Below are 68,652 nucleotides of genomic sequence, written 5' to 3'. Positions count from 1 at the left end.
GGGAGCAGGTGCTGGAAAGTGTCCGTGCCAGATGCTTCTGTTTGGGGAGATCCTGGGAAGTGGCCTACAGAGTCTCAGGGGCTGAGGGTTCAGCAATTCTGGAGGGTCACAGATTCTAGTGCCTTTTCTACCATGCCAAGAGCTCAACCCCTGATCCTGCCTGTCTGCATCTTCCCAGCCCTGTGCTTCTTAGGGCAGCATCCTTCCTGGGAAGGCCTTAAGTTTCCAGACAGAGGACTGCCCCTTGGGGACTGTTCCCCTTGCCCGAACCAGCCCCAACCAGAAAGCTCATTGCCTCCCAGCTTGTAGATGCAAACCCCCTGTGAGCTGCCAGGTCATGGGCAAGTCTGCTATAGGGCTACCTGGGGAGCCAGGAGTGGGAGGGACACTCTCCTCCTTGTCTGACACAGGCCTGCCTTGCCTGAGGCTTGTGTTGCCAAGCTGGTCCTCTGAGCCCTGGAGAGGACGAGCATCCCAGGCTGGCGCCACCGCAGACGGAGCCCCACAGAAGCATCTTAGACACTCTCGTAGACGAGAATGTGAGAATCTCTTACAGTGTCCAGGGAGCTCCTGCCCTCTGTGAAAAGATGATGTTGATGACATTTTCCTGCTGACATGCTTCTGTCCACCAGCCATCCCTCCTGGCATGTCCTCATTTGTCACTTCCTAATTTGAGTTCTTGGGCAAATCTGGAAACTTATTTGGGATTGGCCGCCAGCTCCTTGAATATCTATCTGAGCAGCCTTCCCTTCCTCTCCAAACCAGCCCTGAGGTTAGTCCCCAAGGCAGGATGGCACCTGTCATAAAAGCAGAAATCCAGCGCCCTTCAACTTCTTCTCTGCTTCCTTGCAGCTCACCTTGCAGAGCGCCAAGTCCCGAGTGGCCTTCTTTGAAGAGCTCTAGCAGGTGCCCAGCCAGCCCAGGATCTGTCACACCTGCTGCTCCCGGCACCAGAGGGATGGGTCAGACACCGTGGGAGTCATCATAGGTGGGCTGGCTGGGGGCTTCCATGGGAGCTCTGGAACTTTTCCCAGCTGAGTGGAGAGCCCAGCCCCCTTCATGTGCAATTGCCTTGAACTGTGACCTGCAGAGAGCTCTCTCGTGGGGTTCTAGTTCATTTTAAACATTTTAAAGAAGTATTTGTCTTTCCTCATCTAATGTGGGGTTCCAAACTTCCTTTGTCAAAGGCACCCTGGGGTCTATGTCTCACTGTCCAGTGCTGACCTCCCGAGCCCCGGGGAGTGAAGTGTGCAGGAGCCCTGGAGACAGGGAGCCTGGTGCCACCGCCCCCACCCCACCCTGGCTCCAGAACGTTCATCTCCTCCACTGGTGAGGAACTGGCATGCGAAGAAGTGTGGCCCACCCGAGCGCAGGCCCAGAGCGGCCTGCCTGCCAGCCTGCCTGCTACATATCGTCGGTGAGCTGGCCTGTGGCTCCTGACAAGCCACGCGATGTGTCCTCAGCCCGCCACCCCCCTGCCCCCCCGCCGGAGGCTGCGCTCTGGCTGCCAGCTGGTGGAGAATGGGAAAGGCAGCTGTGACTAGGGGAAGACTTTAGGCAGGAGCTGTGATGAGGGGTCGGCTGCCAGAAGAGGGGCCGGGGGCCCAGCAGAACAGAGTAGGAATCTCCTCCATACAGAACGCTCGCTGCCTTCCTCTTGCCACCGCAGACCAGGGTTCGAGAGGCAGGCGGGAGCTGCGTGTCTTTCTCACCGCCCTTCAGCCTTAGTCTCTCCTGCCTGTGGCGGGCCACCGGGGGACTCCCCGGTCACGCTGTAGTCAGCACCTGGTAGCCTGGCTGGGACTCTGTGGCCCCACAGGTACTTCTCACTCAGTCTGTGGCCTCAGTCTGTGTTGCTGCCTGAATCACCTTTCCTCCTGGGCCATATGCCAGCAAGCCCTTCCTAAGCCTTGATTGTACCGGGCCTCCTTTGGGTGTTGCCCTTTAGGGGCAGACAGCCCTTTATTTTTTTTTTCCCCCTTGGGCCATGTGGGGTCCCGTGTGCTCCTCCCAGCACAAGCCAGATGCACAAGCCAGGTGTCCACTCGCCATCGGTGCTCTGCACCTGCTGATGCACAGCCCCCTTCCACTCGGGCGGCAGCGGGTCACGGAGCCACTCCCATAGCACCACGCTCCTTTGTTTGGGGCCACTTTCTTGCCCTTCCTTTTCTCCATGGTTTGGTGGTGCTGCTGTGACCTGCCAGCCATTCGGATCCTTCCAGTGGGGCTGTTATGCAGAGCAGGAGATAAAGTCAGAACCAGTGAAAAGAGGCTTATTAAGTGAGGACACGTGAGGGCCTGGAGATGTCCTGAGAGCAGAGGTGTCTCTGGCAATCCTATGTGGTTTTGAGAAACTTAGAAGCTCACGGAGATCCTGCCTTTTTTCCACGGTCAGGCTGACCTAACGGTGTCCCAGGCTGGCCAGCCCCCTTTTGGGCCCCCTTGCCCTGAGGAAGCCAGCCCTGTGTGTCACTCAAACCCCTTAGGTTATACAGGGTGGGACTCCACATCTGGATGCTCAGTGTAGATGGCTGTGGCTGAGAGAGTTTCCTTATGTCTCCCTGTCCCTCAAAAGCCTCTTCCCCTGAGATGCGGTCACAGTGAGGGGAGTCCTAAGGCATCTGTAATGTAGGGCCTGGCTCTTGTGTTGAGGCTTTGTCTCTCCAGGCACACCACCCATCCCTGAATTTCCATGACGAGTTACTTTCCTCCTGACCTGTAAATTTAATCTGTAACAGTGGCTGTGGGCACAGGAGCATGGTGGTGGTTTATATAAATGTTGTCGGGCTTTGTTTTTTTTTTATTATTTAACTGCTGTGTGTGTGTTCCAAGTCCGGGAAATGCCGAGCCATGTGGCCACGAGGGAGCCAGCTGGCATCTGAGCTGTGGCAGGAGCACCGTCGGGCCCGAGAGCCGACTCAGGAGGGCCAGCAGAGCCTCGCTCCTCCAGGAACACTTCAGCTCTCCTTGGAGGCGGGAGCTGGCGCGTACCTCCCAAAGACGGGTAGGCGGAGAGGATGGTGGCCTTTAGAAAAGTCCTGCGCCACAGTGGAAGGAAACAGAATAAAAGAGGAGCTTGGTTTTCAGGGACTTGTGCCGAGGCTCAGGTGACTGTGTTCTTTTCAAGTGAACATTTTTAGGGCATGGGAGCTTATCAAGTCAGGAAGCCTCCACTGAGGGCATGGCCTGGCCACAATTATTTCATTACAAGCGCTTCTGATGGTTCTTGGGCTGCCCAGCTAGTGACACTCCGTAAGGCTAGGGTGTTGGCCCTTAGCGGTTCTGTCTACACAGACAGACCTGACCGTTCGCCCTGACCGAGGCCCCACCTCAGTCCCAGCAGTGCTCTGACCTGTGACATCAGCTCAGTTATTCATGTACCCACCAGGCCCCACTAGACAATACCCCATGGCATTACATAACACTTCTTAAGTGACTGTGTTTTGTAAGCCTGGGGACAAGCTTCTCTCTCCCTCTTTTCTCTTTCAAATCAAAACAGCAAATCCAGAGTCTGACAACCAGGACGGTGACTAAGTGTTGCTCGCTGACAGGGCTAGGGCCTTGCAGCCCCCAGAGGGTCCACCTCAGTGGGGAGACAGCCTCTTCCAGCTGCCCTGGGGCCAGGCGAGCCCCTCGTGGGCTTCCAGAGAAGCTCCATCCGTTTTCAAAGATGTCAAACCTCACTCGTTCCAGTGGGGCCTGGGTCTTACCTCCTGTCAGGGCCAGACCATGGAAGGCTATTTTCTATTCCGGGGATTGTTGTAATTTAAATGATTGTTTTAATAAAAATTCTAAGCTGTCAAAAGTGTCTTGGGCTTCCTTGGTTTGCTAGATGCCCTAGTCACTGAGGCGGCAAGCTGGGCTGGGTGGTAGGGCCGACTCTTGGGGGCTCTGAGGAGACGGGACCTCTGCCCTCCCTGACTGCCCAGCACCCCAACTCCGGCCCCGTGTCACTGGTGATAGAAGGATCACCTTTTCCAGGCCGATGACAGCACCCCTTACTCTACCTTCACCTGGGAACACTCTTCCTTTGTCCTGTGGGCACTCAGGGTCATGGAGCAGTCCCTGGACAGGGTCCCAGTGCCAGTTTACTCTCCACACCCCCTGCCTGTCCTCAATTCCAGACCTGAAAACTAGGGTGCTGGACCAGGCAACCCTTCAGGGTGCCTCTGCTTGCTTCCAGGTGTCCCCGTTCTGGGCTCTGGAAGGTGGGGGGGGGGGGGGCTTGCAGAGCCCACAGGGCGCTGGGCACTGGCTGTGGAACAGATGAGGCCAGCTGTTGCCACAGGGCCACACGACTCACACTTGGGGTTGGGAAGCATTGCTGTGGAGCTTACGTTTTTTTGTTCTGTTTCTATTTTTTCAATCAATAAAATCCTTTAAGACCACAACTACTATAGGATAATTCTATCTCAAATCATGCAGCCTAAAATGAAAGATTCCAGTGGCACAATGTGTTATCAGGACTTCTCAGGGACCACAGTGCTGCCTGCCACGAGTCAGAATACATTTCAGGTCTCCATTGTACAGGCCAATCACGAAAATAACCTAACAGAATATGCAAAAATTTCCAGGAGTCAGAGGTAAATACAGTTTTTTTTATATATTTTGGAAAGATATGTTTGAAATTGTAAAGTTAGAAAATTGCAAAATTTGAGGCACCTGGCTGGCTCAGTTAAGCATCTGACTTCAGCTCAGGTCATAATCTCACAGTTTATGGGTTTGAGTCCCGCATCAGGCTGTGTGCTGACAGCTCAGAGCCTGGATGGAGCCTACTCTGAATTCTGGGTTTCCCTCTCTCTCTCCCCCTACCCTGCTTGCGAAGCTCACTCTCAAAATATAACCATTAGCAAAAAATTTTTTTTTAAATTGCAACATTTTATAGGCAATATTTTGTTAGTTTTCAATTTATAGAATTGGTAACTAATTAGACTATTAGATAAATAATATGAAGCTGCTTCATTTCTTAAAAATGTAGATTATGAGGGTGCCTGGGTGGCTCAGTTGGTTAAGCATCCTGACTCCTGGTTTTGGCTCAGGTCATGATCTCACGGTCTGTGAGTGTGAGCTCCATCGGGCTCTGCGCTGTCAGTGCGGATCCTGCTTGGGATTCTCTCTCTCCTCCCTCCTGCCCCTCCCCTGCTCGTGCTTGTGCTCTCTCTCAAGATAAATAAGCTTTTTTAAAAAATGTAGATTATGTTATCTTCAGTGATTGGAAATTCCTATGTAGTGTGAGCCAGAGAAAGTAATTCATAAATACTGATCACTTGAAGATGCCCAGACAATATTTTTACTTGACTTTTTTTTTTTTTTTAATTTTTTTTTTTTTTCAACGTTTATTTATTTTTTTTGGGACAGAGAGAGACAGAGCATGAACGGGGGAGGGGCAGAGAGAGAGGGAGACACAGAATCGGAAACAGGCTCCAGGCTCTGAGCCATCAGCCCAGAGCCCGACGCGGGGCTCGAACTCACGGACCGCGAGATCGTGACCTGGCTGAAGTCGGACGCTTAACCGACTGCGCCACCCAGGCGCCCCTTTACTTGACTTTTTAAAACCAACCACTGACTGCCAAAAGATAGGAATACGTTCATACAGATCCCAAGGTCTCCATCAAGTGGGGTTAGAACCAATAATGTTGCCTGGTATTTTGGTACTGAGGAGACCAGTTGAGTTCTCTGCTTTTTTAAAATTTGTTTTGATGGTGCTGTAAACCCAAAGCTGCTGGCCAGACCTGCATGCTTAATGTTAGCGTTTGCAGCCTGGTCCCATGGGGTCCCTGAGCAGCTCCTTCTGACCTCCCTGCCAGCACTTGGTCCTTTGCGTTTGGTCGTCGCCTGAGAGCTGAGTGCCTGGCAGCTGTTCCCAGGGCTGCCCACCTCAGAAGCCTTTGCTTTGGAGGAATGGATAGGGAGCCACCCACGGAGAAGGATGAATCCTAGCAGTAGGACTCTGGGTGGAAAGGTATTGGTGTAACCGTGTCGAATCCAATTTCTTGCACGTCTGAGGAAGAGAAAGTTGAGCCATCTGCATATCCGGTGTCTTCCCCTCAGACAGCCCAGGCCAGAGATACCAAGGGCTCCTCTCCCCTCTTGGCCGCGACGGGGCTCCCTGGCAGCCTGTCATTACTGCATTATGGCAGGTTGCTGCGGCCACAGTCCCGGCTCTGGTGGGGAGTCCGGAGCTCGCTTACGGGGAGCCGGCTCAGGGCCCTTCATCAGCACTGCGAGCACCTGAATTGACTCACTCAGAGAGGAACCCTCGCCGTGTTCTCTCCCGGTTCCCACTTGATGCCCGTCTCACTGGGGCCATAGCCCCAGAATAGCACCTGGCATGTTGCCTGTGAGCCGAAGAAATCAAGACATCTCTTGAAGAGTGCCGCAGTCAGAGCAGCAAGAGCCTGCCTCGCCCTCCGCTAAGCCGCACGCTCGCTCCTGGCTCCCCCTTTCCTGCAGGGCCAGACGCTTTGCTCCCCTCTCTGAAAAGAGGGTGGACAAGAATGTCTCTGGGTACCTCTGGGGTGTTGTCAGAATAACGTGAGGAACAGATGCAAAAAGTACTCTGATTTCTAAGAAAAAAGGGGTGAGGAGACGTGGCAGTATCGCCATTATTCACAAGCAATAGGAACGGCGCGCGTGAAGAAGCCAATTTTTTTCCTTCCACCCAGCCGTGGAGAAGGCTAAGGAGACCACACAGCTGAAGGCTTCAGTCCTTTCTGACTTGGAACTCAGACCTGGGTTCAAATCCCTCCTCAGCGGCTTGCCAGCCCTGTGACCCGAGGCAAGGGTTTTGTGGGGATCGATAAGAGAGCTCTAAGCACAGTGCCACTTGGTGACGATGGCTCTTTATCTGGCTGCTTCTTTGTGGGGGTAGGGGTGGGCGGTGCGGGAGGAGGCAGAGAAAAGAGCAGTGGTGACCCAGAGGAAGCCCCGGCTCAGAAGGGTCAAGCCCACTGGCGGCCCCCACGTGGGCCCCATCCCTCCACCTGCACCGGGAGCTTAATGAACCTGCATGTGGCCTGTTTGTCCTCGCTGTGTTTGCCCAGTGCCAGCTGCAAAGCCCCAGAGATGATAGATAACCCAGGCTTGGGCTGCATGGAAAGGATGTTCTGGATTTGTCACATTAATACCTGCTGCTCCCGTCAATAATTTACTGGAGGCTCAGGGTGGGAAAGGGGCTGGGTGGGCAGTGCTAGCTCTGCACCTGGAGCTCTTCCCGAGCCTGTGGGTGCCTGGGCTGTAAAAACCCAACCTCAGACACCAGGGAGGCATGACAGTGACCTAATTTTCTCTTATCAGGCATAAGGAAGAAGTCCCCATGGAGTCTTGCCCATTTCCAATATAAATAATGTAATTCCCCCGCCTGCCTGCTAGGGGAGGAAGGGGCAGTCTTTGATCTGAAGGAATTAAGTCAGTAAACAAAAGGGAAGAAGGCTGCGGAGGTGTCTCCTTACGAGCACCTGCTGTGCCATTTGCCCTGAGAGACTGGAGTGAAATTCAGACAAGTAGAAGTGGATCCGTGGGGGTAGCCTCGCTCCCACCCACTGTCCCGGATCTCCCTGAAGACTCCCTTTGTCCCCAGCTGAGCCCAGAGACACCTTCCCAGGGCCCCTGCTGCAGCCAGCCCCGTGCAGTGCGTGATGTCCCCCACCCCACCCTCCCTGGACTGGCCCAGCTGCGACCCTGGGCAGTTTTCAAAGGAGGATAATTCTGGGGGAAATAGGTGAGCCAATTGGGCTCAATCTGGGTTAGGCAGCTTAACCCAGGGACCCCGGGCTGGAGAAGGGCACTACCTCTCCTCCCATGGGATGAAGGGGCCTGTGGCTGGCAGAGCCACCTGGACTGTGTCCCACAGAGGACCACTCAGGCTCCCAGCCTGCATTTCAGGAGAGCAGGCCTTGGAGTCTGGTCCCTCAGAGGTTGTCTGCTTGCAGCTGGGCAGCCTTGAGTAAGTCTCTCCACTTTCTGGGCTTCCAAATTCTTGGCTATAAAAGGTCAGGTTTGGACAAGAGGAACTCTGGGGCCCTTTCTTGTTCCAATCGTCTCCGAATATCATGTTTCTATTTTTTTTAAGATTATTTATTTATTTAGAGACAGAGAGGGAGGGAGAACGAGTTGGGGAGAGGCAGAGAGAAAGGGAGAGAAAGAATCTCTAGCAGGCTCCACAGTGTCAGCGTGGAGCCCAATGCAGGGCTTGAACTCATGAACCCTGAGATCATGACCTGATCAGAGATTAAGAGTCAGATGCTTTGCTGACTGAGCCACCCACGCGCCCCTTGAATATCATGTTTCTAAAGGAATTCCTCAGGCTGGTCTCCCCAAGGCCCTGTCAAACCAGTTTCACCCCGCAGGGAGCCCGGCAGCCATGGGCCACTGGCCAAGACCTGGGTGAACCAGGTGCCCTGCACAGACAGCCAGGTCCGCCCTGTCCCTTCTCTTAGCCCCCACGCTCCTCTGGCACAAATGATGGAGCGGCCAGTGGTGGTGCCAGCACCTGAATTAACGTGAAGGGCAGGCCGTGGGCACCAGGACGGGGCTGGCATCGCCACCCTGGGCTTTCCCGCTGCATCCTCTCGAGCAGTGCCCCGGGGAGAGGATGAGGTGGCAGGAGCCTCACCATTGCACCGTGGCGGCTGCTCTGCCCCGAAGCCCCGTGGGGACCTCCCTTCTTTGCCCACGCCTACATCCCTCCCCCAGCCTCCTGCTCCCAGCCTGAAGTTCCTGAAGCTGAATCTATTAAGTCCTTCATATTAGCCAGCAACGGGGGAAACAACCCTCTTTCATCTTAACTGGAGTGAATTTGCATTAACACCTGGGGAGTTCTGTTTGCCTTGAGAAAGCACATTGCTATTCTGAGCTGCACACGCTGCGGAGTTAGTCGCAGTATCCTATTCTTTTATTAATACGGCTTTTCTCTCCTCCCTCCTCTTTCCCGTGGAAGGGGGAGAGCGGCTGGGGATGCCAGGGCTCCCCGCCCCACGTAGGAACATCCCGGCAAACGCGAGAAGGGGGAGCATCTTTTCCCAACAAGGCAGGCCTGTGAGCTGCCCGCTGTTCCTAGAGGCCATCCGGCTCCAGAGACAGCACCCTCCCCAGCCCAAACCCAGGACCCCCATTTGCCAGTCTCTGCTGTGGCCTGTCCCAGCTGTGGAGAGGCCTGGTAAGGCAGTGGTTGCATAGATGCGGCCCGCCTCAGGGAGCTCCTTGGGCAGCCGTGGGGGCCAGGAGATGCAGAGAACTCGGGGATGGCTCCCACAGGGCTGAGGGGCCCCAGCAGTCACTCTGTGAGAGTCACAGCATTATAGGCAGGCCTGGCTCAGGGGCTGCTGTGTGTCTGCCCCAGGGGCACTGCTCCAGACCCTCCGGCAGCAGGACTGGCATCAGCCACCGCACGTCCTGTCAGCCAGTAGCTCATCCATGCCACTTAGGGTGGTTACACCTAGGAGATGTTGAGTCTAGGTTGGGTGTGGGTTGGGCAGATCTTGGTCTTCAGAAGGAGGTTGCAGGAGAGAAAGAGGGCACAGGGGAGGGAACAGCCCTCGCCCCTCGGCCCTTCTTGCTTCCTAGTCTTTCAGGAGGCCCAGCGCCTACCCAAGTCCAGACCTAGAATGGACATGCGCCCCCTGTCTCCCTCCCCACAGTACTCATGGGCCCAGATTCGAAGGCTGAGGGCTGCTGAGAGTCCAAGATGAGCAGAGGAATGGCCACACCCCCAGACTACCCCCCACCCCACCTCCTGCTTCCTGGCAATCCCAGGAGTTGGGGAAGGGGAGGCAGATGCAGGGAAGACAGGTGGGCCAGGCCCCATCTCCTCTGGGGTGGGGAGCTGAACAGAGACAGGGTCCCTTGAGGACTGTAGGTGGCACAGCAGAGCTGGAGTAGGGGTGGGGGTGTCCAGTTTCCAGTACTGCCTGGAGGAGAGGGCTTGGTCTCTCTACCCTCATGCTCCTCCCCTGCATGATGGAATCAGCTCCCACTGACCACAGGGTGATCATGGGGGAATGAATGGGGTCACAAGATACCAGGTTCTGAGCGAGTGCCTGCCGCAGTGAGAGTTTATTAAACAAGGCCGGCCGCTGTGCCGTTATAGCTATTAGCTTGTTCCTGACTCAGTTATCAAAGGAGACAGCTCAGGGCAGCAGGGGCTGTCCTGGGCCAGGAGGGGATCTCCCAGAGCTCAGCCTCCCACTTGTGTGCCCTGGGAAGCTGTGCCTCCCTCCAGACCATCCTGAACTTACCCCAATGAAAAGAGGGGTGGGATGTGGCCCATGGTGTGCAGAGACCTCCCAGCACTGGGGCTCAAGCCTTTGTGGATTGACAGCCGGAGAGGGGCTGGTGGTTGCAAATGTCCCTGAGTGGGTGACAGCTGCAGCTGGCTGGTACAACCCCTTGGGACTTGGGGGTGGGGAGTGTCTGGAGGGTCTGGGAACCCTGAGCCAGCGTCAGCATTCCATGGGCATCCCCAGCCCCTCTGGCAGCCTGCACGCCCCTACCCTCGACTGGGCCCATGCCAGGTGCCACGGCTACTCTCTCCAGTGACATTTACCAGCTGGGAAGTGGCCACTGAAACATGAAATCAGTACCAGCCTGGGGCTAACCCACTTCATTACAGCCGGCTCTGCTCCACTGGGTAGGTCAGCATAGGCCAAGCACTGCCCCTCCCTGAGCCCCCCAGCTTGCTGTGGCCAGTCCAGCACCAGGCCTGGCTCAGGAGAGCAGGCTCTAGCACCCCACCCCAGCACCAACCCTGTCTGCCTGGGGTCAGGGCCACAAAGTCCCCTGAACACCTGCTCTGACCAGGCACTAAGGAGTGTGAAAATAATAGCAGTGATGTTTGCCTTGGGATACTTGGTCTCTCTCTTTGATCCTCAGCGGCCCCAGGAGGGCTGCATTCACCACAATACACACCAGGGCCCCATTTGTGGCGGTAGCTCCCAGGTAGATCCTTTATCTGGTGGCATCTCGAGGCCCCACGAGAGCCCCGTGCTGTCCCACTGCCCTCATGTGAGCTGGTGGGAGACTGAGGCTCAGGAGTGCCCATCCGACCTCTCTGCCTGGGATCGTTCTGCTTCTCAGCTTCAGAGGAGAGTCTCTCCCTCTGGCCCAGCTCAGAGTAGATGAAACAGACCCCCCCCCCCCCCACCCCTTACATTACCTGCGGGTGGCCACAGACCTTCTGAGGGGCTCCGCAGTGGGACCAAGCCCAGGGCAGGACAGGTGTGGGAGGGGCTGTCTGAGGAAGGGATCAGATTCTGGGAGGAGAGGCTATAGCCCTGGCCCTCGCCCCTGCAGCACAGGAGGAACTGGGGATTCTGGGTTGGGCTTAGCTCCGCTGGGGTACATGTGCCCACTCATTCCTGAGCCCCCAACTTGGCAGCTCCTCATTGAACCATACCCAGCCAGGATATGTGGCCCTGTGAAAGCGGAAAGAGCGCAAGTCCTGGACGTACATGTGGGCTCGGCCTGTTCCCAGCTGGGGGTCTCCAAGCCAGTCACCTTAGCGCTTAGCGTTTCTTGAAGCTAGAAAATGGAGTCACTGATGTCCGCCTTGGATGAGTAAATGAGACAGTGCACCTTCAGTGCCCAGCACTGGGCCTGGCACCGAGTGTGCCCCGTGACTGCCAGGGAGCATTCACTCCCTGAAGGGATGCTATGGTGACATATCCTTGTTTATGCAGCACGTTGGGTGCAAAACTCAGTCCTGATCCACCTGCGACTTCCAGAGTATCTGGGGAAAGCAGGCGGCCCAAACCTTCTTGTCTGATTTCCCCGGCACAGAGTCTGGCACTGAGTAGGTAGGTGCTCAGTACATATTTGCTGAATGCAGGAAAGGGTCTCTGTTTCCCCCTCCGTGGAGTGAGGATCTTAATGCCCCCAGGATCTTACTCCACTCCCTAGGCTATTGTGCTAGCATTTGGGTGAAATGCTAGCTCAGAAAGTGTTTGCTTTTATAATTAAAATGCTGAGGGGGGACGCCTTGACTTCCTGCTGGGAGAAAGTCTGGGGCGTGATGGCCCCCCCCCCCCAACCCCTGCCAGCTGGTTGGGTCAGCTGAGCTGTAATCACCAGGGGCCTGGTCATCACTCAGCCACACCCTCCCCCAGCCCCTCTGGCCCAGAGGAGCATCCATCAACGTCTCCTTCCCCCTAATGCCCAGACAATGAGCCAGTACCCCCTGAATCCGCTGGCCCTACCACTGGGAGCCCCTGCTGCCTCCTCCTCCCCTGCCAGCTGGAGGAGCAGAGGCCAGGGAAGGGGCGCATGGAGCCTCGTCTCCATGAATCCTCTTCTGGGCGAGAGGGCACGGCTGTGTCCCCGTTTTATGGATGAAGACACTGGCTCCCAGAAGCCAGAGACTTACCCAGGGTCACAGAAGTGAGTCCCAGAGCTGTCACTCAAACACTGGTTGGTCTGGCCCCAGAGTCCCCACTTTTAATTCCTGCCACCCTCCTCCAGACTTCAATTCCTCCCCCACCTCCCCTACCGAGCATGAGAGAACTGCAGACTTCCTGAAGTTTCGGGCCCCACAGGGGCTGCCAGAGGGGTTGCCGCCTGCTCTTCCCATCCCAGCATCCCAGGGACAGCATGATGAATGAGGATCTCATTGGGGGCAGGTGCGACACACCCACACACCCGCAGACCAACCGGTTGGGTGATGGATCTTTCCTTCCTCTCCCTTCCCCAGGGGCTCAGCTCCATCTGGTCAGGCGCAGCGCCAGGCTGATGGATAGGCCACCCACTGGGCCACCCTAACTGCAGCCGCCACCCACATCCCCGCTGCTGCACGCCAGGGTCAGGAGGGCAGCTCTGCAGCCCCTCGTTCGGTCATTCAACAATCACACACTTACTGAGGGCCTACTATGTGCTGGGACACAGAGCAAGCGAGACAAACCGGGAAACCAGCTGTCACCCTCCAATGTAACCAAATGTGGTCGGGGGGCAAATAAAGGGTGGCTATGAGGGCCAGAGGAGGCCTCTGGCCAGACCTGAGGGACCAGGGTGATGGCAGAGGCAGCAGCTTCTACAAAGTCCTGGAAGCGAGGAAGGGCAAGACATGCTCAAGCAGCTGGGACAAGTTCAGGACACTTACGGCCTGGAGCTGGGATAGGGGCAGGGGTCCAGGGGAGGCGGAGTGATAAGGAGCCAGAGTCAGGTCGGCACTTCCAAAAGACCCTGTTGCCTGGAAGGAGGGGGCCTGCTGAGGGTCTGCAGAAATTCAGGAGCAGAAGAGAGGGTCCCGGTGGTGGGACTGGAAGAGACAGAAAAGGGGAGGATGTGAAAGATGCCAGAGCCAACAGCCAGGGTGACGGTATTAGCCCCACTTCACAGATGGTACTGAGCCTCAGTTTGGGGAAGGACTCGTCCAAGGTCACACAAGGAGGGAGAGGCAGAGCTGGACTAGAGATGCAGTTGCATGATGGCCAGTGGTCCCCAAAACCCCGGCCTCCAAGCCTTGTCCCCAGACTCAGCTTGGCCGGGTGCTGTAGCCCGAGGACACCCTCCACCAGCACAGGCACCACCTCATTCAGGGAGGCAGCTGTCCCCTTCGTGCTGCCACAGACCGGAGCCAGGCAAGAAATATCACATCATTAAAATGACAAATCCCTTCACTAACTGAACTGGAAGGCCCGTCTCCCTGCCTCAGATCCCTTCAGCCTCCCTCTCCCCACAACCCCCGGCTCATCTCCCCTCCCAGACTGGCAGGAGAGCACGCTGGGACCACCGCCTCGTCCCTGAGCTGACCTTGGGTCTCAGCCCTCCAGCAGCCCTTCCTCCTCCCCTTACCTGTCCCCTGGCCCCAGAGGAGCTGGGGAGGCTGCTCTATTCTATAGGTGAGGAAGCAGGCCCCAAGGAGGGGACAGTGAGGCCCTCCAGCTGGGGCTCCCTCCTTCACAAGGGTACTGGCCATCAGTCCCCCAGTTAGCAGCAGGGGGCTGCCCCAAGTGACCCCAAAGGCCCATCCAACCCTGGGATTCCATGATCCCACCCTGTCACTATGCAGAAGAACAAGTCCAGAGCAAGCCCAACATTCCAGAATAGGGCCTGTGATCTGGGCAGAGCCTTTCTTCAGGGCCAAACTCGTGTCCCACCTTGTGAGGTGGACAGGGCAAGGGGTGTTCTCTTGGATTTACAGGCAGGAATCCCGGTAGCCTTAGGCAGGCAGCCGCCCTCAGTTTCCCCACTGACAATGGGGGGCCAACACTGTCCCTTTTTTATATATATAATTTTTTTGTTTATTTATTTATTGAGAGAGAGACATAGAGAGGAAGCACAAGCACAAGCTGGGGAAGGACAAAGAGAGGGAGACACAGAATCAGAAGCAGGCTCTAGTCTCCGAGTTGTCAGCACAGAGCCCAACGGAGCTCGAACTCACCAACCGTGAGATCATGACCTGAGCTGAAGTCAGACTGTTAACTGACTGAGCCACCCAGGCGCCCCGACACGATTCCTTTTGATTAAAGCTGAGACCGAGCTTGTATAGGACCTGGTGGGTGTTGACTGAGCACATGTCTTTCCTCATACCCACTGACATATGTCAACATCTCATCTATGCCCGAGTGTACAGAGAGGCCCACATGTGCAAAGTGCACTGCCCACATAGATGCGTGCAGTGCCCACACTGCTCTGCCCTGGCCCTGGGTTCTTGGGGCCCAGGCGTTAAGACCTCTACATGTGCATATCAGCCTCCACACATGTGCACACACCAGGTCTGACATGACCACATGCACCCGTGCATGCCCACACCCCCTCACACATCCACCAGACCTGTCCGTGTACATCTGCGTCACATGCCAATAGCCGTTGGGAGACCCACGTGAAGTCCGTGCTCCTCTGGGGAGCAGGGCAGGTGAACAGATGCCAGGAGACGCCGCCTGGCCCTGCAGGCAGCCCCGGTTCCCAGAATGACCCTCCCCCCTACTCCCCATCCCTCCTCCAGGACCAGCCAGCAAGGACATGCCGTCCACCCGCGTCCTGGTCTCCTTGGACGCAGACAGAGCCCATGGCGGTGTCTGGCGCATCCTGACTTGGCCGAAGCAACCGCATTGCACCCCTGTCCCCCAGTCCCCTTCCCCGTGCTCAGCACTGTCCACCTGCTAGGCAGCTGCATGGGCCCCCCACTCCCCACCCTCCCGGGTCCACAGTGGGGAAGGCACTTCTTTCAGCAATCACCACGAGGGGTCTTACAAGTCCTCCTAACTAACCTTGAGCAGGTTCTTCTCTCAAGACCTCAGTTTTCCCCTCTGGAAAATGGGAGTGAGGTCGAACAGAACTTTGCCGGTCCATCTCTGGATGTGCGATTCTCCCAAAGGCCAGGAGAGGGAAGATGGGGGAGGGGGTCAGGTGGGGAGATACAGGAAGAAGGAAGCAGAATTTTAGGGACCACCCCTCCCTGGCCAGCACCAAGCCTAACAAGGCTGAAGGTTGGTGATTAGAGCACCCCTGAGTCTGGGGACTCTGCTTGCTGTGCATTCTCTCAGTTGACCCTTCCTGCCACCTCCCAGTGGGTGCATCATTGCCATTTTACAGATGAGGAAGTTGAGGCCTGGAGAGATGCCCTGAGGAGCCAAAGCCCCCCAGCTCCCTCCACTTCCTCACACTCAGGGCCATTGTGTGGGAGCCATGTCTGAGACTACTCTGGTACTCCCCGTCCTGCCCTCGGTCAGGGAGGGTGGCATTCCGGGAATGGCTTTCTCTGGAGCCAGGCACCTCCCCCCTCTCTGCTCTCTGCTCCTGGCTCTGAGCCCACCCTTCGGCACTGCCCATCCATCTGCTGTCATTTCCTGGCAGGCCCAGTGGGCCATACATCACCTGACGAAGCTTAAGGCAGTGGGGCCAGGCGGGTGGGCAGGGCATTATCGAGAACTCTGGACCCCAGTGCTGGGCCCAGGTGCAAGCCACCTCAGTGCTGGTAGTGGCATTTCAGGCACTGTCTCCTGCTTGGGAACAGGGAGATAGGGCCAGCAGAGGAGGGGTCTCCTTAGAGTCCCTGAGAGTAGCCCAGAGGTAGCCAGCCACTTCTTGTGGGGGGACCAGGAAGGAGGCAGTCAGAGGCCACGGGATGACCTGGCAGAAGGGGAGAGGAGGTTGAGTTGATGGCCATCAGGTGGAGGGCACTGAGGTGGACATTTGGCAGGAAGACACTTCCATTTCCCCCCGGCCCCCGTCTGTCTAATTTGCTGATATAGGTCGCCAGGCACTGTCTCCTAACTGAGCTGCTGCAGGAGGTGGGAGCCAGGTCAGCCAGAAGGAAGGGCTCACAGGTAGGGGTGCCTCAGCCACAGTCCCTGCCCAACATCTGCCTCCTGCCCCGTCAACCTGCACACTTCCCACAACCCGCCCTCACCTCCCAGGGCTGCCTCTGTAGGGACACTCCCATTCATTCATTCATTCAACAGCTATATATGAGCACCTACTAAATGTCACAACACTAGGGATGCAGCAGTGAACAAAACCCAGTACCGGCAAGAAAGGAGAATCCAGGGACGCCTGGATAGCTTAGTCAGTTGAGCATCTGACTCTTGATTTCAGCTCAGTTCACGATCTCATAGTCTGAGTTCAAGCCCCGCATCAGGCTCTGCACTGACAATGTGGAGCCGGCTTAGGATTCTCTCGCTCTTTTTTCCTCTCTCTCTCTGCCCCTCCCCCACTTGCATGTTCTCTCTCTCTCTCTCTCTCTCAAAATAAATAAACTTGAAAGAAAGAAAGAAAGAGAGAGAGGAAGAAGGAAGAATCCATGTGTGTTACATTGTGGTATGTTCAAGCCAGGACAAGCAGGGCAGTGGGAGAACAGGCACGATTTGTCTTTTGATGTGTGTTTTTAAACATAATTTTTAAAGCTAGGGTGGTCAGGGAAGACCCACTGGGAGGGTGATTTTTGAGTAAAGAGCTTAAGGAGTGAGCGATGAAGATGTCTAGCGGGAACGCGTGACAAACACAGCCAGCGCCAAGAGGTCTGAGGTAGGAGTGTGCCCGACACTCCGCCAGGAACCACCAGGTGAGCAGGGGGCAGGTGGGGGCGGAGAGGTGAGGAGGGAAGTATTGGGGCCCCTCGTGACTTTGGCCCTCCCTTGGAATAAGGTGGATGCCATTGCAGGGCTGTGAGGGGACCGTGGCCTGTGTTTAGGAGAACAACCAGTGGTAGGCTAGGGGACCAATGAGAGGGGCATGTGACAGAAGCCCTTGGCCCATGATCTCTCTGTCCTCCCTCCAGACCTCCGTCTTTTTTCTTTTTCTTTTTTTGCTTTATTAATTAATACAGCAAAGATTTGTTGAGTGCCAGGCATAGTGAATCCAATCCAAAGGACGCTCCGCCCTGCCTCCCCTCCACGCTTGACAACACATGCCCCATGTGCCAGGGGTGGGGGCTGGGCCCGCGTTCCGGCCCACGTGCCTCCCTCACACAGGTGCAGAGTGGCAGTCTCACGCGTGACGAAAACCCACCAAATATCGGTGTTCAGGGATGTAAGCCTCACATAAACATATGAGACTAGCACGGAACACACACAGGATGTCCGCTCCCCTCTCTGGGCCTCAGTTTCCCCATATGAGAAGTGAGCAGGGTGGGAGAACCTAAGACCCTTTCTTATTCTAAAATGGGGACACTTTGTGGTCACCCAGAGTCCTGGGGGCCATACTGCAAGGCCACGGCGTTGTGGCTCCACACAGTAAGCCCATGGGCAAGGCTGCACAGAACGGTGTGAGCCCACATGAACACAGGGGGCATGCGTATATGAGGGTTCAGGGAAAGGCTGGGCTTGTGGGAACCCCTGTGCCCTGTTCTGTAGGGAGCTGGGCTATGAGATTTGGGGTCTTTTTGTGTAATGGACCCCAAGGCCTGCTCCTCCCAACATGATAGTTCTGGGAGGGGCACGAACAGACCCCTAACTGTGACCTCCCTCACTCCACTGCCCCGGGGGCCCTGCTTGGAAGGAGCAGTAGATGAGCAGGAGGTCCCGGTGGTGACCCAGCCCCAGCCTGGGAAGGGGCCCTGCCTGCTGCTCCCTGCCCCTGGCCCCTCATGGCCCCCCAGTTCACCCCGGCCCCCCACAGCTCCTCTAATTACACAGCCATAAAGCACAAATCTCTAACGATCCAATTAGTAACGCCATTACTGCTCTGTCCAGGATTAAAATTACCAATTAAACTGCTGTCGATTTTATCATCACTTAGGCTCGACACGACCAGGGCACTGTGGGCCTCAGAGGCCCATTAGTGGGCCTTAGGGTGGGGGACCAGCTGGGGGCGGGGCTGCAGACTTAGTTCAGCCTTGGAGGACAGAGACTCAGCAGGGATTCTTTCGTCCACCGCCCCCGGGGCATCCTGGTACCCTGCCCCAGCCCTGTCTCTCAACATCAGGGACTCCAAAGGATAATAGCCTGGCTCCCTGATTGGTGGTGGCCAGGGCAGGAGGGGCCACTCCCTGGGCAGCGCCTCCAGTCTGGGCCTCTCCCAAAGTCCCCTTGTCAAAACTCACCCATTTCATGTCCTGGACTCTCAGTGACGGGCTAATCTGTGCAGCTCTGGGACACGGAGCCAGAGGTGTTCATCTGAGAACCTGGCTCCCACTTCACTTGCCCCCTCTCTGCCACCACAGAGCCTGCTCCTCTGCCCACAGGCTTGCAGTGCCATTCTTACCCATGTCCCTACTCTAGGGGCAGGGGTGCCACTCTGATGAGCTGCTCACAGGTCAGTATATCTCCCAAGTGACATGCAGGGGCCCCTTTGGGGGGCTTTCAGTGCCTTGTCTCAGAACAGGAGAGATCTTGGAGGACAAAGTCAGAGCCCAGGGAATATAGGCAAGTGTTGACTCTGCCTCAGGGGTGGGGGTGAGATTCCCATCCCCAGAGGTGTGCAAATAGGAGCTGCTCTCAGGCCATGTCACAGCAGGTGGAGGCAGCAGCTCACATGTGGGAAAGGATAAGTGTTGGGCTAGATCACGGAAACCAGGTAAATAACTTGGTCCTCCTGAGAAAGAACTGGAGGTGTCAGGGTCTGAGAAACCCCTCGGGGAGCCAGAAGGTTCTGTTCTCTGTTCTCCACTTCTTGCCCTGGAGGTGCCTCGGCAGAATGAGAGGGTCAGGAGTCAGGGGAGGGGACAGTGGCAGGGGTCCAGGCAACCAGAGACAGAAAGGCAGCTGTGAATCTGAAAATTCAGCCCAAGGGGCCGTGCTAAAGGCTGCCAGTCTGCAGCATCTTGAGGACCCCTCTGAAACGCTGAGGGAACAGTGATGGTGAACCCTGACCCTGGGCTTCCTCTGTCCATATTCACCTTCAGAAACAGCTGCACCAAGTGTCCAAGTTCCAACGACTAGCCTGAGCTCACACAGTTATTCTCTTGGGTCTGACCCCAGCGAACATGACCGAACCCCCCCTGGAGGGGACAGGGTGTGCCAGGTGAGGCCACAGAGCCCAGCCACGGGGTCTGCGTATCTCAGCACCTGTGCAGCTGCTTGTTCAAATGGAAAATTACACACAGCTCTTTATGTTACACACAGAGATGCAGAGAAGAGGAGGCAGGCCCAAGGGGGATTGCAGGGTCCCAGCCTCACCCTGCTCCAGAGGTGGTAAGACCTTGCAAGGAGAGGCAGCTTCCCCCCCACCCGCATAATGCCCGGACCAGCCAGAGACGGGGCCTCTTCTGGGGGAAGCAGCCGCCCTGGGCAGGTCAGTCGAATGTCTCATCAGAGGCAACAGACTGAGGCAGGGATCTGGGAGCCCAGAGCAATTAGGAGCTGGCTCGCGCCTTGTCTCCTGCCAGCTGCCACAGCTGTCACTCAGGAAGTAGGGATGGAGCAGGGGCTGGGCCAGAGGTACCCATGATCCCACTCCCAGACAGCAGCCTGGTCATATGCTGGGCATAGGCTCCCACTTCTCAGAAGGGGAGACCAAGGCCCAAAGGGGACAAGGGACAGAGATGTCTGTCATTTCCTGGGTGGGATATCCCCATGTTCCTCTTACCCCTGCCCAGACTTTCCCCCACCAGCCTTCTGCCCCTGGAGTAGGGATTCTAATCCTGGCTACACCTTGGAAGCTCTTGGGAGCATTTTAAAAATACCCTTGCCCAGGCTCATGCCCAGCCCAGTGGGAGCAGACTCTTTGGGGTAGGAGGGCCTGGGTGAGTGCCCGTGTCTGTCTCTCCTTGGCTGGGTTTTTGCACTTATTGACATCAAACCCTGCCCTGAGGACTAGAAGCTTCTCTACTTCTGTGGCCATGCCTCTCTCTGCCTTCTAGACCCCTCCTGGGCTCAGGGGAGTCTGGAGTCCAGAGAGAGAGGCTCTAAAGGTCCAGCCTTTCAGCAACATGTTTCAGCACAGGGCCACCTGTGTGTTCCAGGGACAGAGGCACCAAGCACTGTCACTTTCTTCATCTCATCACATCTCAGCAACTTGGGTCGTGTGATGGCTGCATCAACCCCATTTCACAGGGGAGAAAACTGAGGCATAACTGACATACTCAGGACATAGAACTAGCAACAGTAGTAGGTTCATCCCAGCCACACTGGATTCTGAGTCCAGTGCTCTTTTTCCATCACCAAATCACTTCTCAAGGAGCAATAAATTCAAGGACCTGTCCCCTTTGCCCTGTGTCCCCCTGCTGGACTCTGTCTCCTGCTCTGTCCTGTCTGCCCCTGTCACTTGCAGGAGCTAGGCATCTGAAGGTTTAGAGGGGGTGCCCATGGCAGGGCGGGATTAGAGCAGACAGGAGCCTCTAGATGCCGGCCCAGCTGGGTCAGCCTCTGCAAGTCTATAAATTCCATTATTCATCAAGTGACTGTGTGAGTTTGCCTAGACGATGAATATTTTATTCACCTCCAGACACTGTCCCCAGCGGATTCTTGGAACAATATTGTTCCCTAGCCAAGGAGCAGAGGCCAGAGCCTCTGCCCTCCCTGGACACTCCCTTCCCCTCAGCACCTCCTTGCCTCCCCCCGGACGCCCCCCAATTTGTACAGGGCTGTGGTTAGCGGTCCTGAGTTGACCTTGAGTTTGACACTTGCTCTCCCTCCACTTTGATATCCTCTTCTGGACTATGGGTTCATTTACTATCTTGCCGGGCTCTCCATCCCCCCACAACTGCACCCTACGTGGCTGGACCCTGGGCTCTGCCAGGAGCTCTCCCTGGTGCTGAATGTGGGTGGCAAGAGAATGCTGGCCTCCAAGGAGTGGTTTCCAGCCAGGGAGGGTGGCAAGCCTGCTGGTTTTGAGATGAGAGGGTTCCAGTCTCCAGGAGGGAGGCACCCAGCCTCTGGACAGAGTGGTCTCCACTTCTCTCCCCTTCCTCCCTGCCACCTGGTGGATTCTCCCAGAGTCACAGGTGGTTAACCTCTCCCAGTGTCTCCAGCACCCTGAGCTAAGGACTAGTAGTGGGCAAAGTCTGTGGATGTGGAGACCCCTCTCCGGAGGGGCCCACGAGTTGAGTCTCCCATAGGCACCCCAGGGAGTGTACTGTGATGGCGGCATTACCTTCCCCAGATGGGGGAGCGACAGACATAATTCACACCCTGCAATCACGCCATCTGCTCCCCTGTGATGTGCAGAGGAGAGGACGGGGCTGCAATGCCGAAGGGCGGGTGGGTTGGTGGGCGATCATTCATTCATTCATTCATCCTGTCATTCATTCATCCAGCAGACATTCATCCAGCCCCTGCCAATTTCCCAAGCCCAGCCCAGCCCTGTGCCAGGCACTAGATCCAGGAGATACAGACTCAGAGCTTGCCCTCCAGAGCTGAAGATGGTCCTCTCACACTTCTGAGTTTTGCTTACCCTGGCTTTTCCTCCTGGAGTTCCCTTCACTCATAGTAAGAGATACCATGTTCTGTGCACCAAACACTTCACATGCAGGATCTAAGTGTTCATTCTGGGGGCTAGACCTGCTCCTATTTAACAGGTGAATAAGCCGAGGCTCAGAGAGTGTAGCCACCCAAAGGCACATGCCCGGCTCTGGGTTATCCATGCAGAGCTCATGGCACTGCCTTACCCTCCCCACGTCTGAGACTTTCCAAGTTGCTTTCATGCCCTTCCTCTGCAAAAAAGGCACCACCCCCACCCCCTCCACTGCCCTTCGCCAGACAGTGAGCTGCCACCTCAACCATGCTGCTCAGTTCTCTGGTGCTTGCTCTGTGAGCTCCAGGTATAAGCAGCACCCTCTCATGTTCCAACTTCTGGCCTCACTTGCTTACAGGACCTAGCTAGCACCCAGGGGCTGCCCAGTGGCTGAGATGCCCAGTGGTCCAAGGTAGAGGGCTGCAGAGGTCTACGATGGTTCCCAGAGGAAGCAACATTCCTCTGAGCCTAGAAGGCTGAGACCAGAATGACCCAGAGCTTGGCTCCTGAAGCCCTTACCCTTACCCCAACCCCAGTGCTGCCTCACAATGATACATGACCCAACCTGGTCCCTTTAGTTCCCTAAGCAGGGGTGCCCTCAGCCATGAATGAGGGCAAGGCCAAACTGCTTTCAGAGGTTTGGGGGATGCCATGCAGGTTATATGCACAGCCCAGGTACCCATGGGCAGATAGAGAAGGGAGAGCAGGTGTAGCTGGTGGCACGTGGAAGTCCCCTAAGCCCACAGTCATCCCTGTGGGCTATGGCTTTGCATCAGGAGATAGACAGGGACTGGCCTGAATCACCAGGGACAGGGGTGCCAGGGATGGCCTAAGCAGTGGGGTGTACTGTGACCTTGAGGCTGTCAACCCCCATTGGGTCCTGTCCCTTTGACTTGGTGGGAGCCTACTCCAGAGAACAGCCCAGTCACAGGATGTATAACCTGATCCCTTGGCCACAGACTGGAGGGAGAACTGTGTCTCCGTGGACACCCGTGCCCTCCCTCAGCACGGACCTACAGGGCCTGGCTGTATTAGGTAGGCCCATTCACTTGATTTTTGCTTAATTTACTCGCAGATTGTTTCTGCCTTGTCCTTTGAAAATTCTCTGCCTGGGCAACAAGGCTGGGAGCTACAGGGGATGCAGCAGGAGCTACCCCTCTGTCAAGCGAGCGCAAACATGCTCTGTAGCAGCCTCTCCAGACGCCAGTGGGAGCTGGGCTTCCCATCAGCCCCTTAAGCAAGCACCGGCCCAGTCTCCCTTGGCACAGGGGTCCTGATTTAGAACTGGTTGGCCTGGGCTGGTGCAGCCTGGCCACTCAGTAAACACGGAAAGAGAGAGCTGCTATAGCTCATGCTCTCAATCAATACATAGCAGCTATAATTATTATTAATTCATATTCCTTGGGGGAATTTTCATGCTAATAGGAAACTCCCAAGAGGTACAGGGATGCACTGGCAGACTCATATGTTACTTCACTTCATCCTCGCCACTGCCTGGGAGGTGGCATCGCCACTCTCACTTCCCAAAGGGAAAGCCAAGGCCCTAAGAGGTTACAAGAGGGGACTAAGGTCCTATGACAGTGAGGAGGTGGTAGATGCAGGAGCCGCAGGTCTGCCTGGCTCTGAGTTCTGGGTGCTTTCTTCCCCACTCCTCTGCTGCATTGGAAGACCCAAGGGAGCTCAAAACACTCAGCTCGATGGTGGACCGTCCGACCAGGAGACAGGTGGATGAGGAGGGTTTTGGAGTGGTGCTTTTCTGGGGCCTCTCACACCCCCGGCCTACAGTTCTAATGGGCACCCAGCTGATCCATAGAGGCTGGGGAGACAAATAGCTGGGGTCTTTCCTGGTTCCTCTGTAGGTTGTGGACGCTATTGGGATCCCCCTCCAGAGCCGTGCCTGAGAAGTGCTGGGGCCCAGGCCTGGCCCAGCCCAGCTCGGCCAGGGCTGGCATCTCTCCCTGAGCCCCCTTTCCTCAGGCCCCAAGATAGGGCTGTGATTAATCAACTACAAAAGCAGAAACAAACAGAAAAATGTAATCAGCTTGGGAAGGACAGGGCAGGGCTATGGCAATCAGCATTGCCACTGGGGCTGTTGGCTGATTGAAGGTGGTTTCAATGGGGCCTCCAGGGGCTGGTCCTGCAGCTGGGGCCATGGAGAGTCCAGAAGGTCAACCCTATATATATATACACACACACACACACACACACACACACACACACACACACAATCTGTGCACACATGCCCATGCCACTCCTAGCCCATGGGCCTGTACACCACCCCCAACCCGCCCATGGGCTCCTGCTCAGAAGCTCCTGCCCTCCCCTCCCCCACCAGCTCACAACCTTGGCACACACAGATTTCCATACACACTCCCAACATGTATCCATCTGCATATGGACTCAAAAACACATGAACACACCTCCTGGATAACAGATATAAGCACACACATACTGCTTCCACAAACACCTGACACCTCACCCTGCTGCGCACACATGCCTTGGGGCCTGGGTGAGCCTTGCACACACCTTAAGTCTAACCAGCCACGTGAACTCACACCAGTCTCTACAGGCACCCAGCCACCTCTCTGTCCCTCAGTGCCCTGGGTTGGGGGCGGGGAGAGGCATAAGACAGACAAACCCTTGGCAGCTCCCCAGGCAGAGTAGTGGGGACTTGGAAAGGAGCCAGGACTGGGGCTCTATTGTGGAAGGCAAGGTCAGCTGCCAAGTCTCAGCCACAGGGCAAGGTAGCTTGTCCCAGATCCGTCCCAAGCTTCTGCCTGCTGCCTGCGCCTTATGACCTTGGTCAACGCCCTTCTTTCTCAGCCTCAGTTTCCCCATCTTGGAGCCCCTCCTGACACCAATACTGTATGATTCTCCTCCAGGACCCAGGCATCTGGGGCCCATCTCACCTCTCTGTCAGGTCTCTTCTGGTCCTCAGTTCCCTGTTCTGTTCGTGGGGGGTGGGGGCGGGCCAAGGGGCAGGAAGGAAGGGCCCCACCCCCACCTTGGTCTTGGTAGCTGCGGACTCTGGGCGAGGGACAGTGATCCTCCGCAGGGGGAAAGGGGAACCTGGGGCTAAGGAGAGAAGGAGCAGCGGCGGGCTAGGGGCGACCGCGCAGGGGCCGGCGGCGGGAAGGGGCGGGAGGGGGGGTGGAGAGCGCAGAGGGGGCGGGCGGCGGGCGGGCGGGGGAGGCGGGGAGCGCAGCCAGCGCGGCACAGAGCGAGCGAGCAAGCGAGCACGGGAGGCGGCGAGAGCCGGAGCGGCGGGCCGGGCGGCCGCGCCGGCGAGCGGACTAGCGGGCGGCGAGCAGCGCGGAGCGCGCGGGGCACCGAGGAGCGGGCGCGGCGGGAGCAGCGCTCGGCGACCAGAGCGGAGAGGCCCGAACGGCGCCGCCCCCGCCGCCCCTGCGGGGCCCCGGCCGGGAGCCGGACGAGGGAGGGGGCGGCATGGACCGGTGGCCCGGGGCGCGGGGGCGCTAGGCCCCCGGAGGGGCGCCCCCCGCCTCGCCACCGCTGCTGCCGCCGGGCCGCCCTCCGCAACCGCGCGCCGCGCCCGCTCCAGCCGCCCCCGGGGCCGCCGCCGGCCCATGAGCCCCGACCTCAAAGTTTGCGGCGGGCGGGCGGGCGCGGAGCCTCCAAGATGCCGTTCCACCCGGTGACGGCGGCGTTGATGTACCGGGGCATCTACACCGTGCCCAACCTGCTGTCGGAGCAGCGCCCCGTGGACATCCCTGAGGACGAACTGGAGGGTGAGTGCCCCGCCGGGACCCCCACCCGCTCGCCCTCCTACCTGTGCGCCCAGGTGAAGCGCGAACTCGGGGCGCAGGGGGTGGGGGGGGCCGTCCTCAGGTGCCGGCTGCCAGGTGGGCGCTCCAGCGAGCAGCTGCGTGGGGAGTCAGGACCAACTCACACCTCTGGGTGCCGCGGTGGGGGTTGCCAAGGCTGAGGGGCGGCCCAGCCCCCGTCCGCATGGTCCCCCGCGCTGCGGAAACTTGCTGAGCCCCGCAGCGGGGTCACGGGGCCGCGCAGTCCGCGGTGACGGTGCGGCAACGCGGCGGTTTGGGTGGGGGTCCGAGCTGTGTCCCCCGCGCGGGCCCGGCCGGAGCACCCGCATCCTGATCCCCTCCGCGGCGCCCGCCCGCGGCTCTGCGCTCGAATTGACATTCCGCTCGTGTCGCTTTTAAAATCCAATCTGCTCGGGCAGCCGGAGAAGGGGAGAGGGCGACTGCCCTGCTCTTAACGCCTGCGGGGCTGTCCCCAGTTCCTCCTGCGGCCTTAGCCCCTTCCCCACAGCCCTGCAGGGACCCCCAGCCCAGAGCGTCGGGAGGGCGGCCCAGGAGGTGGTGGCGACAACAAGTGGCCAGATTGGGCGGCTTGGTCTCGATAACCAAGCCTGGAAGGGAAAGACAGAGGCTGGGACCCAAATCTAGCCCCCCAGAGTCTCTCTGTCTCTCAACATGAATGAGGGACCTTAAAAGCAGGGTCTAGGCCAGATCTGAGCAGAGGTCAGGGGCTGGAATCCCTGGACCAAAGATTCTGGGGAGCAGTGAGCCCCCTGGGGCCTGTAAGCTCTTTCCCTCCTGGGCTGGGGGCAGGTGTTCAGTCTTCCCTTCTCCCAGGCCTCCTAGGGCCCTATTTGGTGTGGAGTGGGGGTTCTGGGCTGATGGGAGTCTTGGACCCCTGGGATCTACTTGTCTGCTGTTGGGTAAAGGGCTGAGATCACCCAGAGGCTGGGCCTCCCTTTGGTTATCTTGGGTCCAGGGATCTCTGAGATCCAGTGCTCATCAGGGCTTAAGGGGGTGTATCTGAGACACCAGTGCAGTCAGGGATGATGATGGGAGCACAGGGGAAGGCATGGAGAGAGGTCCTCCCTCATTCCTAAGCCCTAGAGAGGGTAGATCTCAAGGGAGTCAGACTGGGTGAGGGGAAGATCAAGAGAAAAAGGTAGCTACCCCCACCCCCCCAAAACCACACTGCACCATAGGCTATGAGCCACCTGCTCCTCTCAAGTCCCCTGAAAGCCACCAGAGGCTGTCAGAGCCACCGAGATGGGGTCTGGTGTCTGATGTGAGCAGAAGAGATAGATGAGTGATACAGCTGGGTCTCTAGCCTTGAACCCCAAAGCCCAGGTGTCTTCCCTGTCTGCCCAGGGCCTGGGAAAAGGAAGAGGTATGATGAGGACCAAGAGGGCAGGGGATGGGACAGAGGCTGTCACTTCCCCACCATTGTCTCCTCCTGCCCTGAGCCACCCCGACCCTCTGCCAGTGTCTGCCTCCATGGGTCTTCCTCCATACCCTCCTGCTGGCCACTTGGGCAGGGGTCAACATTGTCCCCCCCAAATCCTGGCAGCTTCCACCTCATTCCCTATCCTTGTTTCCAGCACCCCACCATGTCTCACGGGGTCTCTCCTCTCTTGATCTCCCAGCCCTGGGGTGCAGACCCTCTAAGAAGCCAAGCAGAGTCTGGGTTGCAGGGGTGAGCAGGCATAAGGAGGGCAGTGCAGGGGCAAGGAGGCCGCAGGCTCCCCTTGGGCCGCCTGGCAGACACACTGGCAGGAACCCAGCAGCGTTAGTCACCAGCCACACCAAACGCACTCCTTGCTTCTCTCCTGTCCCCTTCTCCTGGGCCCTGAGGAGCAGAGGGACCCTGGCAGGGGGCATCTGAAGGGCAAGGCCCTCCTTGGGGTGGTCAAGTGGGGGTCGTGGAACAAGCAGATGCCTGGGTGGCCCCAGCCTACTTCCGAGCCTGTGAGCAGCTGTAGATGAGGGCAAAAAGTCCTCCGTGACTGACCTCTGTCTTGGCTGTAGGCACCCAAAAGCTCTCTTGAGGGACCAAGTCTCTGTAGGCCCCAGTGGTCCTTGAATGCCAGGGCTAGATGGAAAAGGTGACACCCCCCTGCCAGTGTCCTGCATTAGTGTTCCTGGCCCAAGGCCGTCTGGATAAGACCCAGGCCCTTTGCTGGGAGGACACCCACCGGTGGAGGATCCACATGTGCAGAGAAGAGGGAGCCCAGCAGCTTGGGATGAAATGCTGCAGACATTATGTGCCTGCCGCAGAAATCCAGGGGGCGGTTAATCTGAGGGGGAGAGGGACCAGTAAGGGAGGTGGAGAGCACAGGGTGTAGATGAGGGCTTCCCAGCCGGGCAGCACTGGGTTCAGGTCTTTACACCATCAACTCATGGAGTGACCTTGGACAATCACTTGCCTTTCTTGCCTCATTTTCTCCATCTGTAAAAGGGGCTTGGCATTGCCACTCCCTTGGGCTGCCGGTGACAGAGGATGCAATGGAGGTGCTCATCCAGGGACCTGGCACGCAGCGGCGGGCTCACGGGTTCAGATGCAGCAGCAGGGGAGGCCAAGGAGGGGGCGGGGGGGGGGGTAGAATCCTGCATGGGTCAGAGCCTGGAGTGTAGAGAGATGGGTGAAAGGTCTGGAGTCAGGGACCCATGGTGTGCAGTAGGACAGGTCCGGAAGGCAGGATCTGGGGAAAGTCTGGGTAGAAGAGTCCTTGAAGGTCTGACAAAGGCGTCTGGGGGCCTGTGACCCTGGGGAGCCATGAGTGCAAGTTGGCAGAGTAGATGTGGCTGGGCCAAACTGGCCTGCAGCCTGTCTGACCCTGAGAAGAGGCACAGGCTTTCCAGATTTTCCCTTCATCCCGCTCCACCACCATCCCGGCCATGACATACACACCCAGCAAAGCCCTCCAGGGTCTGCAGGAGCACAGAGGCTGGCCCCAGTGGCCTCAACGGACTTGAGCACCTGAGGGTAGGAGTGAGGTGGCTGCAGGCCCTGGCCCAGCCCTTTCTGGCCAGAGAGAAGAGAAAGGAGACAGACAGACAGACAGGCAGGCAGCCACCAGGGCAGAGTTCTGAGGTTGGCACTTGGCCTGCTCATTCAGACAGTGGAGCCTGCATCGACAGTGGCCAAATAGGGCATTCAGAGTATGGAGGGTGGGGGAGTCCCCTATCCTGCCCCTCTTCCCTGCAAGTCCAGCAGCCGCCTCTGCGCATACTGGAAACTCAGGGACGCCAGAGTGGTGGGGCGTGGGGCCAATGCCGCGGAGAATGGCAGCTGCTGCAGAGGACAGACACTGCCCCTGCTCTGCGAGTGACCTCCAGCGTGTGCGCCCCCTTTCTGGACTCCAGCTTCCCGACAGAGTGCTGGTGCCTCTTGGGACCTGCGGGGATGCCTCAGGGTCTGTCACCTGCCCACATAACCCAAGACTCACCTGTCCTTCACTGTCTCCTGTCCAGCTCAGTGAGTTTCCTCAGAGCTCTCGGAGGAACGTCAGGGGCTCCAACTGAAGCAGCCATGGGCTCTGGGGGCCATACCCGGCCCCTGCCAGGGTAGGAGGAACAGCCTGGACCCCAGCTCATGGCAGGGGAGGGGGCCAGCACCCACTGCAGCCCCACCGTGGGTTGAGGGTTTTGCCATCCCACCTTGTGATCTCCCAAATGGGCGTCTACAGAGGAGGAAACTGAGGACCCAGAAAAATGGGGTGCTTGACCCTGGGCTCCTCCTTCTAAAACCAGCCCTTGACCCAGAAATCTTGGGGGTGGCACCCTCGACCCTGCCCTCAGCTTGATTCCGCTCTTCAGTGGTGGCCCATAGGGTGGGTAGGGGTGGGGTCCTTGGCGGTTGGACAAGGTGACAAGCAGCATTCTCAGTCTTCCCTCATGTTTCTTGCCTGCTTGGGGAGCAGAAAGCAAATGCTTACTCCTACCAGGATTGTTTGTAAACTAGGAGTAAATGGGCTCTGAATGATGGCTTCGCACCAAGTGGTGCATGAACTTCTGCTCAGCTCTTTTCTCTGTGTGCTCCAGATGGGTAGGTTCTCCAAATCAGTCATTCATTCATTAAATCACTAGGTCAGCAGATGTTTATGCTCGACAGACAGGGACTGTTGCAGGAAATGGGGACCCAGCTGTGAACAAGACCGACCTGGCCTCTGCCCTCATGGCACTCTTAATTCACAATCCAGTGTGGTCAGTGCAAGGGAAGAACAGGGTCTGTGGGAGCCCAGAAGAAAGCCAGAGTCAGCTGGTGGTGGAGGCGGGGAGGACACCAAGGAGGTGATGCAGTCCATGCTGGGAACCTGAGATGCGTCTGAGTTTACCATGGTGAAGAGAAGAAGTTCCGGGCAAAAGGAGCCACATGTTCGAAGGCCTGGATGTGGAGCAGTGCTGGTGTTTAGCAAGGCTGAACAGGTTCCTAGTGCTGGAGTTCAGGACACCTGGGGTGGACAGAGCCTGTGGCTTGGTCAGGAGGGCAACAGTGCTGGCCAGAAACCCAAGTGTGTGTGGCGGTGAAAGTGGCAGAGGGTGTAACTGGTTGCATGGCCAGTGCCTTAATCTCTACCTAGAGACTCCCAAGCGATATGAGTTCCTCAGCAGCCTCCATGACTCTGGGTGTCCGTTCATATATACCTCTGGTGATAAGGAGCTTACCACCTCATCAGTGGCCCAGGAAAACCCTAGGTGGGAGTTGGCCTGGAGTTCCGATCTGGGGTTTATAGAAATCCCCGGGCTGGGCCCACATTTCCCATCCCAGCTCCTTTCTGGCTTAGGGGCCCCTGGTTCGACCAGATTCTCAGGCCCAGCCTAGGATGGGTGGTCTGGGGGCCCAGACATCTCAACTGTAGCCTGCTGTCTCTGTCTTGGCCTGCATGCCCTCTGGTCTAACCTCCAGGCCTTGGGTGCAGACACCAGGTAGGAAGAACCTGATAAAGTTTGGTCATGGCCACCTTGCCATGGCCCCTAGTCTTCAATGGGGCCAGTGGGATCTGGGAATAACTGCGTGGCACAGGATTCCACAATCAGTTTTAGGGGCTCATAGACCTTTAAGGCCAGGCCTAGGCCAACCTAACTTCTGCTCTCACCAGAAACAGCCTTAACTCCAAACTGACCCTGGGCTGGCTGTTTTGCCTCTCCATGCCTCAGTTTACAGGTCTGCAGTGTGGAGCATTTTCATCTGTCTCTGCTTCCAAGTACACCCACACCTACACCCAGGGACAGGATTGTGCCTGTTGAAGTCTTGGGGGAAGGCTCAGGCAAAGGCCAAGAGGCTGGCAGGTGAACTGAACAAGGGAGCTGGAGCGGAGAGGGTGTGGGAGGAGTGAGATTCCCGCTCCCACCAAAGGAAAATGCTCTTTAGGGCCCTTCCTGGGCCGAGTAACAATGAAGGTGAGCAGAGAGAGGTTAGGACCCCTCAGCAGTTTCTAGACATCTTTGGTAAAACTCTTGTCATACCCACATCACTATTGGGCATTTTACTGTGGGTGGGACGGAGTTTGACCCAAGGTCACTCACTGCTCCCAGCCCAGGGCATTGCTCTCCACCCCTGAGTCACCCAGGTCCTCCGGCCTCAGTCTCCCTTTCTGTACAATGCAAGGGAAAATCCCCACATCTGAGCAGGCCTGGGCTTGCTGTGGCCCCTCTATCCAGTGTCTGCCTTCCCCCAAACCTTGGGCTGGGGAGACAGTCTGCACGGAGTTGGCAGGCCTGTCAGCCCTGAGCCGGAGATGGTGGCTGCCCCACATGGCACCATTAAGGAGTGTTGGCTGGAGTTTCTAAGCTGAGCCCAAGGGAGGAAGCATGTGACGGGAATGAGGGAGTGTGGGGGACGGAAGGAGTGAGGGGTGGGCAGGGAAGCCTTTGGCAGCTCACAGAAGCCACCACTACCAGGCCCCAGGAGCCCGCCCTGTGGGACTCATGCTACCCGCCACACGGGGTCGTCGTGAGCACGCCCTGAGAGGCTGTGGGAGCCTGACAAGCAAAGGCTGAGACCTTGAATGCGCTCTCCTCTCTCGTCAGTGCCACGGGCCTGGGCACAGCTTTACTGCCCAGCTTGGCTTGCCCTGAGCTTCCAGAAGGGAGTGCTATGGTGGACTCCTGGACCACCTGACACTTGTCTCTGATCAGTCAGACCTGCAGGCTCCATAGTGGATTCTCAATGCTGTGCTCAGGCTGCGGGTTTGGGGATCCTGGGGGCCTGGGGGGGGGGGGTGTGAGGACAGAGACGAGGTCCCAATCTGCTCTCCCCCAACAGAGATCCGTGAGGCCTTCAAAGTCTTTGACCGCGATGGCAATGGCTTCATCTCCAAGCAGGAGCTGGGCACAGCCATGCGCTCCCTGGGCTACATGCCCAATGAGGTGGAGCTGGAAGTTATCATCCAGCGGCTGGACATGGACGGTGAGCATCACCCCCTGCCTCAGTTTCCTCACCCCTCACCTGGGCCTCTGAGGCCTTGAGCCTCTCCCTCCCAGGCACCCCCTAAGCCCATAGCAGTATGCAGCCAGGTCTGGACCCATTTATCAGCCTAGAGAATAGAGGCCAGAGTGTGATGGCCCCAATCATATCCACACACGGAGGTCAGAAGCTCTGCCTCTCTTGCTCTGTATTCGGAACAATTTTTTTAAGACTTTTTTTTTTTTTTTTTTTTTTTTTTTAAGTTTTGAGTGATCTCTGCACCCAATGTGGGGCTCGAACTCATGACCCTGAGACAAGAGTCTCATGCTCTACCAACTGAGCCAGCCAGGTGCCCCCTGAGCAATTTTTGAAATACAGGAAAGTAGAAAGGGTATACTAAATACCCCAGGTCCCCTCACCCCAAATAAAAAATCATTTAGTTGCATTTGCCACCTGGCATTTTATTAAAGAAAAACGAGTAAAAAAGACCAGTAATGTCCAGTCCTCTCTTTTCATCCCCCCGTCCTCACTGTGGGCCTCCAGCCCTGCCTCCTATCCACCTAGAGAGCAGGTGGTGGTCTGGGTAGATTGTGCCCTGAGCTCTCTGTGTGGGGAGAATGTCAGGCCCCACACCTGCCGGGGGAAGGAAGCAGGGTGCTGGGAAGCCGTGGTTTCTGAGTAAACTCTGAGGGTCTCCTATCTACTTGGGCCCACCTGCTGCACTCCATCTCCATTTTACCAGGTGGGGCCTCATCATATTTGGTGAGTTTAGCATCAGCCCAGAGCTTGGCAGATGTTATGTGTCCCTGAAAATAACTCAAGGCTCAGAGAAGGTGGGACCTGCCTGAGGTGGCCCAGGACCCAGCCCAGTTGTAAGCTGGCCACTGATTGAACCTATGCTTGCCGTAGGCGACGGCCAAGTGGACTTTGAGGAGTTTGTGACTCTCCTGGGACCCAAGCTTTCTACCTCGGGGATCCCAGAGAAGTTTCATGGCACTGACTTTGACACCGTCTTCTGGAAGGTATGCACTGGCTGGTTGGGACCTAGGATGTGCACACTGTGGAGGGCCGTACTGGGGCTAGTGAATAGCCAGGGCCACGCTGTAAAGGGGAATGACTATCCCAGGCTTCTATCCACTGGATGTCTTGTCTCCCAGAGAGCCATGGGCTCCCTGGGGAGACGGGGGGGGGGGGGGGGGCTGGTGTGGTTGAGGACTCAAGGAATAGAGTGGTTTCCAGTCCTCCAGAGTCTGGAGGCCTGTTGGGCTTGTGTGGCTGCAAGGTTCTGGGTGGCAGCTGTGGTGGTGGCAGTGGCCAGAGCACTGTGTCTCCTCCCCTCTGCAAGTGCGACATGCAGAAGCTGACCGTGGATGAGCTGAAGCGGCTGCTGTACGACACCTTCTGTGAGCACCTGTCCATGAAGGACATCGAGAACATCATCATGACGGAGGAGGAAAGCCACCTGGGCACAGCTGAGGAGTGCCCCGTGGACGTGGAGAGTGAGTGACCGACCCCTGGTACCCCATGGGCAGGCCAACTGCTTGGGCAGGGGGAGGAGGAACCAGGGGTTGACAGGGGGCGGCTGGGGGCCTCCTTGCCAGCCCCAAGCCTTGTGTCCCTGCGCGTCCCATGGGACAAGCCCGTGTGTGGAAGTGCAGGCGGTTCCTGATTCCATGCTTCGCTGTCCCCGTCTGTCTCTCTCTGGTGCTCCCTGGCGGGCGGCCACAGCCTGCTCCAACCAGCAGATCCGCCAGACGTGCGTGCGCAAGAGTCTGATCTGCGCCTTCGCCATCGCCTTCATCATTAGCGTCATGCTCATCGCAGCCAACCAGGTGCTGCGCAGCGGCATGAAGTAGGCGCATGCGGTGCATGAGGCCCCCTCTGCGCCCGCCACCGCCTGCAGTCCCCTCCCTCACTCGGCTCCCTGGGCCACCGCCGCGTGTACTTCAGGTCCTGGACATCTGGCAACCCTACCCCACCCACCCTGTGGGCCCTGCATGGAGCTGTGGCCTGGCTGTGGAGGGCCTGGTGGTGGCTCTTGAGGGCAGCCCCCAGCCCCGCCTCCACCTTGCCCATCCTGGCCCGAATGTAGCACTCACTCTTCCCACCGTCCAGGGGCTCCTGGGAAGTTTAGGAGGAATTTATACAGGGTCCTGTAGCTGCTGCTGTGGGCACTTAGGCAGGAAGGAGCACCCTCTGCCCAGGGTCACACAGCCAGCCCGACTGTGGTCCCTGACATTTGCCCAGGGCTGTGGGCAGGGTGGAGATGGGGGCAGAATGCTTCCTCTTGTAGAGGGGGTGAGGCTGGGGTTTCCTGGGCCCTATTCCCTGGCCAAGTCTGGGAAGGCCTCTGGCCTTCTGTGGGGTCCCTTTCTCTGACCCTCCTTAGACTCAAACCCAGCCTTCCTCCATGTACCCACTGGGGCCAAAGAATTTGCCCATTTCAGAGAGGAGGACCCTGAGACTCAGAGGGCCCCCAGATTTGGCTTCAGGACCCCCTTCAACAGGGATTTTCAGGAAGGGCAGAAGCGCATGGCAGATGGGGCATCTGAGGTGGCCCTGCAGTCTCTCTACCCTCTGAGCCCCCTCATCAGAGGCCCACTGGCCTGAGGGCCACATTGCCCATCACCACCCAGCACAGAATCTAGAACTGGAGTGCAGTGAGGAGGGAAGCAGACCAGGGGCCGGGAGTTTCCAAATCTCATGAGCAGCCTGTGCAACCTTCCCGTTGCAGGGGGCTCTTCTGGGGCAGAAGCCCTGGGAGGGGCCCTGTGTCACGCTGGGCTAAGGGGCTGGTGTAGCCCAGCACTGTCGGTGCCAGGAAGCTCAGCCAGGCCACTCCAAGTCCGGGGCCTGTCCACCTGGGGCCCCCAACTTCTCTACACCATCTAGGCCAGAGACACAGCTCCCACCAAGCTCCACGTTCGGGCACCAGCTCAGCATGGGCAGACATGGGGACAGGGACAGCAGACTGGGTCCTCAAGCTCCTCTCCCACACCCGGAGTCACTTATCACAGCCACACTGGCGCACTGTCTGCGCAGCTGTGCTGAGCCTCTGCCGGCCCTCCAGGGAGACGGGCAGCAAGCACTCATCGCCCTGCAGAGGACGTCACCTACTCCAGTCCTGCCCGTCCTCCAACCAGGGGCCAGGGCACAGAGCTGAGGGCGCCGGGCAAGGAGGAAGCCACATCACCATGGTGAAAGACTTTCTTTATAAACATCCGGAAGGAAGTTTTCTCACCCATCTTCTCAAGATGTCCCACGAGGGAGGGAGGGAGGGTGGAGCTGCCTGGAGCAGAGCTAGGACCAGGGCTGTACCTGGTAGGGAGACTCTGAGGCCTCAGTCAAGCCAGGCCAAGCCAATGGTTTCAGAGGCTCCACAGCGTGCAGCAGGAGCGGGCCTCGGTGTCCCCAGTATGAGCCCTTATCTTTCTCGTGACTGACACAAACGCTGACCAGATGGGGGTCAGATGAGGATGAGGGGCTCAGCCCCACTGGATGCTGGGCTGCAGGGGCCACCCCCCGGGTGGGGGTGCCCGCAGGGATGGAGGCAGGTCCTGGACTGGTGGCCAGCCTATGGGGTACTGGAAGATGGTGTTTCTCATGGGCTCGGCCCTAGAGAGAAGGAGAAAGGCAGAGAATTAGAATGGGGCACAGCCCAGGCCCAGGCTGGGGCACCTTCCCCCAGCTCCCCCTCCTTAAGACCCCAGCTATGGAAAAGGTCAGCTGCTTGCATGACCTTTCTGGAAGGCAGAGCCTCAAAAACATGCAGACCCTCTGAGCCAGCAACCTCACCTCTAGGAAGGAGCCCAAGGAAATAGCAGAGCTGTGGGCAGAGACTGAGCTACAAGAAATGGAAATAACCTGTGTCCACCTGTGGGGGATTGATTAAATACACATGCACGTCCACAGCAGAGAATGCTATGCAGCCTGCATAAACTTTAAGGCAGACTTATATGCACTGATAAGGAAAGGTATCATGATGTACTGTGTGAGTAGAGAGAAAAAGCAGCTTATAAAATAATGTATATAGCATGATACTATTTTTGTTTAAAGATATATAACATATATAAATGCATAAAAAAAAAACCCTGGAAGACACAGCAAAATGTTAACAGTGGTTCTATCTGCGTGGTGTAGTTATGGGTGATTTTTTTACTTCTTTATACTTTTCAAGAAAAGTTTTACAAGCACGCAAGCCTTTGAAATCAGAAAAAAATACTTGTCTAAAAATTTTTTTTAAAAGCCTCATTTCTCATGCTACTCACTCTCCTTCCCCTGAAGGCCCACCACCCTGGAGGCCACCTGGGAACCCAGGGCCTATCTGAAGCATCCACCCTGGGTGCTCAGCTGGGGGCCACTCTGTCCCAAGGGAGGCAGCTTCCCTCCACCAACTGTCCCACATTCCAGTGCTTCTGGACTTAATTCCCACTCCGTCTGCTACTCCAGGGCTGCACTGCCCCTCTCGGGCTATGGAGCACTTTGAACTCACCTGGGAGCTCAAGTCTCCCCTGTGGGACTGGAGCTCTCAGATGGAAGAGACCAAGGGGTAGGGCTGGGCTCCATCTGCCTCCCCCCGCCCCCTGTGCCCAGAGCCAGGCCTGGCCCCAGAAGGCCACTCAGTGAATGTCTGCTGATGACAAAGAGCAATGCTGGGTGCTCTTACTGACTAGGCACTACTCTGGGCCAGACACCAACGTCTAGAGAAACTTCAAGCATCCTCATGTGAACCCCATTTTATGGATGAGGTAACTGAAGTACACAGAGTCAGTCACATGCCCAAGTGACAGAGTCTGGGATCAGGGGATTAGGGGCTAATGGGCAACATATTCGTGGGCTCCAGACACTGCCTCCCAATCTGCAGACCCAGCTTTCAATGGAGGTGATGCCCTGGCACCTCCAGCAGGCTCGGAGCCAGTGGCCAGCCCTCTGCAGAAAGGGAAAGTCCTGGGCCCTCTGAAAGGTTTGGAGAGGGCTCAGGCCTCCGAGGCGGAGTGGGGGCTGGGGTCAGGAGCCCCGGGAGTTTGCCTCACTGCAGCCACCCAGCCTGCCCCTCTCGGGGCCTGACCCGCCTTACAGAGCTGACTTGAAGACTTCAGGCCAGGGAAATCCCCTGCTTAGCTGCCTGCTGCCTGCTGGAGAGCGCAGAAAGCAGCTCCCGGGATGATTTATGACATTGGGGAGACTTCATAAACTCCACCAGCCGCAGAGAAGGGTGGGAGTGGGGGAGGCTCCGCAGTTGTTAGAAGGGAGAGCCCAGCTGCCAGACAACCCCAGACTTCCCACAGGGTTAAGGTGACTGCAATTCTCCGCAGGGAGGGTGTGATCCTGGAGAGCCCCTTCCCATGAACCTCAGACCCTTCTCTAGAAGATGGGGCAGATTCCTGGGCAGCTGAGGCCTCCCACCAGGATAAGAGCACCCCTTTTGTGTGCTCAGACACAGACACATTCCTTGGGCCACTGAGCCCTTGGGGCACACCCCTTCAGCCCTGCAACACAGGGACACTGAGGTGCACAAGACTGCTCGTGGCCTCTCTAGTGGCCTGTTTGCCCCCAGCACAAGGACAGGAGCAACTGTCTTTTGCTTTTCCTCAGCCATGGTTCTGATCAGAAGAAAAGAGTCTTAGGGAGGCACCCGGGCCGAACAGTAGCGTCAGCCCAGAGAGGGGTGCAAAAAGGGAGATTAAGAGGGATAAAATCACGATCTGAAGAGCCAACAATGGAAAACAGGGACAAGCACTGGCCTTGCCGGGGGATTAGTCTGTGTGTCTGAGGCCTGCCTCTCCCTCCTGCCGCTGTCTGCTCTTGGCAGATCCCTCAGGGTCAGTCTGCTGAGGGGGATGGCACAGTGTGCCAGGCTGGGGCCTCACAGAGCCTCCACCCCCTTTATGAGGAGGGTTGGCCTGGTTTACCTCAAAGGCTTTGCTCAGCCTGTGGGGTTGGGGCCCTCGAGTCTGGGTGGCCCCACGTACGTGGACCAGGCAGCCATCTTCACCCTGTGCCTCAGGGGAGAAAACAAACACCCAGAGAAGCGGAGCCATCAGACTGGTCTCCACAAGGGGCCCACAATGCATCTAGGGAATAGTCCTCGGGGCCAGGGACCCTGCTCCCCCAAATGCTCACATGCAGCCAACATGTCCTGAGCCTGCGCCAAGCCCAAATGACAACAATGTGAGCTCAGGGCCGTGTCAGGGGGGATGTCTTAGCTAAAGCTTGAAGAATGAGTCTGACTTTGCCAGGCAGAAGTGGGGAGGCAGTTCCAGGCAGATGAAATAGCATTTACAAGGTGCACGAAAATCCCACCACATCCAAGAAGCCGCCGAGCATCCAGTGAGACTGACAGAGGCCAGATGGGAAAGGTGAGAAGGTGACCCCAAGGGCTGGGGAGGTGGCAGGGAAGTTCCCCGGGGTCTGTTGAGCCGGGCTGCAGAGTCCAGAATCTCTGAGGTGCAGGGGTCGGGGTCGGGGCGGGGTCAGGGAGTGTTTTAGAAACTGGCTGGGGCTGTTGTGTGGAGGATGGAGCGGATGAGCAGAGGAGAGGTGGGAAGGCAGGATGGGCTGCTGTGGCCATCAGGAAAGCTGGGGTGGATGAAAGGCACAGAGGGAACTTTCTGCAGGGCTGCCTCCAGGGTAAGAGACTCAGAGAACAGAACAAGGCAGCCCGGGGGCTTGAATCCATCCCCCCTGACCCTGTAGGGTGGGGCTGTGAGTGGAGGAACAGACCCCAAAGCCAGGGGCTGTGGGATAAGGGCATTATTTTTCATGAGACACTACAGAAGAGGGCTTACAAAGACCGAAGCAGTGATAGCAGAAGTAATAATAAATGGTCACTTCCCTTCCAACAACCTTTTTCTCAAGGCCGGACAGGCCTGCTCTGCCCAGAACAATTCATTTTGGCTCTGAACCCTCAGGAGGCAGGTGGAAAGGTACACGGGCACAGAGAACAAGTGGTGGCTGGGAAAAGCAGGTCCTCTGGATGGGGCCAGGTTGTGTGGCCAGAGGGTGAGGGGCACAAGGGACAAGGTTGAGACTCCATAGAGTCTTGGGTGGTCCCTAGTTGGAGGCTCTGTTCCAGAAATCACTACTGCCATCCCAGCGGCTGGCTACTGCCACTACCACTCCAAACCTCCAGCTGACAGGGCCCCTCGGCCAGCCATAAACATGGTGACAGAGGTAGCCCAGGTACTAGACCAAGAGAGGCCTAAGTTCTCTCTCAAGTGTCAGTTGAGAGAGATAGCAGGTATGTGACCAGGACAGTCCCAAGCTCCTGGAGAGGTTGAGATTCCTCAGCCATAAACTAGGGGCACCAATCCCCCTAAATGCCCAGGGCCAAAGGCCAGGTGCACCACAGCACCAACACACCCAATTATCATGTAGTCACCACCTCTACCTGAGACTCTAGGCCCGTTATTCAGCCTCAGTTTCTCTGTCTCAACCCTCAGTCCTCTGAGTTTCATGGTCACAGGCTCCTGCACTGGACAGCAGTGGGACACATCTGTCCCCAGGGAGGGACTTCTGAGCACCCACCTCCACCCCATGCCTGTGCTCAAGCCAGCCCAGGCACTGGGTCTCCTTGGGCCCTTGGAAATGCTCAGGAGGTGCCCAGGCCTCTGGTGCTCACTCCCAACAGAGGACCACCAAGTCAGAGCAGATTGCTGAGACCCACGGGTGGCCAGGTCCAAGCAGTAGAAGAGCAGAGAAGGCCTTGGAGCTCTCTGGGTGCCTCCAACCAGCCCCAGCACTCTGACACATCGGCTGGTGGAGCCTGGGGCTCAGGACATGGATTCCCGGACCAGTCCCAAACAGGGTGCTCCCCTGACCAAAATCACAACCACCTCAGACAGGACAAGAAGGGAGGGACATCACACTCCATCCAACAAATTAGTCATGTCTGTACTATGTTGTTTTAAGGTGGGGGACAAAACCAACACAGATTTAAAACAAAGTTAAAAAACAACTAAAAGTTAATTTTAAAATAGTTTAACAAAAAGTTCTTTTCTTCGGGGCACAGAGAAGACAAGAAGCTTAGCCCCCACCTCCTGGCGGAGCCTGGAGAGAAGGCCTCACTCCCTACTGTCCAACCAGGCTCCCTCAGCCCAGGCCAGGCCACTGTCGCAGGAGACCACACCACAGAGACAATTGGGTCTGAAGCCCCATTGCAAGATAGGCAAAATGAGGCAGCCCAGTGCAGGAAACTACAACATCACAGGCAACTCACAAGCACATCTGTTAGCCCCCTTCCTCCCCTCTGTCTCCTTCAACACCTGGTAGGAGAGCCCAGGAGCCCTGGGACAGCATACAGCATACACCTGAGGGCCCCCGACTCAGGGTGCTCCACCCACTTCTGAACATATTGAGTGCCAGACCCAGGCAGCAGCTGGGCCGACCCACCCCAGCCTCCTCCTCAAGGAGGCAGTGAGGCAATGGCAGTGAGCCAGTCACATCTCTATGCATTCCCTCACAGCTCTGCCTCTCAGCTGTGTGCCTTTAGGCAAGTCACACCCTCCTGTGAGCCGCACTTTCCCATCTGCAGGGTCCGGGGTCCTGGAGAAGAGAGTGCAGTGACTGGTATACTGGGGCCTCAGTAACCACAATCAGGCCCCTCCCTCTGGCAATGGACTTGGTGATGTTGAGTCAAGTCGGCTTAGCCACCTGCCTCCCCACCAGCCAGCATAGACACCAATTAAGGGAGGAGCCACTAAGGCAGGAGGATGAGGTCGAGGAACAAGAACCTTTAAACAAGTTCCCAAAAGCCCCAGTGTGGCCCCTCCCTTGGGGAGTTCTTTGGGGGCGTCCATGTATGGTCCCTGGACTGGGACGGTTCATGGAGACTGCTCAGCTGCTGGTCAGGGCAGGCTGGCTAGGGTACTCTCCCAGAGGGAATAGGAGGAGGGGACCCACAGGTCCTGTACCTGCTGCTTGGGGCTGAGCTCAACCGCTTTGCTCTCTTTTCCAACCAGTCTTCCAGATGGCCCTCAGGGAGCTCGACGACATCTAGTGGCCACTCCCTGGCCCGCCTCTCTTCTGTGGGGACAGGGAGAGAGAGGCAAGTGAGGGGCACATCCACCCCCTCCTGAACCCCACTCTCCCACAAAGCAGTCAGAACCTCCTGAGGAGTGCAGCACAGGCTGCGCTGTCCCCACCATGCTGCCACCTTCCTAGGCTTGCTCCTCTGGGCCTCACTCTGCTTCCTCATCAAGTGGAGATAAAACATGGGCTGCCTCCCAAGCTTTTTGCAGCTGGACACAGGATAAAGTATGTAGAGAGCCTGTCCTCAGAAGGGGCCCAAACCTGGGATCAGGGAGGCAACGTGGACTGCAGAACAGGGCAAAGCTGGGTTTGAATCTTGGCTCTGCCCCTTGCGGGTCTCTCTGACCCTGGGCAGGGGAAGGCGCCTCAGTTTTCCTGGTTTTTCTTTTCATAAAATGTCCTGTAAGAACCTTTGCTCACTGAATTAAAATTGAGCCAATGGTTCAAACAAGCTGGGTGTGAGAAGGGTCAGGGTCTCTGGGAGGACTTGGGATAAGGCCTGGCGCTAGAGGAAAACAATCCTACTCATGGACCAACGAGGGGGCCCAAGGCCTGGGCTAGCACTGCACACGCTTCATCTCACTTTGCCTCTACACCTAGACACACCAGGACACTGCCTCCAAGAGGGTTAGCCATGTGCCAAGGTCACAGGGCACTCGTCTGTTCCCAGCCCCCGGGGGCTTCTCCCATCCAGGTCTCCACCAGGCATCGTCTCCAGCTCCAGGCCCACTGGCCTATGCTCTCCTTGCCACGGGCCAATTGTTCCCCGAGAGCCTAGGCCAGTGAAGAGCTGGAGATACCACCACTGCCAGGACTCGCTGGCGAGGCCGATGGGGCCTCACTTCTGCCCTGGGAAAGCTCCTGGAAACCCTGTGTTTGTGCCAGGGCTGTGGCCACAGTGCCATCAGCTCCCCAGGGCAGGGCCCGCAGAGTATGACTGGTCAGAGGGGAGTGGAGTCCCACTGGGGACGAGGGCAAAGGCCAGGCTGCCTCGGACACTCACTGGCTGCCCTGAAGCTTCCTGGACAGAGGGAAGAGTGAGCAGCAGCACCCAAGGAGACTAGAGTTGGCCTCTAACCTGCTGGGGGCTCACGTGAGGGCCTTCTGCCCTATGCTAGCTTCAGTTTCTCTATCTGTTCAGTGGGGGCTTCATCAGAAGATCGAAATAGACCATCTCAGTAGAAATGTCCTTGTTCTCTAACTGGAGAAGTGACAAGTGAATTTCCCAAAGACAGACGTGGCAATTTCCAGGGGAAGCTACACTTGTTCTTCCCTGGAGCCACCGGGCCTGAGAATTCTGAGGGTGGGGAAGGTGTCGTCTTTATCCCTTTGTCCCCAGGATAAGGTAGGGGATCTGGTGCTGAGTAAGGGCTGGAGACAGGTGCTGCCTGATGGAAGGAAGGGGGGATGATACACACAAATGAGCACCCAGCAGGGTCCAGATGAGGCTGAGGCACCCCCGTCAGGGCTCCAGGACAGGAAGCCCCATACGTCACTTTAGACCCAGCAGGAACACAAATGGGAGTTCCCCTGTTCTTTTTCCACTCATGCCTGGGGCGGTTTGGAGGCAGTTCCTGACCTCCACCCCATCGCCTAGGCAGCTCTCAGCTTATCCCACAAGGTGTCCACAAAAGAGAAGGAGGTGGGGAGACACTGGGCAGCTTCCTGGGCCTCAGATCTGGCATCCCCCCAGCAGACTGCCCCCCCCTCCAACCCAGGGACCCCGCCAAAACACACCCTCCACCTGGATACTCAGCTCTTGCAGATCTCTCTCTGACATGTGGGAAAATCTGCAGTTGGAGCCAAAGTCACACTGGCCTGCAACAGAAGACAGGGAAGGCAGAGTTACTCACGGCTTGGAAGAGCTCCCTCCAAGGGCTGAGGGGCCATCAGAGTTTTAGGTGTGAGGCTTTAGAGTCTATAGAGTAGCAACTCCACCTCCAGAGAAAAACTTGGAATCTCTTTGGCCCCGCCCACACAAGCAGCCAGAACAAGCCTGTTGGGAATCAAATCCTGAAGCCTTCTGTGATTGGGCTGCACAAGCCTCTGCAGGCTTTCTACTGTCACCACTGCCCTGGCCCCGAACCCCTGTTCCCCAGCCTCAACAAATCATGGGTGGGCCCCTGAAAGAGTCATGCTTTCTTTCCCCAATCCAGGCCACTGTACATGCTGTGCCCTCTGCTTGGTGCCCACCTGCCCATCTGGCTTGCAGGAGCGGCTGGAATGCTTGCCAGGAAGGCTTTAATGGTAGCTTTGCCAAGGAGGTACCAAAGCCCAGTGTGGCTTTCCAAATCTTAACCGGCAGACCAAAATGTGTCTCAAAATAACAGGAGACTGGAGGTCTCTTAAGCCAGCATAACCTACCAGTGGCATTTTCACGTCAAGGTGAAGTCTGTGGGGGAAGGCCCTGATCTGCAGGCCTAGTGACCATCCTAGGGGTCGCACTGTCTCCTGAGGGGAGTGTGGCCATACACCTGGCTTCCTTAGGCTGATAGCAGTACCTCTCCCCAGTGCTACATACCATGTTAATCACCATGGTTCCCCTCCTTGCCTTGGCTGCTAGGAAGCTCAGGGCCAAATCCTCAGAAAATATACAGAAACTCAAAGCAAGCATGGAGGAAACTAATCATTCTCTGGGCTCTGTCTTATTTTTCCTACCTTTATTTTCATTTGCACTTGGTTCCTTTGTTTACTGAGGGCTTTTTTTGTTTGTTTGATCTCTTTGAACTATATGTATCTTTATTAGCTGGGTATTGAGCAGTCAAATCAACACTTAGCAGCCTTGGTTCTAATTCTGAACCTTCTCCTCAGACCTGTTACCATCTGTCTCCAGGCCTGCCTGCTGGGAGGGTGGGAGCAGGAGGTTGGACTCCCAGACTAACTTAATCAGCCAATCAATCACACCCATCAGTGTCTCCTAGATTTACTCGCAATCTCCCAGCACTTGCTTGTTCTGAGTGGGCCGATAAAATCACATTCTATGTCTGAAGTGCTGAAGACTAGGCCCTGGAAGTCCTAAGGCACAACCCCTGGGAAGGTCTCAACTGACCAGCTGGCTGATGCACTGAGACCACAAAATGGGTTTAGGATAGTGGCTGGGGAAGGGGAGAGGCTCCGCAGAGGTCCAAGCAGGCCAGACAGGGCATGCTGGTCCCTGGAGGGACCTGAACTGAGTAGAACACTTTACCTGTCAGCAGAAACTTCCTACACGGCCGCTTGTTCTGTTCATCTAGCAAGATGGCAGCTGCATCTGCGAGGAGAGAGGAGCCGGGTTCAGACTTCAGTTGCACAGAGGCACCGAGATCAGAAAAGGAAACAGTTCCCATCCACAGAAGAGTGTAGAAAGAGACAACCACAGTTGGGGATGACCACAGGTGGGGATGCTGGGCAGAAGCATCTGAGCTTCAGGTGACCTCAACCCCTCCCAGACCCAGCCAAAGGGCAAGAACCAAGTTTTCGGTCTGAGGTTCTGGCTTTGACCAAACAATGGAATCACCTGGGCAGTTTAGTTTAGTTTTTTAAAATCCTGGTACCCTACACTGTCCATACTGTCTTTGTAACTTCCTGTGAATCTACAATAATAGAAAACTAAAAAAATTCCTGGTGTCCAGGTAGCCCACCAGTAAGCCCCGGGGCTCAGCCATCCCTCCACAGCCACGCTGCAGCAGGTCACTCTCTGCTCCCTTGTTATACCTGAGACCTGCGGGCTCTCAGAGCCAGACCAGCTGCCGGCCTCAAAGGGACTTCACAGCAATCTTTCTGGATATGAACCTTAACCCTGGTTTCCTCCAACTTTTCCCCCTTTATTTTTATCATATATTTATGGTTTAAGTTTCGTGTGCTTCTTTGTAGGTAAGGAACCAATCAGTCAAAATCTGTGAGTAAGACAGGAAGATGCCCTGACTCAGAGGCCCTGATGTTGCCCTGGAGGCCTGGGCTGGGCACTTTCCCTGTTGGTGTCTTTTCTAGAGGCTGCTGGAGTAAAGGAAAGACCAATGGGTTTCCGAGTCCAGAGGCAAGCTGCTTAATCTCCCCAAGTCTCTGTTTCCTCATATGCAAAATGGGAGGAAAATTCTCCCCTGTAGGGCTGCTGTGAAAATTGAATAAAGTAATGGATGCAGAGCACTTGGCAGAGGTGGCCGATGATTCCCAACCCTCATGGCACATTAGAATTGCCAGGAATGTGGGGCTGGAAGTGGCTTCGGCATCACACTCCCCAGGTGACACTAACATGCAGCCAGGGCTCAGAACCTCTGTCATGGACGCTCAACAAACGGTGGCAGTTCTTCTTTCATGTCCTCCTCACAAACCCACTGCATAGTGCTACCATCCCCATTTTGCAGAGGGAAAAACTGAAGTTCAAACAGGGGAAAGGGCACACAGTCAGGAAGTGGCAGTGCCCGGTTTAACCCTGGCATGTGACTCTAAGGCCCCTGCCCTTTCCCATGTGGTCTCCTGGTGGCTGGGTAAGGGCCAACTCTGATAGGAGCTTCTCCCTTCCTCTTCCTGAGGACAAGGCAGCTGGTAGGGGTGGGCCTCTGGGGTCAGGAGTTGGTTATGAAAGGACTCACTCCAGGGGTGGCCTGGCAGAGTGGTCTGGGTGGGGCCAGCAGGATAGAGGCTGTCTATCTGTCAGCACTGGGCCTGTCAGACTCAGCTCACCCAGCTGATGTGAACATTGCCTGGTCCTGCCCCCATGTCCCACAGGTAGGACAGCTGAGCCTGAGTGGGGGGTCTGAGCCTGCATCTCAGCCAGGGCGCCCTGGCTGGGGGACTCACTGTGGGAGAAAAGTTCCAGGCTGCCCAGCCTCTGGCTGGTGGTTCTTGACCCCAGCCACATGGGAGAATCATCAGGCAGCTTTTAAAATACATGGATCCTGGGGTGCCTGGGTGGCTCAGTCGGTTAAGTGTCCAACTTCAGCTCAGGTCATGATCTCGCCATTCGTGGGTTTAAGCCCGGCATTAGGCTCTGTGCTGACAGCTCAGAGCCTGAAGCCTGCTTCGGGTTCTGCGTCTCCCCCTCTCTCTGCCCCTCCGCTACTCGCAGTCTGTCTCTCTCTCTCAAAAATAAATAAACATTAAAAATACATGGATCCCAGGGTGCATGGGTGGCTCAGTTGGTAAAGAGTCCAACTCCTGACTTCAGCGTAGGTCATGATCTTACAGTCTGTGAGATCGAGCCCAACAGGGCTCTGCACTGTCAGAGCCTGGTATTCTCTCTTTCCCTCTCTCTCTGCCTCTCCCCTGAGCACACGGTCTCTTTTCCTCTCTCTCAAAATAAATAAATAAACAACTTTAAAAAGTTTCTTCCGAGGCGCCTGGGTGGTTCAGTTGGTTGAGTGTCCAACTTTGCCTCAGGTCATGATCTCATGGTTCGTGAGTTCGAGCCCCACATCAGGCTCGCTGCTGTCAGCATGGAGCCTGCTTCAGATTCTCTTCCCCCTTTCTCTCTGCCCCTCCCCTGCTCGTGTTCTCTCTCTCTCTTTCTCTCTTTCTTTCTCTTTCTCAAAAATAAACATTAAAAAAAAAGTTTCTTCTCTGGGGCACCTGCGTGGCCCAGTCAGTGAAGTGTCTAACTTCTACTCAAGTTATGATCTCGCAGTTCTTGAATTCAAGCCTCACGTTGGGCGTGCTGCTGTCAGCACAGAACCTGCTTAGGATCCTCTGTCCCCCTCTCTGTCTCTCCCCTGCTTGTACTCTCTCAAAAATAAATAAAACATTAAAAAAATAAAATTCTTCTTAAAATAAAATAAATAATCCTGAGGCCCATCCTTCTCAGGTTCTGCTTTAACTCATCTGAGGGGGAGAGCATGAAAATTGTTAAAAGCTCCTTGGTGACTCTGAAGGGCACCCAGGGCTGAGAACCCTAGCCCAGGGCCCGCATAAAGAAGGCATGCTCCTCCACCCAGCATTCAAGGCTCCTTGTGATCTGACCCCCTTGGTCCTTCTTGCTTCATATCCCAAAATTAACAGCCACCTTGGTGCCTGGTGTTTGTTTGCTCGTTCACTAAGATATTCATCTAACAAACATTTACCGAGCTGGTCCTGTGCGCCAGGCGCCATGCCAGGATGGGGATTTAGTGGACAGTAAGTCAGACCTGCTCCTCCCTTCCAGTTCAACAGTCACACTAAGCCGTGGGGGACATAAACGGGAGCAGCCAGCATTCAGCCAAATGACCTCACCTTGCCTAGGGGGTGGGGAGGGCATCCCTGAGGACGCTCTGCCTGAGTTGAGTTCTGGGATGGAAGGGCTAGGCTGAGGGCAGGACAACAGCAGGAAAGACATGCCCACAGACAGGACAGTACCTGCAATGGCCAGGGTGGCTGGAGCTTGGAGGGAGAGGCGGGCAGGGCATGGAGGCCTGCACAAGACAGGGGTTCTACCCAGAACACACTGCTGTAACTGGGAGTGAGGCTGCTTAGGAGAGGGGTCCTGTCTTATTAACCTGGGAAGTCTTCAGAGCCTGCCTCAGAGAGAACATGCTAAGTGTTCACTGAGCACTGTCTGAATAGATGAGTCCAGGAGATAAAGGGCCTGAGGCCAATCCTCTTGTGGTCCCATAAACATTGTTCCTACTGAGTGAACCCTTCCAGGCCACACAGTCATGTATGAAATATACTGAGTCCCTGTCACATCCCTGGGAGGTGGGTACTGTTGTTAGGGCCGTTTTACACATGGCAGCTTTAGGGCCACACTGGGAGTGACACCTTGGGACTGACAGCCAGTCAGCTTAGCTCCAGGACTCATATTTGTCCTGGCCATGGCAGAAGGATGGTTAGCCCCTCTGGGGGATTAGGGGACTTGTCTAAGGCCATGGAGCTGGGAGCTAAGTGAATGTTGAGTCCTAGCCCAGGCTGGGGCGTCACGTGCCTCCCCAAAGTCTGTGCTGTGCAGTTTGCTCAGGTAAGCGGGAGCCCCGGGGAAGCCCCTTCAAGTGGAAAGAGCTCATGGGCCAACTTGTGGACCCCGGGGTGAGTAATCCACCACTCAGGATCTTGAAATCAACACCTTTAAGTGGGGACCCCCCCCACGCAGCCTCCCTTGCAGAGCTGTTCAAGGGACAGAATGTGCCTGGGGATGAGAGAAGACACTAGGAATACAGGACTCCTGCGAAGGGGCTTATGATACCCACTCTTTCATCTTTCCTTTATGTAATACAATAGCCTCTGCCAATCAGCCCTAGACCCAAAGTTCCACCTGTTCCCAGCTAAGAATCTGGGGCTAAGACGAAACACCAAGGTAATCTTGAAGCCTGGCTCCATGCCAGATAGCAGTCCCCACTGGATTTGGAGCACAGGGATCCTTTGCCTGACACCAGAGTCAGAGGCCTCCCAGGCACCCAGGAGACACCCCTGGCACTGATTTCCCCTCCGCCCCCACTCCCAGCCCCTTGCGACCTCAGCCATGCCTGGCCTGCTGAGCAGCCTGGCCACCCTCTCTCACCCAAGCCTCTGAGCCTCAGCTTCCTCATCTGAAATGAGAGTCTGAGAGATCTGAAAATAATGTGCCAAGGCCCCACCTCAAATCTGCCTCTGAGGATGGGGTCAGGTGACCAGCGGTTTTTTATTCAAGGTCTCTAGGTGATCCTAACTTGAAGGGTGGAGATCTGCCTTAGAGGATTACTGATAAAGCAAATGACAAACCACAAATGGCACCTGGCATGCAGCAGGCACTCCATAAATGCTCACTCCCTTCTTGTAAATTCTGAGTCTCAGACCAGGAAACCTTGTCTCCACTTCTCCCTTCTCAACTGCTGAGACTCATCTCTTTCCTTCTGCTCTGGGAATCCTGCTCCCCAAATAATGAAGCATCAGCCCTGCCCCAGCTCATTCTAGAAGCTCCTGGCCCACCTCCACCCCACTGCCAAGCTCCCTGTCTGTTCTGATGACAGTAGAGCAGCAGCAGCAGCAGCTTCCCTGAAGTGAGCACCTCGAAGGTGCCAGGCCCTGTGTTAGGTGCTTATGGCCTGAGCTCATTTGCTTTGGTAGCACCTGCTCTAAGAAGCCTTTCCCGGAAAAGCCCTGGCTCCAGCAGCCGATTATTCATCCAGTCAGCCAGTCATTCAACAGCTATTTACTGCACCCCACGCAGCAGACAGTCATCATTGTCAACTGTAGGTCTGGTCATGTTGGCCACTGCCTGGTGCCCTTCAAAGGCTGCCCTCCACCTTTGCCCTAGGGACAAACCACCCATCCTACTGTGGCCTCCACAGGCCGGCACAATCTGGTCCCTGCCCTGTCACCAGCCTCAGTCCCTACCACCCTCCTCTCCCCCTGTGTTTAGCCATATCCCCTCTCCTCTGCACCAAGAGCACCTGGTGCTTTGCTCTTGGCCACCTGCTTCTGCATGCCCTCTGCCCAAAATGGTGTGGCTTTGTGGCTGGCTTTTCCCTATCTTTCCAGCTGTTGGCTCAAACATCACCTCCTTGAGACAGCCTCTTTCCTGGCCACAGTATCCCCAGAGGCTGGCAGACTGGAGCCCTCAGTCAAGATTACTGGGGGAAGGAGCTCACATTCCAGACTGCCCCTTGGAGGGCCCATCTGCCCCTAGGGGCCCAACCTCCTCTCTTTTGCCATTCAAAGAGCCAACCTAGGCTGTGGAGACTGTCACTGGCACACGGTACTTCCTTGTCTGACAACCGGAAAGATCTGAGAGCTGGCCTCCTTTGGCCCAGCTGCCCGGTCAGTTGCCACTCACCTCGAAACATGTCATACCAGACCTTCTTGGCCTTGAGGTGCTGTAGCCCATTCAGGTGCTTCTTGCGGTTGTGGAGGTTGTCCTGGAAGGAGCGGTTGCAGTAGTCACAGAAGTAATGCTTCCCCATGGCCACCTCCGCCAGATACTGCCTGGGAAGCCACAAAGCACTCAGTCAGGAGTATGGAAGAAACGCCACACACTAAGGCCCAAAGTGCACCACACCAAACCAGCACTCCCTGAGGGCCAGTGTGAGGAAGGCTCTATATACACAAACCCTCATTTTCAACCCCAGGACAGCCCATGAGGAACCACACAGGCCAATCATTACTGTAATGATTACTGATTATGGGTTGAGAAGGCCTCATTTCAGAGGGATCTTTTAAGAAATCTGATGCCCAGGCCAGGGACAGTGGAACCTCAGTGCGGGGAGAGGGGGAGACCCAGGCATCAGGCACGTTTGTAAAACTCCCCAGGGAGTTCTCATATGCAGCTGCGTGGGAGAACCACACCTAATACCCTCTGGCCACTGCCCCTGCCCCTACTCCACTCTGACTTCCTCTCTCCCCTCTCCTCCAATCTGGCCACATCAGCCTCATCTCTGCTCCTCCCCTCCCACACTCCAGGCACTCCGCCACCTCTCGCATTTGCACCTGCTGGTCCCTCTGCCTGGATGCTCTTCCTCAGATTCCTTCCTTGCTCACTTGATTTCTTCAACCTTCACTCTAATACTGTCTTCTCAGTAATCTCCTGTGACAGCTTTATTTAAAATTGCAGAACACTCTACTTAGCTTTCCCCATTCCCTGCTTCATTTTTATCACCTTTGAAGTAATAAGTTACTTGTTATGTTTATTATCTTTTTCTCCCAACAGAAATATAAATCCAGGCGGGCAGGGATATCTTTGTTTTGTTCACTGCTGAGCCCCAGTACCCAAAGTGGTGCACAGTACAGAGTAGGCAACCAATAGTTGAGGAATAAGTGGATTAATTCCCATATTCCTTATGGGACAACTGAGGTTCAGAGAAAGGAAGTGATCTGTCCAAGGTCACACAGCTGGTAAGCAGAAGGTGAAGCCAAGTGCCCTAAAATCCCACTGCTGGGTATCCTCACTTCCACAGCCAGCTCAAAGCTTACAGAAGCCAGAGAGCTCAGGCAGAAATGTAAACAGCTTCCCAAGAGATTAGCTAAACTCTCAGAGGGCAGGTCAATCAGAGAGGGACATGAGAATGTTTCAGCCTTAAGACTGAAGACCCCTCAGCCATAGTGACCACAGCTGCTACACCTGACCCGGGAGACCCACAGCCATAGGCAGGAGGCAAATCTATGAGTGTCAGGGCCAGCCCTTGGCCCTGGTCCCCCAGTTTGCTGCCGAAAGACCAGAGGATGAATGGGTCCACTCTGGGCTGTCAAGTGGGATCACAAAGGCTGAGCCCAGACCAGCCCCTTGCCCTTCAGTTCTTATAGTCAGATTTCTCATTTCTCAGAGCAGGTTCCTGAGTGCCAGAGGAAGAAGGAGAGTGACTTCCCCAAGCAGCCCACAGCCAACTCCCAGGACTTGGCAAATTAAAGATACAGCTGGGACCTGACCACAGGGCAGATGGATTGGGGGCATGTATCTTGGGAAGAAGAGAAGAGGGAGAGAGACAGAGACAAACAAGCCCCTGGACTGTCCAGGCAGCCAGGTGGGTCGATGGAGAAGGCTGTTCCTGCGGCTGACAGGGACAGCAGCCATTAAGTCAAGGGCTGTAATGGGATCAGGAACAGACAGTCATTCAAAATGAAAACGTATAAAACCTCTCTTCTCCTATTACAGCTGAGAAACCGCATCCCAGACACACGGACTTGATATATTAAATTTGGCAGCTCTAATACACCCCGTCTTGCCAATAAACTTATAGGAATTGGATTGAAATTGTAAGAGATGAACGTTTAACGGCCGAGTGCTTAACCAAGCCATTCACGAAGCTTGAAGCTCTGAGGAGCTGTTGGCTCTGGAGAGTAATGGGGTGGGGAGGTGTCCCTCCGGGAAACTGAGATGGAACGGTGGCTCTGCGGCAGACTTAGCTGGACAAAATCACGCAGGGCACTGAGAAGCCAGTTGTGTGACCTTGGACCTCTCTAGGCCTCTACTTTCACTGCAGGAATGTGAGGCAGGGGTCTGACAGGTTAGCTGATTGCTTGGGAGCAGGACACAGACGTTTGCTAATGCAAATGAATTGTTAATAAAAGAGTAATAGAAATACAAATGACACTAATAATGTCCAGCACCGAGCAAGTGCTCAATAAAAGTTACCTACTATTTGATTTATTGAGCACCTACCACGGGCTGGCACTAGGCTGAAAGCTTTATAATGCATCATCTCATTTAGTGCACAGGACAAACTGTAAGGTAGGACCCATTACACTTTTTCAGATGATGGCACTGAGGCTCCAAGAAGTGAAGTGACCTAGCCAAGGTGACAATACTGGAAAGCAGCCAAGCTGGGTTTATTTATTTTTTAAAGTTTATCTATTTATTTTGAGAGACAGGCACACAAGTGAGGGAGGGGCAGAGAGAGAATCCCAAACAGGCTCTACACTGTCAGCGGAGCCCGACACGTGGCTCGAACTCACGAAACCATGAGATCATGACCTGAGCTAAAACCAAGAGTCGGACGCTTAATCAGCTGAGCCACCCAGTAACCCCAAGCTGGGTTTAGAATCCAGGTAGGATGGATCTAGAGCCCACACTCCTAATCACTTAGAAAAGTCTCCTCCCCATAAAATCGTACTACTGACAGCTCTCCTTTATTAATCATTTACTGTATCCCTGGGACCATATGGCCCCTTCAAAGTCTAAATGGTATGTATTATAATCGCATTTGTGAAAGAGACGATTGAGGCTCAGAGAGGTGCTGTGGGGTGTCCCAAGTCACACTTCCGGGAAAGGCAGAACAGGTCTCACAGTGCCTGTACTTGCACCTGCTAGGAAAGCCTCCCTGAAGTCTAATGATGAGCCCTTCAGGAGTGGACTGTTTCTACGGGTATGTGTGTGTGTGTTCACATTTCCCCTTCTCTCCCACATGCACAAATCATGGAGGAGAGCCACAGAGGCAGTGCGGTCCACCCATGCCTTCCTTCCCCTGCCCACCCTGCATCTGGCACAGAGGAAGTGCTTGGCTGTCCAGCACGGGTCAGTGGATCCTGCACTCCAGTCCCAGCTCTGCTAGGTGACAGAATTCACAGAATTAGAAAGCAGTGGCACCTGGATTTAAACCTGGATGTCTTGAGACATCTGGACACCTAGAGGCAGACCAGCTCCAGGGGAGCCACTGCTTCCCACCTACCTAACAAGCCTGTCCCCACGGAGGCAGAGGCCCTGTTCCTGGGCAGGAGCTGGGCTTCAGCAAGGTGACCTCGCCCAGGCATCAGCCAGGTGTGAACTTCTGGAGCTCCTGACCCAACTGCGTCCCTCTTTAGTGCCTTGGAACACCTCGAAAAGGTGCAGGCACAGAATCCTCTAAACAGATACAGTGCCCTGCCAGAGCGTGTTTGGCAACTTGGCAAACAGAGCGTATTTCACTCCGACTCACCCCTCAGCCAGGTGTCCTTGCACAAGGCACAGCCTGCACCACCACACTTGGCAGCCCCGAGTGGGAGGTCGGGGAAGGGGGGTGGAGACAGCTGGACACCTCTGATGGCGCCCAGACACCAGCATGGGGTGCTGACTAAGCTGGCCCTCTCCACCGTGATTCATCCTCATCCTCTGAGGCTGGCGCACTCAGCAGCATGAGAGCAGGGCCCTGCCTGCAGTACAAAACCATCCAGCTCTACCCCACAGGCTGTGCCACCGGCCCACTCTCAGGGACCAGGTCCATGTTTGCAACAGCATCTGCTGGCTCCCGGGGGCTTCACCAGGTGACAAGATGGCTCCTCATGGCCAAGGGGCAGCAGGCAAGGCTAGTGGGACAGCCCACAGGTGTGGGTTTGAATCCCAGCTCTGCCACTGATCAGCTAGGCGACCTCTAGAAAGTTACTTCATCTTCCTGCATATATCCTCAGCTATAAAATAGGGACCCCACTGCTACACTGGATTGACCAAGGCAGGAGTATATAAGGATGCCTACCATATAGTTAGTGCTCAACGAATGGAGGCTGTGACTGCTGGTACTATGACCATCCAGGCGGCTCACTCCCTTGCTCTCCTGGTGAGCCTACCTTGACCACCAGATCGAAAACTGCAGCCAAAGTGGCAGCCGCAGGTACTTCCGCCCCCCCTTACAACTTGCTGTTTTCCGCAGCTCATCTCCCCTCACATGCTGACTTACTGTCACGCGTGCCTGCCTCCCCACTAGAATACAGGCTCCCTGAGGGCAGAGAGTTCGGTCTGTCCTGCTGCACCCCAGCACCCGGAACAGGGCCTCGCACACACAATTGCTTGCAGAATGAGCCAAGGAGCAGCCTGCAGAATCCGAGCCCTATCACCCTCTGTTCACCTACAGTTCCCAGACCCTCTTCTCCTCAAGTTTGGATCTAGGGACCAGGACGAGGAGGGATACAGAAAAAGGACACATTATGTCCCCAAAACAGATCTCTCGCTGCCACCACTGCCCTCCCCGCAGGACTTCTGTCTCCAACAGAGAGCCCTGCTCTGCTGACTTAAAGCACACCTGGCCATCCTGTGGTGCCTGACTTCAGTCTTCTGGGCTCAAGGAAAAGATTACCTACTAGTGGAGACACTGCGGGCAGAGCGAAGAAAAGAGAATGGGGGTGGGATGGGGTGAGGGAAGATAGCATCACATTCCTGCATGCTAGGCACTTGGCTTTCATTCTCTTATTTCATGCTCAACAGATGACATCAAGGTGTCCATTTCACAGATGAGGACACACATTCAGAAATACTCCCAATTTGCTCTGAGCCAAGACTGGGAGAGACACTGATAACAATTTCTCATCAACCTGAGTGCTACGGGAGGGCCAGCGGCGCTGAGGACCCCCACACACCCTCTTGGGGAGACCTCACCATGACGCCGTGAAGCCATGTGCTGACACCCCACAGCCAAGGCGTGGAGAGCCAGAGCCAGCAATCCCCCTGGGGTCTGGTGGAGCCCCGAACCCTCTCTCTTCCCAGCCCACTGCTCTGCTGTGAGGCTGTCATGGGGCAGACATTTGTGCTTCATTGATATTCTTGGTTTCTTTCATTGTGTGCGTCTCAGGTACAGAGCTGTCTTTGGCACAAGGCTAAAATAAGCCAACAGCTCGGCCGTAGCCAAGGGCTGGGATGTGCACTGTAATAATTATCTAGGACTTGTGCTCACCACATGCTGCCCTCAAGCTCACCTGTCATTTCTTCTAATTATGGCACCGCCAGACCCCAGGTAAACAATAAACAGCAGCCAGAGGACAGCTTTATCGCACGCCCACTAGGAGCACAGCAATGTCCCAGTGCCACATATGCCTGCCGTCTGGAGTCGATGGCATCAGAGCTGCCTGTGGGGGTGGCCCACAGACTACCCACTCAGAACCCAACTCCAACAGAAGTGCCAGGGAGATCCAGATGTCTTCCCTGATAGGAGCCCCATTATGTTAGGGGTCTCTCTCAGACCCCTCAGTGCTTAGTAGCAACCATACACCTCTCTTATCCTGACCTCGTTTATGTGTTCCACCCCCTGGGGTAAGGTGCATAAATCATCATACCTCCGGCACTATACGGCAGTGGTGGCCCCACCCACACCAATTTCTAACTTGGCAGGTCTGGGCCAGGACCAGGATCTAAGGCAGCTCTGATGTGTAGTCCACAGACCATGCTCAGAGAAATGCTGGTCTAAGGTAGATGATGGACTGAAGAACAGAGAGGGCGAGAGCTTGCCCAAAGTCACACAGACTACCCGTGCCAATCCTTACTCTAATCATTCAACCTAGATCTGAATCTCATCCCTGTCACTTCTAGGTTGTGAAACTTTCAGCAAACTACTCACTCTGGGCCTCATCCGGTTGACGGGAGTAGTAATATGATTCTATAAGATTACTATGAGGATTAAATCATGGTTACTAGGCGCTTAGCATAGTGCCTGGCATGTCAATGGTGCTCAATACACATTTGTAGATGTGGCAGCCAGCCTTGGTGGCCCCCATCTCCTGGGGTTTGCACTTTGTGTTGTTCACTCCCAATCTTATCAGGATTGGTCTGTGTCACTAAGAGAATAGACAAGATGGTATTTACTTCCAAAATCAGGTGTAAGACAATATGCCTTCCATCCTGGTGCCTCTTTCTCTGATCACTTACTCTGGGGGAAGCCAGCTGCCATATTGTGAACAACCCCCCCACAGAGGCCCATGTGGTAAGGAACTAAGACCTTCTGCTGACAGCCATGTGAGTAAGCTTAGAAGTGGATCCTCCAGCCCAGTCAAGCCTTCAGATGAGTGCAGATAGCTTGACTGCCACTTAGTGGGAGCTCTGAGCCAGAACTACCCAGCTAAACCAGTCCCAAATTCTTTCTTTTTAAAATATGATTCCTTTTTTTTTTTTAAGTAAGCTATACACCCCCAGTGTGGGCTTGAACTCACAACCCTGAGATCAAGAGTCACTTGCTTCTCCGAATGAATCAGCCAGCTGCACCTGTACTCCCAAATTCTTTTATTTAATAACTTTTTTTTTTTCAACATTTATTTATTTTTGGGACAGAGAGAGACAGAGCATGAACAGGGGAGGGGCAGAGAGAGAGGGAGACACAGAATCGGAAACAGGCTCCAGGCTCCGAGCCATCAGCCCAGAGCCCGACGCGGGGCTTGAACTCACGGACCGCGAGATCGTGACCTGGCTGAAGTCAGACGCTTAACCGACTGCGCCACCCAGGCGCCCCTTAATAAATTTTTTTAAAGTTTATTCATTTATTCATTCTGAAGGAGAGACAGCACGTGCACGGGGAGGGGCAGAGAAAGAGAGAAGAGAGAGAGAATCCCAACAAGTTGTGCTGTTAGTGCAGAGCTCGATGTGGGGCTCAAACCCACGAACTGCGAGACCATGACCTGAGCTGAAATCAAGAGTCAGATGCTTAACTGACTGAGCCACCCAGGCGCCCCCCAAATTCTTAACCCTGAGAAACTAACTGTATGAGATATTTACTGTGTTAGGTTGCTAAGTTTTGGGGTAATCTGTTATGCAGCAATAGCTAACTAATACAATGAAATAAACAAATGAAAAAACTAAATTACTTTAAAATATGTGAAGACCACAGGCACAAAGTGCCCCATGTCCCAAAATATCCTGAGTGGAGTCAAAGGAGCCAATCTCCTGACACAGGCATAACCCTCGAGTTCTCTGGTTCCCTTTTCTGCCATTTATTCACTAACCAAACATTTCTTCTCTGCCAGACTGAGGTTCACATCTCACAACACAGAGTCCCTGCTCTCACAAGACAGTGTACATGGGACAGTGTACATTGGATGTACATGCTGGGATGGCCAACAGATGTGCCCCTAGTAACAGCAGTAGGTAAGAAGCTGTGTGCCAGAGGGCACCAAGGAGGGCACCTACATCCAACAGGTAATTCCTCCAAGCAAATGATCAGAGATGATCTCAAAGATCTAGGTACCAAAATGGCCACTGCAGTGTAGTTTGCCCTAAAAGTGAAATCTAAATGTCCAACAGTAAGAACAGCTGACAGTTCATTGCTTACTATGCGCATGTATGCTGCTCAGTTTCCCCGATAGGGAAACTGGGGGTTCAATGACATGATGCACAAAGCCTGTTATCCTTATCTTACCCTAAAAACAAAACAAAACAAAACAAAAAATGGACAGAGGGATCCCATAGCTGGCAACCATCAAGAGTAGGGTATGAGCCACATCTGTTCAATGCACTACCACACAGCCATTAAAAATCAAGTCAGAGGAAAAAAAAACCAAGTCAAAGGAGACTATTCCCTCACATGGACAAATGTTCACTCCATATAGCTAAATAAAAAATCGCTCATTATCACAACAGTTTGTCCAATATGATACCATTTTTTTTACCTCTTACCCCAACACACACACACACACACACACACACACACACACACACACACACTAGAGCAGACACAAAATATTGTGGTTATATCTGGATAAAAGGATTATGTGCAGAATTTTTTTTCCTGCTTTGTGTTTTTCTATTTTTCTAAGTTTCTACATTTAGTGTGTATTGTTAAATTTTCTCAAAAAATTCCGTTTGAGTGTCCAACTCTTGATTTAGGCTAAGGTCATGCATGATCTCACGGTTCGTGAGATGGAGTCCTGCATCAGGCAGGCTCTGTGCTAAGAGCAGGCGGTCTGCTTGGGATTCCTGGCCTCCCTCTCTCTCAAAAATAAATAAATAAGCATTAAAAAAAAAAAAAAGATCTACAGTAGATCTTACCCTCAGTCCCTGGCTGAAGGCTGAAGGCATTCTGATTCCAAGCAGACCTGGCCCAGCACAGGCTGGTTAAACCAGAATCTGGGCTCCAGGGAGCTGTAGGCTGGAGACACAGTTTCTCATCAGATAGTTACAGGTCCCAGGAGGCCAGAGCTTCCAAATAGGAAAGGTAAAAATAGTATGAATGAGGCTTCTGAACCAGAAACGCAGACTCAGAACTGCCTCTGCCTCCCTCTTCTTCTGCCCCCAGGCTGGTCCTGTCACCACCATCACTGCTGCCCAAGTCAGTTCTCACCTCCTAGTACCTGATCCAGCCTCTTCAGTTCACCCCACCCTGGGCAGCATCAGATCAACCCTCTTAAAAGGACTTCTGCTCAAGATTTTCCATGGCTCCTGGTGCGGAGCTTAATACAAATGAAGTCTCCTCTGTCAGATCTCCAGGATTTCAGACTCAGCAGATCTGGAGAGGGGCCCAGAAATCTGCATTTTATTTTTTTAATTAAAAAAAATTTTTTTTACATTTATTATTTTTTGAGAGACATAGAGAGACAGAGCACAAGTTGGGGAGGGGCAGAGAGAGAGGAGACACAAAATCCGAAGCAGGCTCCAGTCTCTGAGCTGTCAGCACAGAGCCTGACGCGGGGCTTGAACTCACAAACCGTGAGATCATGGCCTGGGCCAAAGTCGGACGCTTAACTGACTGAGCCACCCAGGCACCCCCAGAAGTCTGCATTTTAATCAGCGAGTCTAGTACCCCCTAAGAAACAAAGCCTGGAAGGGGAGCACCTGGGTGGCTCAGTCGGTTGAGCATTTGATGACTCCTGATTTCAGCTCAGGTCATGATGTCAAAGTTCCTAAGATTGAGCCCTGCATTGGGATCCATGCTGACAGTGCGGAGCCTGCTTCGGATTTCTCTCTCTGCCCCCACGTCCCCCACCCCCTCCCCCCCTTATGTGCATATGTGCTCTCTCTCTCTCACTCTCTCTTTCTCTCTCTCAAAACAAACAAACAAAACTTAAAGAAAAAAAGAAACAAAGCCTGGGGGAACAAGCTTCTCCAGCTCATCGACCTCTCTATTCCCTGCATTCCAAAGGCAGCCTCTGCTGGGGACAGTCACTCTGAGTAGACACAATCCCTGGATTCTTGTCCCAGTCAGAAATCGGTCTGATTATAAAAATAACCTCAGCTCACTAAAATGGTAAACCCAACATGATTGGAATGCTAAACACAATTCATTAGGATGGATAAAGCTGTTTTCTTACTAGCTAAGTATCCTGTCACGCTCCAGGTAAGTTTAGAATTTAAAATAGAGGTAGTAAAATAAATCAAACTCACTGTATAAAATAAATAAATAAAAATAAATAAATAAATTTATAAATAAATAAATATAAAATAATAAATAAATAAATAAATAATAAAATAAATAAATAAAATAAATCAAACTCACTGTTCCTGACCTAGGTTTAGTAATAATCAGTGTATACTTGGTATTTAAAAGTATCTATAACATTGGGGCACCTGGGTGGCTTAGACCATTAAGCATTTGGACTCTTGATTTCAGCTTGGGTCATGATCTCACAGTTCATGGGTTCGAGCCCTGCATCAGGCTCTGGACTGACAGTCCAGAGCCTGCTTGGGATCCTCTCTTTCCTTCTCTCTCTGCCCGTCCCCTGCTTGCTTGTTCTCTCTCTCTCAAAATAAATAAAATAAACACTACAAAAAATTTTTTTAATAAAAAAAGTAAAAATATCTATAACATTGAAAAGAGCTAGACATGTTGAGTATATGACAGAAAAACATTGCAATTCCAACTTAACATACAGAAGTCAAGAATTGAGAAATATACTGGGGCACCTGGCCAGCTCAGTCATTGGCAGTGTGGAGTCTGCTTGGGATTCTCTCTCACTCCTCTCTCTCTCTCTCTCTCTCTCTCTCTCTCTGTTGCCTCCCTGACTTGTGTGTGTGTGTGTGTCTGTCTCTCTCCCTCAAAAATAAATAAATAAAACTTAAAAAAATAAAGAAGTTAAAATATATAGTTAGGTAATTGATATTAGATTTCTGATTTCAAATTGAGAGGTTAGCAATGGTTGGAAACACTGGCTGTATATTAGAATCAGCTGGAGTGCTGTGAAAGCTACTAAGGGTGCCCCCCATATGTTAATTTCTTGTCAGACACGGCACCTGAATTTTTTTTTTTTAGCTTCCCAGACTGAGAACCAGTGACATAAAAGAATCTAACTCTGTTAAAAGTATTGAACTGTTTATAAGAACTTGAAATTCATTATGTTTGTAAGCTTAATTTATTAGATTTTCTGGTAATGTTTTGGAAATTCTTGGGAAATTATACTTGTTAGGCTATATATCTGAAGTACTTAAAGAGGAAATCAAACATATTAAATTTACAAGTGAAATAAATGTGTAAGGGAATGTAATTAAGCTGTTAAAAGGGCTGTTTGAAGGAATTTAAGGAATTCAGTTCAACTTGAGTTCAAACATCAAAGGAAAAGTGAAGGTCACTTTTATTTTTCTATAGTTATGTATAAAATAATTTCTAAGTTGAAGTAAATGGCTTAAAGAAAATTAAGTATTTCAAAACTGTTGCTCCAAAATGAGAATTAACTAAAAAGACAATAAAATAAAATTAAAGTAAATTAAAACAAGCCACACCTTAACTCTCTGTTGTCTTTCCTACCCATTCCACTTAAAATAATCCTTCCATCTCCTGAACTTCCCACCAGCCAGATTTGTTGTTAGCAAGACATAAGTACTCTTTCCTAGAAGCTTCACAACTTTCCACCCCAAGGAGCAACGAGGATGCTTTTCGAATAGAAAATAACCCTAATTAAGGTTAATTCATCATGCTGTGGAGCTTTTCACGTTTTTCTTCCCAATACCCAGTGAGACATTCCTGTTACTTTTCCAGGTCAGAGGCAGACCCAGGCCTCTAATCCCTGATTTTCAGTACCTCTGCTGATGCCGATGCTTAGGCCTCTCCTTTGAACTCAGATCCAAATCCCCTTTGGCCTCCTGGTATCTCCACTAAGGGGCAGCTCAAACCAAACATGGCCAAAAAGAATTTAAGGTCATCCTTGTGGATTTTAAGTTGTTGAGATCAAAATTTAAGAGATATCATTCTCCATTCCTCTTTCCTGCAGCCCCTACATGCATCTGAAAGCTTGTTCTGTCTGTCCTACCTCCCAAAATACATCCCAGATCTGATCATTACTCTAATCCATATCCCAAATTACCATCCTGTCCCAACTGACCCAACCCGGTAACTTCCCCTCTTCTATGTGCTCTCCAAAGAGCAGCCAGAATGATGACATTAAAATGTAAATTGGATCAAGTCACATCCCAGCTTAAAACCCTTCAGTGGCTTCCTAGAGCAATTAGAAAGAGAAATAAGACTCCTTACTATGGGTTAGAAGGACACATATGAGCTGACCCAAGCCCACCTCTTCACAGTCCGCCCTACTGCTTTCCCTCAAGTACTCCAGGACTGCCGCAGCCTCAAGTCCTTCGCACCAACCTTTTCCTGTTTGATGGGACTTCTATTCATTCAGGTCCCTGGTTAAGTGTCACCCTAGGCACCCTGGTTAAAATAGTACCACCAGACTCTCCTCAATCAACCTGTCTTGCTTTTTAAAGTATTACTTGTTTGTGGTTACCGCACCTCCCCATCTGTCCACACACAAGCCCTCCAGGAGAGCAGGGACTTATTCACCCATTAAGTCCCCGGCACATGGCCTAGGGCAGCGCTCACAAAACATCAGTCGAAGGGCACTCCAAAGCCCCTGCTATTTCTATTCCCAAGAAGTAATGAGTGGTCTCCATACCTCCCCTTTCCAGGCCAGGGTTCTACCGGGCTTGAGGGGAACAGGAAGCATATGCAGAACCGCCCCTTCCCCGGAGGCCGGGTAAAGGAATCCAAGCCCCAGGACCCAACTTTTGCCAAGGACTCCAACTCTAGGCCTAGACACGGGGCTAACAAACGTGACAGGCTGAGATGAGCCAGGTACTTGGGCAGCGACGCCCTCTGGCCCTTTTATTCACTCCCCATTCCGTTAAGTGGTGCGGCCCACTGCGGAGGGCAGGGACTTAGAAAGAAGAGCCCACGTCCTCCCGTGGGGTAAAGAAGACTTAAGACTCGCCCCTCGACGTACTGCCAAAGAGGGTACCTGGCTCCGCAGGGCCCGACGGCTCCGAGCTCCTCCTCCTCCTGTGACTTCGAGTCTCGAACTGCTTGCTGGGATTCGTAGTCCTTCCTTGAGTACCAGCCTGCCCTTCCCAGAAACCTTTGGGAATCATAGCTGAGACACCAAAGGTGGTGGGAGAGGTAACGGAAGCGCGAAAGCTTCTGGGTGTTGTAGTTCGCGGTATTCAATCAGCAAGAGATTATTGAAGAGAAAAAATGGGTAAAAAAAATCTTACCGCACTATCTGGGCTGTCCTAATCTGAATCCTATGAGACTTTTCTCCCCCGCAAGCCATCACTTACCTCTGTTGTTCAAAACGACAAGCACTGAGATTCAGAAAAACTACATATCCCATAAAGTGTTGCACGCCGAGGGCTTGTGGAGACCATGGTCGGCCGGGGCGCAGGCGCGGGCTCCACAGTGGAGAAAGATGGCGGCACCGACGTTTACTGCGAGGTTATACTCCCTGTTGTTCCGCAGGACCTCCACTTTCGCCCTCACCATCGCCGTGGGCGCTTTGTTCTTCGAGCGCGCCTTCGACCAAGGCGCGGACGCGATCTACGAACACATCAACGAGGGGGTGAGGGACTGGGCCATTCCTGACCTTGGGCCCACCTGAGGGGTGACTGGGAGTGGAGATGGGTTGGGACTCAGTCTTCCTTACTAAGAGTGGGGAAAGCATGGGCGCCTTATGTCGGTCGACTGCCGTATGTTCTCTCCACCAGATGTGAATCCCAAAACATTAAATGAGGTCAGTAGATCCTTTGGCGGGGGGGGGGGGGGGGGGGGGGGGTGTAAGTTTTGATATCACATCCCCATTTGTCCATTTGCAGAAGTAGAAACTAAAGCCTAGTGAGAGCAGAGGTCTTACTAGGGCTACCCCAATCAGAAGTCAGTGGTGAGTCAGGGCTGGAACCCGGACCCATTGTCTCCTCTGAGGGTTTCAAGGGCAGATTTGAACGGGCAAGTGTCCTGAAAAGGACATCGCCTTAGATACTGTGGCTGGCCTTGAAAAGGCCTATCTGAAAGATAGCACTCTTCACTTCCCAAAGGCTTCCCACGCAGGCATTATGGTAGTCATAATGGTTAGGAGAGGGGAATATGAAATCAGAGCCCTGGATGGGAATACTGGGCCTTGTCACTTGATAACTGTGGCATTCATTTGGGGGAGTTTCTTAGCCTCTATGAACTTCATTTTTATCTGTAATATAGAGATGTTAATAACAGTAACTACAGTAGAGAATTACTGTGAGGATTATGTGAGATACTTGCAAGGTGTCACAGTACCTGGTAGGTGGTGCATCAAAAAAATAACGTTTGTGACGTTCCTCAGGAGAATGTAGGTAGGGGATGACCACACCTTTTAGACTCATTGTGTGCCAACAGTGTGCTAGATACTGTACACGCTTTATATCATTAAATTGTGGCTTAAACTAGGGAAGGTCTCCTACAGATAGCCCTGTTTCACCATTCACTTGTGGTTTTAATTCAGAGCTGTCTGACCTTGCGGCCCAGGAAGACTCTGCCCACTAATGCTGTCTGCCTGTGACCTGGACAACTTTCTGTCCCTATGAAAGTGTTGCCACTGTTCCATCTCCTGAAAGCAGTTCTGCTGGCCATTTTCAATGTTTGGGAACAGCATTTAAGTATGCTATCAAAACATCAATCTGTGCTTTTAGGAATGAGAATCCAACTAGCTCCTGACCCAAGAATAATATGTTTAAGGAACTAAAATATGATGCAGTGTGAATTATTTGGGCCTATGCGTTTAGATCTCTTGAATAATACCTGGGAGTTAAGGAAATAAGGCATCTTCTGGGCTCTGTTCCTTAATTGTGTACTTTTGAGCAGTTACCTCAATTTCCTGTAAAAGAAGGATCATCCTCTCCCACTTAATTTTACATGGCAATTGATAACATCAACGCATTTTGCAAGTGTTGGGAATGCGCGTCAAGCCTAGCGTTGCTTCCGCTTTGCCCACCCCAACTGTCCAGACGTGGTATATGTTTTTCTCAAGCTTGTTTTAGAGACCAGGACAGTGGGAGTAGCTGCCAAATGAGAGAAACAAAACTAAAAGTTTGTGGCTTTTGTCTTTAAAATGCAGAAGCTGTGGAAACACATCAAGCACAAGTATGAGAATAAGTAGTTCCCCGGAGACCCCTACCCAAGCCAAAAGGACCAGGTCCATCCACCAGCTGTTTGCCCAGAACCAGGGCCTCAGCTTGAAGATGATGCTCAGATTACTCTTCACCGACCACCTTTAGCTGTTGGCAAGAAGTGGCTTCACCTGACAGACTCTTTAACTTCTGCTGTGTTTGAAGCATGTTTAATCAGTCATCAGCAAATAAATGTAAATTGTCCTTGAGACATGCTTCTGCATCTAGTGCTTTGTTAACTCTACCCGATCTTCACTTATTGATTGAGGCCAGAGTCCTCTGCAGACATGTGAAGGGCAAGTTCCATTATTTCGGATTCCCCGTTAACTTCCAAAGAACTCTGGTTTGCAAAACATGAACTATAATTGGAGGTGTTACTTTCCACTTTTGCTTCTAAATCAGTAATTCCACTCTTTTTTTTTTTTATGTAAGCTCTACATCCAGTGTGGGGCTCAAATTCACAACCCTGAGCTCAAGAGTCGCATGCTTGGGGCACCTGGCTGGCTCAATTGGTGGAGCATGCAACTCTTGATCTAGGAGTTGAGTTCGAGTTCTGTGTTGGTTGTAGAGATTACTTAAATAAATAAAACTTGAAAAAAGAGTTGCATGCTCTACCAAGTCAGCCAGGTGCCCCAGTAATTCCATTTTAGTTTGGGGGCACCTAGGTGGCACAGTCGGTTGAGCATCTGAGGTCATGATCTCAGGTCATGATCTTGTGGTTCATGAGTTTGAGCCCTATGTCAGGCTCTTATGGTGACTGCTCAGAGTCTGGAGCCTGGTCAGACTCTCTGCCCCTTCCCCACTCACATTCTGTCTCTGTCTCTCAAAAATGAATAAACATTTAAAAAATAATAAAAAATGTTTATTTTTTAAATGTTTATTCATTTTTCAGAGAGCACATGAGCGGGGAAGGTGCAGAAAGAGAGGGATACAGGGGATCCAAAGTGGTCTCTGTGCTGACAGCAGCAAGCCCCTTGCAGGGCTTGAACTCATGAACCGTGAGATCATGACCTGAGCCGAAACCAAGAGTCAGGCACCCCCAAAATTAAATTTTTAAATTCTATTTAAGATTTAAAATTCCATTCTAAAATCTCATGGGGGTGAACTGACTGGCTTAACCATAGGGAAGCAGTGGATTCAGCTGTAGGAAAAAACCCTGCCCTGAGCGTTTGGGGCCATTCCCTGCCCCTGGGTCTCTCCATTCTGCCTTTAATTTGCTGAGTGTCTTTGGACAAGTTGGCATACCTCTCTGGGCCACAGCCCATCTTCTGATGCTGAAGTTGGACCAGAACTCTGACCTTCCTGCCAGAGTTCCCCTCTCTAATGAGTTTGGTTTATCATGGTGCTTCCTTGATAGGTTTGAATCCTCACTCTACCAGTTCTAGCTGTGTGAACCAAGGGCAAGGCACCTGACCTCTTTGAGCTTCAGTTTCCTGGTCTGTAATACGGGATTCATGGAGGTACCTTCTGTGTGGGTTCTTTGTGAGTATTAAATGAGTTGTTAAATGCAGGTTAAGGGGCACCTGGGTGGCTCAATCGGTTAAGCGTCCAACTCTTGAATTTGGCTCAGGTCATGATCTCACGGTTCATGAGATTGAGCCCCGTGTTGGGCTCTGTGCTGACAGCCTGCTTAGGATTCTCTCCCTCTCTCTGCCCTCCCCCTCTCTCTCTCTTCTCTCGCTCTCTCAAAGAAACATTTAAATGTAGTTAACAGGGGCGCCTGGGTGGCGCAGTCGGTTGGGCGTCTGATTTCAGCCAGGTCACGATCTCGCGGTCCGTGAGTTCGAGCCCCGCGTCGGGCTCTGGGCTGATGGCTCAGAGCCTGGAGCCTGTTTCCGATTCTGTGTCTCCCTCTCTCTCTGCCCCTCCCCCGTTCATGCTCTGTCTCTCTCTGTCCCAAAAATAAATAAACGTTGAAAGAAAAAAAATTAAAAAAATAAAAATAAAAATAAATGTAGTTAACAGTCACAGATCCTGGCTCGTGGACACAACTGCTGGCAGAGAGACATGGGGGGATGCTTAAGGACCTGGAGAACCAGAAGATTCTGCTGGCAGGCTATGGAGCAGTAGGGATGGGAGGAAGAGGTTCAAGGAACATAGTACAGTCATTCATTCAACAAATATTTGGGTGGCCACTGTGTGAGGCACTGTGGTAGGTGCAACCAGGCATGTGGTGGCTAACAGGCTTGAACTACAAGAGATATTGTAAATGCCACTTTTTAAGCATATTTATTTTGAGAGAGAGAGAGGGAAGGGCAAAGGGGGGAGACAGAATCCCAACAGACTCCGCACTGTCGTCGAGGAGCTTGACGTGGAGCTCAAACTCACGAAATGCAAGATTGTGACCTGAGCTGAAATCAAGAGTGGGACACTTACCTGACTGAGCCACCCAGGTGCCCCTTGTAAATGCCATTTTGTATCAAATACATATGGAACTTGTACTGTAAGAAAGTGCATGTGCAGTGGCACCGTTTTCCTGAAGGATATTTTGTACCTATGTATTAAAATCTTGAATGTGCATATCTTTGACCCAAGAAACCCCACTTCTGGCAAATTTTCCTAAAAAAATATGGGTATCCATAAGGGATGTTCATCATGGTGTTTTTTGTAATGGGAAAAGTGAAAACAAAATATCCTAAATAAGAATTACTGTTGAGGTGAAATATGCAGTTGTTGAAAACCTTGTTTTAACTGAAATACCCAACACATATGGCAAAGTACCAACCTCACTAATACATGAAGCAGTCTTCCAAGTTACTAAGAAAAAGGTAAGTAACTCAGAAGTTAGTACAAGAAATAAAAGTGGCTACAAACATGAAAAAATGCCCAGTTTCACTAATAAACAAAATGAAATGCTATTTTTTGACTACCAAATCGACAAAGATGAAAAAGATTAGCAACACCAGAGAATTTCCGTATCTGATTACCTATGTACATATGCATGCTTTTAAATGGTTTCTAGGGCACTTGGCTGGCTCTATCAGAAGAGCCTGTGACTTTTGATCTTGGGGTTGTGAGTTTGAGCCCCATGATGGTATAGAGATAACCTGAATAAATAAAACTTTAAAATAAAATAAGGGCACCTGGGTGGCTCAGTCGGTCAAGTGTCTGACTCTTGATTTCCACTCAGGTCATGATCTCACGGTTTGTGAGTTTGAGCCCAGCGTCGGGCTCTGTGCTGACGGTGTGGAGCCTGCTTGGGATTCTCTCTCTCTGCCTCTCCCCTGCTCGCATTCTCTCTCTCAAACTAAATAAGCATTAAAAAAATAAAATAAATTTGGTTTTCTCGTGTTTAAAAAAAGGGTGTTGCCTGGGTGGCTCAGTTGGATGAGATCTGACTCTTGATTTCAGCTTAAGTCGTGATCCCAGGGTTGTGGGATTGAGTCCTGAGTTGGGCTCCGTGCAGAGTGTAGAGCCTGCTTGAGATTCTCTCTCTGCTCCTCTCCTCTGCTCATGCTCTCTCTGTCAAAAAATAAAATAAAATACACATGACAAAATTTACCATCTTAACCATTTTTAGGTGTATAGGATATTAAATATACTCACATGTCCATCCCCAGAACTGTCCTCATCTTGTAAAACTGAAACTGTACCTATTAAATAGCTCCCCATTCTCCCTTTCCCCAGCCTCTGACAACCACCATTATAATTTCTGTCCCTATGATTTTGACTAAGTACCTCATATAAGTAGAATTATATAGTATTTGTTTTTTTGTGGCTGGCTTATTTCACTTAACATAATGTTCTCAAAGTTTATCCATGTTGTAGCATTTCGCTGAATGTCCTTTTTCACGCTGAATAATATTTCATCATATATATACATATACCATATTTTGCTTATCCATTCATCAGTAGACACTTGGGTTTCAATGTTTTTACTATTTTGAATAATGCTGCTATGACCGTGGATGTACAAAAATATCTTCCAAGACCTTGTTTTTAATTCTTTTTAAAAAAATTTTTATTTATTTTTGAGAGAGAGACAGATTGCGAGCGGGGAAGGAACAGAGAGGGAGACACAGAATCCAAAGTAGGCTCCAGGTTCTGAGCTGTCAGCACAGAGCCCGACGTGGGGCTGGAACTCATGAACCATGAGATCATGACCTGAGTGGAAGTCAGACGCTTAACCAACTGAGCCACCCACGTGCCCCAGTTCTTTTACGTATATTCCAGAAATAGAATTACTGGGTAAC

The 68,652-nt window shown here is 53.9% G+C and overlaps 4 protein-coding genes across 16 annotated transcripts in view; 3 read left to right on the top strand and 1 right to left on the bottom strand.

The window, feature by feature from the left end:
* The window catches only part of NF2 (NF2, moesin-ezrin-radixin like (MERLIN) tumor suppressor), an 80,652-nt gene extending 76,844 nt beyond the window's left edge, over positions 1–3,808 (top strand). For all 10 annotated transcript variants that reach the window (XM_045458111.1, XM_045458112.1, XM_045458114.1 and 7 more), the window contains one exon: positions 853–3,808. In XM_045458111.1, the coding sequence (XP_045314067.1) occupies positions 853–903 (51 nt within the window). In that variant the 3' untranslated portion in view covers positions 904–3,808. The remainder of the gene's footprint in view (positions 1–852) is intronic.
* Positions 3,809–25,142: 21,334 nt separating this feature from the next.
* Positions 25,143–35,099, top strand: CABP7 (calcium binding protein 7). The gene is made up of 5 exons (XM_045459322.1): positions 25,143–25,571; positions 31,870–32,013; positions 32,920–33,032; positions 33,356–33,509; positions 33,739–35,099. The coding sequence occupies exons 1-5, from the start codon at positions 25,463–25,465 to the stop codon at positions 33,864–33,866; spliced, it is 648 nt and encodes a 215-aa protein (XP_045315278.1). The 5' UTR covers positions 25,143–25,462; the 3' UTR covers positions 33,867–35,099.
* Positions 35,100–35,203: 104 nt separating this feature from the next.
* Positions 35,204–62,576, bottom strand: ZMAT5 (zinc finger matrin-type 5). Of its 3 annotated transcripts, none has more exons than XM_045459323.1 (6): positions 62,287–62,576; positions 49,739–49,887; positions 44,228–44,290; positions 42,778–42,858; positions 40,923–41,034; positions 35,204–35,625 (listed from the first exon to the last, which is right to left on the bottom strand). In XM_045459323.1, exons 2-6 carry the CDS (start codon positions 49,863–49,865, stop codon positions 35,496–35,498), a joined length of 513 nt encoding a protein of 170 aa, XP_045315279.1. In that variant the 5' UTR covers positions 49,866–49,887; positions 62,287–62,576; the 3' UTR covers positions 35,204–35,495. The 3 variants fall into 3 exon arrangements, with proteins under 3 accessions (XP_045315279.1, XP_045315280.1, XP_045315281.1); XM_045459324.1 differs by having other exon boundaries at positions 62,272–62,339; XM_045459325.1 differs by lacking the exon at positions 62,287–62,576 and adding an exon at positions 62,128–62,249.
* Positions 62,577–62,688: 112 nt separating this feature from the next.
* Positions 62,689–64,668, top strand: LOC123588409 (cytochrome b-c1 complex subunit 9). Of its 2 annotated transcripts, XM_045459327.1 has the most exons (3): positions 62,689–62,883; positions 63,029–63,054; positions 64,408–64,668. In XM_045459327.1, the coding sequence occupies exons 1-2, from the start codon at positions 62,734–62,736 to the stop codon at positions 63,032–63,034; spliced, it is 156 nt and encodes a 51-aa protein (XP_045315283.1). In that variant the 5' UTR covers positions 62,689–62,733; the 3' UTR covers positions 63,035–63,054; positions 64,408–64,668. The 2 variants fall into 2 exon arrangements, with proteins under 2 accessions (XP_045315283.1, XP_045315282.1); XM_045459326.1 differs by lacking the exon at positions 63,029–63,054 and having other exon boundaries at positions 62,701–62,883.
* The last annotated feature ends 3,984 nt before the right edge of the window (positions 64,669–68,652 follow it).

This window comes from Leopardus geoffroyi, chromosome D3 (assembly GCF_018350155.1).
Source record: "Leopardus geoffroyi isolate Oge1 chromosome D3, O.geoffroyi_Oge1_pat1.0, whole genome shotgun sequence".
In the NCBI taxonomy this organism is placed as follows: domain Eukaryota; kingdom Metazoa; phylum Chordata; class Mammalia; order Carnivora; family Felidae; genus Leopardus; species Leopardus geoffroyi.
The sequence above is the reverse complement of the archived record's forward strand: the minus strand, read 5'-3'. Positions and strand labels throughout refer to the sequence as shown.

Bases quoted from the DNA above. Each gene is read 5' to 3' on its own strand.
- LOC123588409 (XM_045459326.1), top strand. From the start codon at position 62,734: ATGGCGGCACCGACGTTTACTGCGAGGTTATACTCCCTGTTGTTCCGC. The intron at 62,884-64,407 runs GTGAGGGACTGG...TTTAAAATGCAG, and splicing joins ACGAACACATCAACGAGGGG to AAGCTGTGGAAACACATCAA.
- CABP7 (XM_045459322.1), top strand. From the start codon at position 25,463: ATGCCGTTCCACCCGGTGACGGCGGCGTTGATGTACCGGGGCATCTAC. The intron at 25,572-31,869 runs GTGAGTGCCCCG...CTCCCCCAACAG, and splicing joins CCCTGAGGACGAACTGGAGG to AGATCCGTGAGGCCTTCAAA. The intron at 33,510-33,738 runs GTGAGTGACCGA...GGGCGGCCACAG, and splicing joins GTGCCCCGTGGACGTGGAGA to CCTGCTCCAACCAGCAGATC.
- ZMAT5 (XM_045459323.1), bottom strand. From the start codon at position 49,865: ATGGGGAAGCATTACTTCTGTGACTACTGCAACCGCTCCTTCCAGGAC. The intron at 42,859-44,227 runs GTAAAGTGTTCT...CTTCTGTTGCAG, and splicing joins TAGGAAGTTTCTGCTGACAG to GCCAGTGTGACTTTGGCTCC. The intron at 35,626-40,922 runs GTACAGGACCTG...CCTTCTCTCTAG, and splicing joins AGCTCAGCCCCAAGCAGCAG to GGCCGAGCCCATGAGAAACA.